The following is a 64,093-nucleotide window of genomic DNA, read 5'->3' as shown; positions in this document are numbered from 1 at the left end:
ATGATGATCAATAGCCTGAATTATTTTGTATTTTTTTTCTTTTAATAGAGTAAATAAGGTTTTTTTATTTCAGTCCTTTTCTTTTAATAGCTAGTGTAATGGGGGGGAAAGGTGTGAGAGAATCGAAGATCTACAAAAATATGTCAGCTTTAAGGCACACAAGCAAATTAAAGGATTAACAAAAAAACATTGTAATGTAAATGAGAACGGGGGTATGCCGGTCAATGAGTAATGGCAGGTATTTTACCGTAATATTTACTTTGTTTATTTGAATTTCACTTCCAGTGACGTGCATCCACATAATGGGCGGTTTTCCAAGTAGGTACTTTGCATGCAACTATAATCAGTTAAGCACATGCCAGTTGGTTTCTGTTGTATCAGTATCAATTTTTATCGGCACATAAATAAGCAATCCTATAGTTGTGCACAGTGTTTTAATTGCTGCTTTCCGCACATTCAATATTGGCACTCTTTGATTGGTATAACCCAGCGAGTGACTGCCATTACCCCATGATTTTGAAATATTTTATCTTTTTTTTTTTTAGAATTTATATGGCTATTTTAATGTCATTCTTTATATTTTAGATGCCAAAACATTACATTTGTTCAACTAGTAAGGCGCAATGGACGCCAGAGCAGCTATCAATAGCTATCAACGCTGTACAAAATGGGAATTTTATTAGAACAGAGTTTCTCTATTTCAGTATCCTTCAAGAGGGACTTGAAAAGTCTCTATAACGTGTGGTCCACGTCTAGGACGAAAAGCTGTCTTCACCTCTGACCAAGAAGCCATCATAGTGAAACACTTGAAGACTGGCGAAGATGTATTACGGGTTCACATCTAGACAGTTCAGAAAAATTGCATTTGAATTTGCAGAAAAACTGAATATACACCACATATTTAACACAAAAAGCAGGATAGCTCGTAAACATTGGCTAGAAGGTTCTTTAAAAGGAAATCCATTTATTTTAGCGAGGAAACCTGGAGCACCTAGTCTTAGCCGAATAAAAGGCTTCAACAAGACCGAGGTGAAAACATTATTCGAAAACCTTGAAAACTTAATAAAAAAAATTAAATTTACACCCAATAACATCTATAATATAAACAAAACAGGTATTACAACCGTTCAAGATACCAACAAAATTTTAGCAGCACAAGAGAATAGGAGCTGTAACGTGTGGTGAAAGGGGACAAACCACTACAGTTATTTGTACATTCAACGTTGTAGAGATCTATGTTTCCCCTGCTTTTATTTCAAACAACGAATGACACTCTTTCTGGAAAGGAATGGACCATCTGGGTCTCTTTAAAAATGTTCCAAAAACAGCCGGACTAATGAGGAACTTTTTATTCATTGGTTAAAACATTTAAAAAATTATGCCAACCCCAGTGAAACTAAATCAGTTTTACTAATTTTAGACAACGATGGTAGCCATATCAACATAGAAGCTTATGAGAAAGAAGACTTCATAACGATGCTGTCGTGCCTCCCCATTCATATCATCGCCTCCATCCTCCCGATGTCGTTTTCTTTGGACCGCTTAAGAAGGCCTATAACAGGCCATCCAAATCAATCTCTAGATTTGCATCCACTGGAACATATTCTATAAACTGCCATGTCTTCTCCGAAGAGCATTTCCCTCTAGAATCTCTAGAATCTGAGAAGGTGGCTGCAATGTCACCATGTCATGGTGTACAAGCAGTGACGTTTTAAGATATTATCCCGCTGCCTGATTTTTGGAAAGCAGGGTCAAATAACGCCAGAAAGATGCACTCGTTAATTTTGATATCAACATCATTCAAAGATGAGCTATAAAAGAAAAAATAAAAACATGAGGAGCGTTTAAAATCGAAAGAACGAACATTGAAATAATTTGCTCTTAAAGTTGGGAATTATGTTAAAAGAAAAGTGTCTGATTCATCTGATTCTGAGGTGAACTGTTCAAATGAGAACGATCTTGAAGATAATGTATCCAAACGAAGAACTACCGCAACAAATTAAAGTAGGTGACTTTCTTCTTGTGACAGTTTCAAATGAAAAAGCAAAAAAGAATTTTCCGTCCGAAGAGGTTGAAATGAGGAATAACTCTATTTTAGTGAAGTCTATGCATGCATATAGAGTTCAAGAACATAAACTTGTTTTCCTAGAAGTAGATGACATGAGTTTCATCAGTAAACATGACATTGTGGGAAAACTTATCAAATTTGAAAAGCTAAGATATGGTCAAATAATGTTCGAATGATTTGCTAAGTTCATTAATTGTTTTTATATGTTAATAATTTGTAATAATAAATTTAATTGTATTTATTATTGTTATTATTTAGCTATTCTAATCTAAGACCGCCATTACGCGACATCATAGGGTAATATCGGCCAATCAGCTGTTTTGATTTTTATGATGAAAAAAATATATCACTGGCGCTTTACGATATCAATTAGAATATAATATAGCGAAATAACAAACGAACACGCTTCACTCGAAACCTCAATAAAATATGATTTATCACATCACTCACAACACTTTCCATTAAGTCACCGTCATTCTTCCGTTCTCCCCTACGTAAAACAGTGGTGAACTAAAGAGGAAAAATTATATTATACATAGAAGAAAAATTAATAGTTTGGACAAACAAGAATGTCCTGGAAAAAAAATGGATTTCAAACATTCACATGGAAATGAAAAGTAGGAGAGTCTACGAATGAGTCTGTAACGATAAGGAACGATGGCGTATGAAATGCAAGAAGCGGCAATATTCAAGTTGCAAAAACTCGCTATGCATGTACATACATTGTGTGATATATCAAATACTTATAGATTGCAGATGCAAAAAGATACAAGCTACTAATACTACGTATTTTTAAACCGCTGTTTTTTACCGCAATATTAATCATAAATGCCTTATATATTTGGTTACAATTAAATTTTTGAACTAAACTTTATAATCTAAAATAATTTGAAACCATTGATTATTTTACAATCATTGATTTACAAAGTTTATTTAAATTTTAACAATTTTTGTACATTAGAAGTACATAAAACCGCTTAGTTATTATCCTTGTTATAAATTTTAATAAAATTGAAAAACGTCACATGTTATATAACGGAATCCTCTTGTCGTGTAAATGGACTCTTTTGACTATTTCGTGACGCTAGTTTCGTGACGATCGCATCAGCATTTTACTATAGAGAAAACGTAATAAACGCCAGTATAGAAGCTTCACTTCAAAAAATAATAAAAATCAAATTCTTTTTATATTTAGCATTGATACCTTAGAATCGAGGTTCCCATCTGACACAGCGCGATATAGCTGCATGCACAAGATCGTACAGTTAATTCTGTAAATCGTGGCTACAAAGACTATCATATTAAGGTGCTTCAGACACCTTTTGATAATATAACAGTGTTCGGCTAAAATAAAGCTGAAATTTTTTGCCGAGGGCCGAAAAATATGTGAAAAGACAAAAAACATTAAAGAAGTCCACCGCCGCGTTTAAAACGGTACTTCCTCAAGAAGCTCGTAATATTAGTTTTTGGGCTTAATGCTAAATATTGCAATTAATCTTGTAAGCATACAATATTAATTACGTAAGAAACGTTAAAAAAATTACTTTCAAAAAGAGAGTCTTATTTGAAACACTAATGTCCCAACTCTACTTCTATCTTACGAGCTGAGCCACCCCTGTTCATTGAAGTCCAGCACAGTCACTTGTTTATTTTTTTTGACATTTGACATGACAAACGACAACGAAATCTAGTAACAGGCCATTGTATTTTGATCTTGTTCAATTTAGAATAGACAATAGTGTTTTAATAGTACATTCGTATTATTTTCTAAACTAAATTAATACCAGTGATAAATAATGTTATAAAATGGTAGAACCAATATTCGATTACCAATTTCGCCTAATACTAATAGGTGACAGTACAGTAGGAAAAAGTTCTTTACTCAAATATTTCACTGATGGAAAATTCGCTGAGGTATAATAATATTATTAATTTAATTTCTTTGTGGCTAATCATAAAATAATTCCTAGGTGTCTGACCCAACTGTCGGGGTTGATTTTTTCGCAAGGCTCATTGAAGTGAAAGATGGCACTAGGATAAAGCTTCAACTTTGGGATACTGCAGGACAGGAAAGATTTAGGTAAGTAAATAATCAATTAAAATCTTATCACTAAAAATAAACTGAACTTTTAACTTAGACGTGTTTAATCTGTGCACATTAAACCCTAAACTATGTAAATAGTTTGTATACAGGCCAATGTCATATTGTTCCATACATTAACATATTTTAAATTAGGTAAAATATACATGTGTTCTATATGACCTTAAACCAGTTCTTGAAAGTTATTAGAGCACTAAATGAAGGTTTAAAAAGGTTGAAGATAAACAAATGTAAAAGATGAGAAAGCTTAGAAATCAAGCTATACATCTGGTAAAAATGTTTTAATTATACAATTTTAAAGTTTATATATATATATATATATATATATATATATATATATATATATATATATATATATATATATATATACATTTAAAATACATCCATGAGAATACATGATAATACACCTTTTACTTCAATACAACCATTAAACTAGTAATCAAACTGTTTTTTTACTACTTATTATTCAAGAAAGGACCTTGATTGCTATTTATCAACAATGAAAGTAGTCACTTTTACAACTTTTTGAGACAAGCTTTTAAAATAATTATTTTTCACTATTTATCTGCATATTTTACCATAAATATTCAAGGAGTCTTTGATCTAATATGTACAATTTAATTATTTACCTTAACTAATTTAGTGCATATAACACTTTCACCTCTGAATGTATACATCAATTTTAAAAATCTCTTGGTTTTATTATATAAAATAAAACTTTGGTTAAACTTGGGGCTGATCATCATCATTCTGGTTTTACAACCTTGCATAGGTTCTAGCCTCCTAAAGAATTTCTCTTCAATCATCCCTATCCATTGCTTTCCTCCTCTAACCACATACTCCCATATTTCTCATGTCTTCATCCATGTCATTATATTACTATCCACCTCAGACATCCTATCTTAATATGTTTTACAATATCTGGATCTTGGTATATTCTATAAAGTTCAATGTTGTATTGTCTTCTCCACACTCCATTGTCATTCACTGCTCTATAGATTCGCCTTCGTACTTTTCTTTTGAAACATCCTAATATGTTTTCATTACTTTTTGTTAGAGTCTAGATTTCTGAACCATATGTTAAGACTAGGCATATTATTGTTTTGTAGAGTTTTATTTTTGTATTTCTTGATATAAGTGTGGATTTCAGGAGATTGAGCCCAAAATACCATCTGTTGACCGTGCAAATTCTGCAGTTTATCTCTGGGGTAGTAGTATTTCTGCGTTAAGGAGCACTTCCAGGTATACAAACTCATTCCCTGCTTCGGTGACGTCATTTTCTATAACAAGTGGTCATAGGATTTGTTGTTGCCTGCTTATTTTCACATACTTTGTTTTGTTGGTGTTTATTGTTAAACCCATTTTTATAGCTGATTCTTTTAATGCTATATATGCCTCTCATACAGAGTTTTCTGTTCTACCAACAATACTAATATCATCAGCATAGGCAAGCATTTGCACTGATTTATATATTGAACCAATGGTTGTGATTTGTGACATACATATTGCTTTTTCCAGAGCTAGATTGAACAGTATACAGGAGAGAGAGTCTCATTTGCGCAGCCCATCATTTGTTTTAAAAGGTTCAGACAGTCCTCCCTGAATTTATACTCTAAATTCAACTTTTTCAAGAGTTAGTTTTGTTAAATTTACCAACTGACTTGGTATTCCTAACCCTTTCATTGCTTTGAACTTTTCTATTCACAGAGTTGTAGGCTGCTTTGTAGTCTATAAATATGTGATGAGTGTCAATGCCATATTCCAGTGTTTTTTCTAAAATTTGTTTCAGGGTTGCAATCTGATGAATTGTCAATTTACCACCTCAGAAATCAACCTGGAATTTTCCTACTATCCGTTCTGCATATGGTGCCATACAGTGACATAGTACTGTGGAAAATATTTTATATGCTACATTTAGAAGCGTAATTGCTCTGTGGTTAGAGTATTCAAAGATATCTCCTTTTTTATGAATGGTGCAAAGTATTCCAATATTCCAATAATTGGGGAGGGATTTCTGTGTCCATATTTCTTTTATAAGCTGCTGTAATGTCATTATGGTATTGTGGTCATCTTCTTTATATAGTTCAGCTGGGAGATTATCTATTCCAGGAGATTTGTTTCTGGCTAGTTTTTTAACTGCATCTTTAACTTCAATAATCGTTGGTGATTTCTCTTCCCTCTCGTCTATTCCCCTTGCCTCATCGCTTTCGTCTTCCAGGCTTTCTTCTTCTTCCTCTATATCAGTGGTGTCCAACTTAATCGGACTTGAGATCTACTGTCTGTCTTTATAATTATTTGCGATCTACTGACTAGGAATTTTTTAACTATACTGGCGATCAATAAAACTGTTAATCCAGAATTTTAACTATAAAAGTGAGTTGAATATCTCAGAGTTGCTCACTATATCTCAGAAAATCAATCACTGGATCTGAAAGACTGTGTGAAAGATCAGTTTTCGAGATCTGAAAGAAATTTTAATGTGATTAAGTTCTTCTTTATTTATTTTTCCAACTACATTTAAAAAAAAAAAAATGTATGTGAGACTTTTACGTTTGAACAGTTTTTGCTAGGTTCTTAAAGTTTGGCCTGTAATTGGAAATGGGCAACCCTAAAGAATCCAACATATGAGCATCAGTCTCATGCTGGAATGCTCTTTATTCTTCGTTTGTTTTAAATATAAAAACACTGAGTAACATAAATAGTTTGAACCAAAACATGAAGGCAGTTGTTCAGCACATTTTTTTTTTAATTTTGATATTTGTCATTGCACACCAATGGCCGGAAATCTAGATGTGAACCTGACCTCTATTTCAAAAATACATCGCAGTGCATAGGAAATATTTCATTTTCAAGAAAAAGTTGGTCCATTTGGAATATCTCTGCAAATTGTTTGGATGTTTCTAAGGTGTATTGAATGGATAATTGATAAATTCAACCAAACTTTAAATTTTATTGAAATCTCTAAAACAGATTTCAAGGTATGATACCACCGACTGAATTTCTGCTGTATACTTTTGTGAATTGAAAACATATGCAGGGTGTTTTTCCCTGTGATCTTTAATGTTCATAAATCTTTAATATCAAATATTAAAAATGCTGTTTGAAATTTGAATGATGATCATTTCTGATGTTTTGTTCTTGCCTTACAGTTCCAGATTCAATGTGCTTAGTTTACCAATGAAATCTGCTAGAAATGCCAAATCACATTACTAGTCTAAGTCACGTAATTGCTGTTGATCATCACCCCTTTCTTCAAGAAACTTAATAATGTCATTTAGCAAATTACGAAACCTTTGCAAAAACTTATTGCTACTCAGCCACCTTACGTCGGTGTGTAAGATTAAATCTGGTTCTTTGTCATCCAGTTGTTGCTTAAACAGCCATCTTTGCAGAGATTTGCCTCTTATTGAATCGACAATTTTAAACGCAATATCCATCACATCTTTTGTGTTAAGCCTTTTACTGATCAGGACCTGTTGATGAATAAGGCAGTGGTAATTAATGAAGTTTAGGAAATCTTCATCTTTGTGAATATAAATATATATAGTGATATAAATCTATTATTAACACCAATCATTGCTGGAGTCCCATCTGTCGTTATTGAAACGAGGTTAAAAAGAGACAGATTAATCTTACCGACAAAATGTTTGAATTCCGTAAATAAATCAATGTCTCGTGCTCTGACTTTTATGGATATCATTGTTAGCAACTCTTCTCTTGTTTAGAAATCGTCAAAGACCATCCGAATAAAAATAAGTAACTGTGCAATGTCCATTATAACCAACTTCTACCTACCGCGTCCTGCGTGCTACTCATACAAAGTGGACACTTCATGAGTCGCTCGCGATGATCGATGCAAGATTGCTAGCACTCCAATAATTATCGTAATATTTAGGACGGGAATAGGTGGGTATATTATACCGATAATTTTTTCCTTGCCCGCGATCGACGGGTTGGCCTCCTCTGCTCTATATTAAGTGGCTGGTTAAAGTATTCCACCCAACTGTTCAATACATCTTTCCTCTGCATTGTCTTGTGGTTGCATTGAATTATTTTCTGATCATGTTAACTCCCGTATAGAATGCTCTGAGTTATTTGTCTATGTTAAGGTTTTGTATATATATATATATATATATATATATATATATATATATATATATATATATATATATATATATATACAAAAAGTAACAAGAAGTCCAGAGACCTCTCTCTGATAGCAAATTAGGTGAACCGCAAATTCAAAGCCTCTTACTAGAGGCTTTTAACGACGCTAGAAGTATCCTTTTACTTCGACATGCATCTACGATTCAATTTTGAAAAATACTATCTTTTTCGCTCTTTACGTAGAGAAATACGTTTAAATGAAAGTAAAAGATTGCATTTCATTTCAATCGGAACTCCACCATTGCTCTCCACGTGTTTCGAGTTATTCAACTCATCATCAGGAATACTTGTGAGAGTTGAACCTGAAATGAAATGCAGTCTAGTATTTGGTCATTATAACCAAAATAACAGCCAGGTCCGCTAGCAGCGACATCTGTACGAAGTAACAAGAAGTCCAGACACCTCTCTCTGATAGCAAATTAGGTGAACCGCAAATTCAAAGCCTCTTACTAGAGGCTTTTAACGACACTAGAAGTATCCTTTTACTTCGACATGCATCTTTGCAGCAGATTTGATTTTGGTTCAAAGCACATAATGGTTTGGAAATGAATCATTCAATGGGATTGATTTTAAATAGCGCGAAAGAAATTATGAAGTTTGTTTACTTAAAATGGTTGACAAAACCGAAAAAAAACATTGATCAGCAATCATTACATCGTTGTATGCAGCATGCCTCGTAATACAGATGATTCATGTGTATGTTACGAGCAAAGCCCGATATTGGACAATCCTAGCATTGTATGGAAATTATTGTCCACTTCTAGCATTGTACCCCCAAACTGTACAATGTCCGAAATGATCAAAATTAAAAATGATTATTGAAACGCTCATCGATTCGTCTTGATTATTATTGACAAGCGACACACCAAATCAAAAATCGAACATTTCTTATTAATTATTTGATATTTTTATATTTTCTATTTATGTATAGAGTTCTTCTTTTTCGAATCGTCAATGTGATAAAACGCTGTGTAAAACTAAAATATAAATAATAAGAATTTGTTCTGCAATAGAGTAATAATGTGAGTGAAACATTATAAAGCTTCAAGAGATAGGTACATCACTATACTATAATATAGGGAAGATGTTTGTGAATCGATATCTGTCATAATTCTCCCAAACTTTGACGAATGGCTACTTATTGAAATTCGAACATTGTACAGCAATTCTTTTATACAAAGTCCGACGATTATGTCTATTTCGGAGATTGTACAGTAAAGGGGTACAATGCTAGAAGTGGACAAGATTTTCCGTACAATGCTAGGATTGTCCAATTTCGGACATTGCTCGTAACATGTATAAACGAATTGTTTTTAAATCGTATTTTCAGAAGATGATAATTAACATACAGAAATTTTAATTTGATATGATTTTTCGGACTATTTGGTCACACTATTCATAATCAATAATAAATTGTAAATATCATAACTTCATTATTAGTGACAAATAGAATTAAGTTTTCAATATGTATATTATGTATGGGTTATGGGTTTTTCCGCATTCACTGCGATAATAATTGTAAAATATCTCTCTTCTTGTAATCCCGTCTTTTAATCCTGTAAACCAGCCTTCTATAAATGTTTCGCGTTTACTTTTAACATTTAAATCATGCCAAACTTTTCCTATTGTATGACCTTCGTTAATCCAGGTTTCATCCAAATAATATATTTTGCGTCCAATGCTGCGAATTTTGCGTATTTCTTTTAAATATTTTCTTCTCTATACAATAATTTATTATTTTTTTCTAATAACATACTTTTTCAAGCGCCATGTGTGTGTGTTTATCATATAACTGCTGTATAAATATTTCAATTTTTTACTTCATATTTTCCGTATTTTAAGAATGACTTTCGAATTTTAGGTCCATAACGAAGTCATATTATAGAAATTCAGTAGGTGCCCTTTTAGTTTACGACATATGCAACAGAAACAGCTTTGACAACATACCTGCATGGATGTCAGAAGCGAGAAGACACATTGAACCACACAGACCTGTATTTGCTCTAGTAGGATGTAAGTTAGATCTGGTTAACAACGGAGAACAAAGGCAAGTATCAAAAGAAGAAGCCAAAACTTTTGCTGATCAACACGGTCTCTTCCAAGTCGAAACATCTGCCAAAAATGGTCACAACGTGGAAGAAGCTTTCAGATGCGTAACTCAAGAGGTTTTTAATAGAATACAGAGCGGAGAATATAAGGTAGAGGATGGTTGGGATGGTATAAAGACAGGGTTCTCTAGACCTACTGGTTTGAACTTCAACTTGGTTGAAGCTGAACCAGCCAAATTTTCATGTTGTTAGTTTTTTATTTAGATGTACCTGATTTTACCAACTAATGATTTTTCTTTAATGGTACTACCAAATTACTAAATCTCTGTGATTTTAACCCATTAAAACTTGAAACTATTTTAAATGCAATGCTGTTTTAAAATTTGACTAAAAATGTTCTATAAATACAAAAATAATGTGAAAAAATATGATGGGTCTAAAAATTCATACGATAGGTCTTTATGACAATGTGGCTATATGTTTATACACACACTGGATACATGATACACTGATATACATTGGAAACATGATATATACATACAGGTATACAAAAAATATTAGGAGTTACAATAAGATATGAATTAAATTTGATTACACAATGGTAAACTTTCAGAAATTGATTAGGCTACTAGGCTTGGGGAATTCAGGAGCTTCTCTAAACTCTTGTGTAGATTGTGATTGCAGATACATCAAGGTTACGTGTGTAAGTTATAGAATCTGACAGTGCAAGTAGAAATTCTTATTTTATCTATTATCTATATTTTATCTAAAGCATCTGATACTTAAAGCAACCATATTTGTTAAATATGACATCTCACCTTTTTTATGCTAAATTTTTCTCAGCTAATGGGCTAACTAATCATCATCATCTTCTGTTTTTACGGTATGATAATGAAATTTCCATTTAAAAATCTTCTTTACTTATGTTTAAGAATGCTAAAGAGTTCATGGACATAACTCAGAACAAATGAAAGTGTGTTTCAAATGATGGAAACTGATAAAGTCTAAGCAACATTAACATTTTTGTCTGCGACTTCGAATTTTTCAGATGTATTAAGTGGTGGTAGATTCAATGCTTTTGCAAGAATGTGAGTTTTGCCAAATTTATATTTCTTTGAATACAACATTTTTTTTCGGGAACACCGTTCACGTGATACGTTATGTGTCTCAATTGGTAATAATGCTATGACGTTTAGGCTATTCTAATTTCCATTGGAATCATCCATTAATATTTTCCAAAATTTCTTCGGTATCCAGGGTCCTCTTTAATGAACGAAATGGATCTGACATTGTAATATCGTTTACTCTAGAAGTAAGACTATGGTAGTCGTTAAGCTATTTATTCACTCCGTTTAATAAATATAAAATAAAAGGTAATAAAAATAATTTTATGAATTTGTTTGGTACCTGCACATCGTTTTTTGTTGCTGACATAATTACTAACAGCTCAGTTTCACTCAAACAGTGTGCTCAATCTCTGTAATTTTACCTATGGTTTAATTTTAAGCTTATTGTGGAGATGATACATTTAAAAAACATTAAGAAATTAAGAAATTAAGAAAGAACGTATGAATTTTTAACCAGCAGGCTTTTCTGGGTTAAAGTTAGTGTACTCTAAATAGGAGTATAAGATCTAACATACGTCCAATTTTCTAATAACTTAAACTATAGTATTTAAGTTGTATAACTTTTTATTCTTTTATTCAAATTGATACGGCAATATATTTTTTATATTGCTACTAATACTAATTATTGAAAGTGATATTCAGGTACATTTAAGGTAGCTGGTTACTTTTTTAAACGACAGTAGACCCTGTATATATTTGGTGATTTTTTAAAACATTGGTAAAATGTATTTGTATATAGTAATTTAAGTGATTAGAGAAGAAATTGGGATACTTTTGTGTCGACTTATGTATACCTAGTCAATAGAGTTTTTAGCCTGAGTAGCCCAAATTGAATTCACATATTTATTATACCATTGGCACACGGTTTGTCAACAAAATATTTTGGTTGGAGTTTATTAGTAAATTTTTAAATATTAATTTTGGTTTGTATTCAATTGATAACCAGATATGTCCTCTTCCTAAATCCAAATCCTTTGTAAGGTTGCATACTTCATTGTAGTTTGCAGATATAGTTAAGTTTCAATATTTTAGGCACTTAATTCTAAGAAATGGTAATTGAGTTTTAACAACACTGTTGCCAGGTTGTGATTATAGATAATTTATCAATTTATTTATTAATAATTCACATACAGTCAAATAGTCATAGAATAACGGACTTGTTACAGTATCTCATTAAACATGACAACGCTGACCAGTAGAAAAGAACAGTGGATAATCAAAGCAGCAAGTTAGAGAGAGATAGAGATACCACTTAGTAATGGGGACTCACTCATGGGGGTAAGTTAATATTAGCTGGGGGCAAGTATATAAAGGTTAAGAAAATGGATATTAAGGTAGAAATTAATAACTCAATAGAATATTAAAGTAATTTATTTAATAAAAAAAAACAACAAAAGTGAAAAGTAAAATATATTATTTATGTTATTCACACAAATTATGAGGTTTTTGTTCAAAACTTAGCCTGGATCGCTAATTTAAACGTCAGAGGTACAATGAATACAAGTGTACATTTTACTGTCTTTGCCACAGGCAGTTAAGATTTGATTTCACATATAGTGCCTCTGTATATTCGCTTATACTTATTTCATCCTTCCAGGATTCATCATAGCGACTGGTAAAAGAAGTAACTATTAAATGCTTTCAATATGGACGCTATAGTCGTCTAAGAATAAATCATCAAAGTAGAAATGCGAAGATTTCTATTGACAAAACCAAAATTCAGGTTTTTGCTTTATATTTATATGTTCGCTTGTATAAGCAAATATACAGAGGCACTATACGTGAAATAAAATCTCTACTGTCTTTTCTTTTATTTTGGTTCACTCTTTATGAGTACAAGAAATCAATTCGCCAAGGATTTTTGCTTAGAGTAGGAGATATGTTGTGGAATGCCACTTTTAGATTCCTCATACCTCTCTTACACCTTTATCATCGTCTGTTTTGCCTTGCAATTTATAGAAGGCACAGATTAAAGCAAAAATTTGAATTTTGGTTTCGTCAATAGAAATCTTCGCTGTTCTACTTTGGCGACTTAATTTTTTTTTAAATATTTTTATCTTCTTATTTGTGCCAGTCTTGATAATTTTATTTAACTTTTTTTTTTACTTTTTCTATTGCAGCATTTTTTTGGCTATAGAAACTCATAGAAGACGTAGATTGGTGCTCCTGTGACTGAAAATTCTCAACGTTACTAGTCCCAGCCTGGGTAGCTTCGACAGCGCTGTTTTGAAAAGTCATCTCTCTATCTAACTGAGCTTGACAAGAAGTCAGTAACAGTAAACATGTCTTTGTTGTAGGGCGCGATTCCAGTGCCTTGAAATCCAGAAATAATATTTGCAGGATTTATCGCTTTGAGCAGTGCCAATTTTACGAGGCCATGAATATCGTAAATTGTCACTGTTTTACCTGGATTGTTCGTCATCCATTCATCAACTGAAGCAAAATAAATTTTTTTAAATGGTCCGTAGGCTGATTTGTCAAGAGGTTCCAGGCGATGTGATTTATTCTCAGATGTCGCTATAGCGTCCATATTGAAGCCATTTTATTGTTGCTTCTTTTGACCGAAAAGATTTGATTTCACTTTTAGAGCTTCTGTACCAGTCGCTCTGATGAATCCTGGTAGGATGAAATACGTATAAGCGAATATACAGAGGCACTATACGTGAAATCAAATCTTAACTGTCTTTTCTTTTAAAACGATCAAGGTTGACTCTGAGTAAGAGGATGATACCTTGTGTCTCATATGTTTGGGAGCCTTACTCGATGTCCAAACCTAGTCAAAACTGGATATAGTGTATGTCATGTAAAAAATTGGCCTACATTGAATGTGTCAAAGACAGGAAAATGTACACTTGTATTTCATTGTACCTCTGACTTTGAAATTAGCGATTCAGACTAAGTTTTGAACAAAAACATCATAATTTGTGTGAATAACCTCAATAATATATTTTAATTTTTACTTTTGTATTTCTTTTTGTTAAATAAATTACTTTAATATACTATTGAGTGATTAATTTCTACCTTAAAATCCAGTGTCTTAACATTTATATACTTGCCTCCAACCTGCAGTCTCAACCTGCCTCCAGCTAATATAAACTTGCCTCCACGTGGGGAACATGGAGGCAAGTTGATACACTTTGTACCATTATACAAAAATGTCAATTGTGGCAAAAGTATCAATTCAATCTAAAAGTCAATATCTTAGAAAAAATTACAACATATGAAAATATTTTGTATAACAAAATAATAACGTTTTTATAGGAAAAAAAATCTAAACTAAAATTGTAAAAATACAAAATACGAAATTTGTTTCAACTTGCCCCGCTTTTCCCTAAACTAGTAAGACCAAATACTTTCCAAGTCAGGTTAGTATTATGAGTTTTTTCCTGGTCATCATTTTAACCCTACACTGCTATGATGCAAACATGCACCAACCATAATTTTGTCCATAACTCCACGCAGACCCAGAGCAAATATTTTGTGCTCCGATGCGTAGTGATTCATCCAAGCGTCGTATTATCCGACAAGCGAGAGCTGGCCGGTTGCGCGTAGAACAAGTTGAAAAGTGGAAGGGATTGGTCATTTTTATTGCTGTCGGCTACGAGTTCACATCGTGGGATTAGTGCTAGATTTCTGACAGTGTTGTCAAGTATTTACATTTTTATTTGGAGTGGCCCTATATTATAAACTATTATTTATATTTATTAAAATGGCAAGTGTATTAAAAGGCAAACCTTTGGGATCTCAAGCACGAGAAATAATTTTCAATGTTTTTAAGTTTACAACCGAAGAAGCTAATGCAGATAAAGTCTTAGTTGATTTAAAAAAGATACAAGAACGTGTAGCTCATTTAACTGGTAATTATAATACTCATTTTCAAAATAAATTCAGATTTAAATAATTTAATTTAAGTTAATTTACAATAAATAAATAAATAAAAAATTACAGTACATTAGATTACCAGTAAATAATGTGAAACACATGTGAAATAGAAATGACATAAAACTTGAAATGTGTTTCTCCAATATATTTATTTACTACAGATATGCTGGACCCTTTAATATTTCGATACATTGCATTTTTCATAAATGGGAACGAAATATGATATTGTAAGCAATGATATCACAAGATAAAAGGCCGATAATACTTAAGTTTATCGTCTGGCTTAGAAAAACAAACAAAGAACGTGTGTTTTGTGTTTAGTTTAGTAATCATTAAGACATAATTTGCATCTGTCCGCGATACATACAAAAATACCTTCCCTTCGAGAATTAATTACGTTTTACGAAAATAAATATTATTAACAGTTTTTTCTACGTTTTATTCAATATTATTATTTTTTTTTATTTTGTTTTCGTGGTAAATAAGTTTATCACACACGCATCTACACAACCACGGAACATATCTACTAACGTAATTTTCAGATCCCAACTAAATTTTTGATACGGCAACTACGCATTTGTGACACCCACGATTAAGTACCTCTCCTATCTCTCTTAGAATAAATCCTTTTCTATTTTCGCGCAGCTCACCCGCCAGCTCACGCTTGTCTGATTCATCGAGTTAGTGATTGTACATTAACATAAGATATACATACTGATCTTAGACAAGGAAATCTTTGTCTATACTGATCGTATAACATAACCATACTTTATTTTATACTGTGGCGCCAGATTGACTTCTAGTTTGTGTCCGTTGAATGTGATATTTTACTACTGTTTTCACTTATAAAAATTGGAAAGGTATGTATGATTTAATTACTGTTAGTTCATTGGTTTATTTGATAAACGTAGAAACTATATTTGTTTTGATCGTTTGAAATGGATGTTTATTTATGCCTATTTTTTAAATGATTTACATTTGACTCAGCGCGCATATAACAGATTTTTTTATCTTTCAGGTGGCTTTGATATATACCGAGGGTTCCAAACGAATTACACTGGATAATTTAAATGACGAAGAAATTCAGGAACTTATATAAATATACCAAGTGATAGTGAGGATGAATTGGGAGACATCAGTGACGAAGATGAAGAACCAAATAACATTCCAAAGCCAGTTACAAATGAAATGTTAGAAAAATATATGAACGAAACTAATGTTGATGAAATATTTGTTTCTGTTAGTGACACCGATGGTAATTTGCAAGGGAATTCTTCTGATAATAACCAAGACAGGGGCGAACTTAGCGAAAATGAAAACCATGAACCTAATAGAATGAAAAAAATGAAGATTTAAAAATTAAGCAGCTGGTGTGGAAAAATAAGAAAATTGGTCAAGTGCCATCTAATTTCAAAGGAAATGATCATATTCCTAATATCTTGAAGGATTTGACGACCCATAGGAGTTTTTTAAATATTTTTTCGATGACACAATTATGCAAAAAATTGTAGATAAGGCTATCCAGTATAGTGTTCAGAAGGATCCATCCAAACCATTTGAATTTTCGTCCAACGATTTAAATAAATGTTTAGGAATATGCATATTGACGTCAGCAATAAACAACACTGGAGTTCAGAGGTAGGCATTGAAATAGTTAAAAATTGTATGAGTCAAAAGCATTTTGAAAAAATTGTAATGTCTATTCGTATTAAAACCAGGGCGTTAAGCAACACCACACTGCTGGAAGAAAGGAGGGGAGAAATTCTTCGAATATGTCTAAGGATATTCAAGAGAAAAACGCCCACCGTTCCATCCATCAGAATGATGCTCTGCCCGACTGTTCAGCCCTGGGTTCGTTCCCTGTTCATTCTCTCCCCACACCAATCCCAGAAAGGTACAGGAAATAAAAAAAAACTTACGAAGTCATAGTAAAGGCATATATATTTATTAAATAATAATAAACAGAATTCATATTATTATGATTGTGAAGCAAAAATAAATTTTTCAACTGAGACTCAAAGATTCTGCCGGTTACCGGTATAAAATAATTTAAGTATAAAAAAGTACTCAGCTTTAGTTCGTTCTAAAAGAGTCGTTCAGTTCTCCAGGAACGGTTCCGATCTTTGTGGAAGTTAGCCGCTGTCGGTGGTTGTTGGTTGGGCTAAGGGGGGTTGTTGGTCTAGATAGCAATCATTTTTGTCCCCATGTTGGTAAATGGGTTTCAAATTATATTCTGATGCATCAGTGAATTTAAGGTAGTATGGGTGGTTGCTGATTGTTTCCCCAAGGTAGTGTGGTTGGCTGTTGTTTGCTTCCCAAGGTAGTGTGGTTGGCTATTGCTTGCTCCCCACGGTAGTGGCCGTGTATACGGCTAAGACACTAACCAATTTGTGTGACTAAAGTTTCGTTGGCAGAATGATTGTAGTGATATGATTGAAAAGAGAGCGAATAAAAATTTGTATCGGCTTATATAGGATGGAGCGGCTACTAAAAATATTTACAATTTAGTGAGGTCGCTTTGGAATAATATAGTACGAGGGACAAGTACCAAGCGGAGCTTGGTGTCACGTTCAATTGGTTGATTAAAACGTTACAAAATTCGATTGTTTTTACATTTCAATGCTACTAATGCGACTAATAAGTTATATAAAATTCGGCCTGTCATTGATTCCTTATCTGAAAAATTCTTATCTTTGCTTCTAGAAGAATCTCTTAGTATTGATGAACAGATATGTGCAATCAAAGCTTGACATCACATGAAACGATACTTGCCACTAAAACCCCACAAATGGGGTTATGAGTTATTTATTATAAGTGGTGTTTCTGATTATTGCTATAAGTTTGAAATCTACACTGGAACTCAAAATGACCCATCACGTCGACTAAACTGCGAACCTGATGTAGGTGCAAGCGGCAACATTGTCATTTATTTGACAAGTTAAGTACCCAGAAACTGTTTCCAGAAAATTTATTTCGATAACTACTACACACTACACCTTAGTCGAAGTTGTGTCGGCTTTAGCCAACATGGGAATTCAATCGTTGATAGAATATAGAATTCCATTGTGCAAATTACCTAATGATGCAGACACCAAGGAGTTTGTTCGAGGAACATCTGTAGAATATGTTGCTAACTGTAATGGTGTAGATATAGCAAATATCTTATGGAAAGACAACAAAAATGTTCTTATCATCAGTTGTAGGGATTAATCCTGAAGACGAAATATCACGTTTCGATAGAAAATAAAAAGAGAAAATAAAGGTTAAATGTCTGGCAAGCGTGAAAGAATATAATCGTCACACGGGTGGTGTAGATTTACTGGATAGTATCAAACCGTTATAGGATTATAATGCCATTTACTAGATATCTGCATAATCAATGCTTGGCTATCTTATAAAAAAGTGCACTCGGATGAGAAACTTAACATGGCTTAACTTATAATCTATAGGCGCATCTTATGTATATCCTGGGTTGACAGAGTTACTAATGTGGAGGTCCTGCTTAGAATGGGGAAAGAATGTGAAATTCTCATTGGAGAAAATACCGGCGTTTGAGGTGGAATTATGTGTGATTCCACGTGCTTTCAATCTTCAACTAACTTATACCGCCGGTATTCTTTGGGTTTTTAAGTGGACTGTATTATTCTAATTGTCTATGGTATGTAAAGAATACTAGTAACTTACAACTAACCTTTATTTCTTTACGTAGTATAGGTAACACAACCTAGTGGGTACTATATGTGACAATATACGTGGTTACACAAATTTATAGTTTCACAATCGCGGAGACAAATTTTCTTATTGCTAAACACTTGAGAGAGAGACACGCTCTGAGAATCAAATCACAAATTTTGTTATTAAAGCACCATATTTCTTCCGCGAGAGTTTCTAACAGACCGACCAGGGTTTTTCTTGGGACCGTCGGTCGCCGGTGTCGGGAACAGGTCATTTTTAACGGGGTTTAGTAAGTACCGTTAGAGTTTATTGATGGAGTGAATAGGGCGTCTTGGCATACAGGGTGGAGTACAGTTATGAACAAAGGGAAATATACTATTTTGAAAATTACAGGGTTGTAAACAAAATCAGTTTACAACCATACTGCCCCCCAGAGAATGTCTACTATATTGTAGCTTTACTTTTACTATAAGGCGGAAGAAGGGCCAAAAACATGCGTTGAAGTCTCATCTGGCGGTAAGGGGATCAGTCTAGTGATAGGGCGAATGAACGTTCCACTTTTCGTGCGAACTTGTACTGCTCGAACGTTCTGGTCTTTTCCTTCATAAACTTCGGTCACCCGAGCTAGTGGCCACTGTAAGGGAGGGTAGTCAAGGTTTTTAACCAAAACTAAATCGCCGACTTTAATATTAGGAGTTACGTGAATCCATTTGGGTCGGTTTTGGAGCCGATTTAGGTAATCCGAGGTCCAACGCTTCCAAGAGAGTTGCTGAACTCGAGTACACTGCTGCCAGCACTTCAGTCGATTATCCGGAGTGCATGAAATATCTACCTCTGGATAAGATAACAGGGGAGCACCTATTAAGAAGTGTCCTGGAGTAAGAGGCTGTAGGTCTAATGGATCAGTAGACAATGGGAATAGAGGGCGAGAGTTAAGAATGGCCTCTACTTGAGCAAGAATAGTGCAGAATTGTTCAAAGGTATATACAGAGTTACCGGTGATTTTAATCAAAAGTGACTTAGCACTTTTAATTGAGGTTTCCCATAATCCACCCCAGTGTGGGGATCTGGGAGGAATAAATTTCCAAGTGATATTTTGAGAAGCAAGGAACTCGTGAAACACATGAGGCTGTGTTGAGAAATGTTTTCTAAGAAGAGTGAGATGGTTATTGGCACCCACAAAATTAGTTCCATTGTCACTGTAGATAATGGATGGGATACCACGTCTAGCTATGAATCTTTTCAGACTAGCCAGGAAGGCGTCTGTTGTGAGGTCAGACACTGCTTCTAAATGGACTGCTTTGGTAGCTAAGCATACAAACAATGCTATGTAACCTTTAGATGTAGGGGCTCTTCTCAAGGAAGAGGACTTTATGCAAAAGGGGCCTCCAAATTCTATTCCTGTGTTTTCGAAAGGTCGTTTCGATGTGACTCGTTCACGAGGGAGATCTCCCATAATTTGGGTTGAGGCGATGGCATTAAACCTAAAGCAAGTGTTGCATGAGTGTATTATACGTTTTACACACCTAAGTCCGTCAAGGGGCCAATATCTTAAGCGGACATTGTTTAAGGTGGTTTGAGATCCTGCATGTCCCAGACGCTGATGCTCTGAGGTGAGCAATAGTGTAGTGAAGTGATTACGCGCAGGGAGCAGTAGAGGGTGTCGTTGATCAAAGGGTACATCCGAATACTTGAGTCGACCACCTACTCTAAGTAATGTAGACCTGTCAATGAAAGGAATCAGTGAAGCAATTTGCTTGTTAGGTAACAATCGACCTTGTGTCAAAGATAGTATTTCGGACTTAAAGAAAATGGCTTGAACTTGACGTATTAGGAATAGTCTGGAATCTTGCAATTCCTTAGGAGACAAATGACCAGATAAGCGGTCTTTATGTCGGGCATTGTACACAAACCGACGTATGTACGCCATAGATTTTATAAGTTTAGTGAATGATGAGAATCGGTTTATATATTCTATCCAACAATTTTCCTGAGTTTTGGTATATACAATAACTCCTTTCTTTTCTTCAGGGAGATTGACCATAGGCTCAAACGAGGTATGTTTAAACAAATAGCTAGATCGATCTAGTAGAAATGATGGTCCAGATGCCCAAAAGGATCTGGCCTGATCTGAAAGCTTGCCCCGAGATAAGAGGTCTGCGGGATTGAGTTCAGACTTTATGTGCTTCCACTTTGGGGAAGGGCTAGCGTTTTGGATTATTTCCACCCTGTTTGCCACAAAGGTAGACCATTTTTTGGAAGGTGAGTGCGCCCAAGAGAGAGCTACCATAGAATCTGACCACAAGATACTGTCAGAAATGGTAAGAGAACGAGATATTATGGCATAAAGCTTGGTGTAAAGACTGGTTAAGAGAACCATTGCACACAACTCAAGTTTAGGTATAGTGAGAGGTTTTCTCACTGGAGCTACACGCGATTTTGCAGCAATAAGTGTAGATGACACAGATGAATCAGAGTATTCTGCTCTTAAATACATGCAACATCCATATGCCTGAGTACTGGCATCACAAAACCCATGTAATTGGACTTGGACTACGTCCTTTTCATCGATTATGCACCGAGGAATCGAGAAGGAGGACAGGTTGGTTAAACTTGACAAGAACTTAAACCAACTGTCTAAAAGATCGGGATCGGTTATAGTGTGGTCCCAAGAGAGAGTTTTGGCCCATATTTGTTTGCATTAGAATTTTTCCGTGAACAATTACAGGATTGACAAATCCTAGAGGGTCATAGCACTGCGCTATGACAGAGAGAATCTTTCGTTTGGTAGGTGAACTAACAGTAAGCGACTCTGGAATGGCAACTTGGAATACATCAGTTGCAGGATCCCACTTAATGCCTAGCACCTTGCATGGCCCTTTTTCAGGAAGAATGTCCTTTGACCCGCTGCTAAACTCTGCAGAAGACGCAGCAAGAGATGAATTGGATCTGATCTTGTGTATACTGAAGCCAGCGGAAGAAAGAGTAGAGCTTAACGAACGATGCAGTGAAATGATTTCTTCTTCAGTACTACAGCCTGATAAGATGTCATCCACATAAGTCTGATATAATAGGGTGTCTTTCACTGCCGTTGAACAAGAGGTATTTTGAGCAATATCCTTAAGAACTCGACAGGCAGGATATGGAGCACTCTTTTGACCAAATGAAACTGTAGTTAGTTCAATGCAAGAGAATTGGTCTTGTGGAGTTTCTCGCCACAAAGCGTTCCGAAGAAAGTGAAAGGAGGGGTTTAGTTTCACCTGCCGATACATTTTCGTTATGTCAGCAGTAAATGCAAATTTATGAGTTCGGAATCTGGTAAGAATTTCGAACAGTTCGGGCTGAACCTTAGGACCGCGGAGAGTGATATCGTTTAGGGAGAGAGCTGAAGTGGTCTTAGCCGAAAAGTCGAAAACGACTCTCATTTTCGTAGTAGAGCTTTGGTCTCGTACAACTGCTAAATGTGGGACAAAGTATTTATTCTCAAATTTGGAGTTACAAAGGGCCAGAGGGACTTCCCTTCCGTGTCCTAGCTCAATATACTCCATCAGAATTTTTCTATATTCTTCCTTTAGGAAAGGATGCTTGACAAATTTCTTCTCAAGGGAAAGGAATCTGTTTTTAGCACACATAAATGAATCGCCCAATTCTTTGTGAGCTAAAGGGTGAATGAGAGGGAGGTCGACCTGGTAGCTGCCGTCTTTCAGAATTTTAGTCGTCCAAACAAAGATTGCTTCGGCAAGCTCATCCTGTTCCGAACTTTTGGAAATATCAAGCTCTTGTTCCTGTTGGAAAAAGCGATCTAGGGTTTCATTAAGTGATTCCTCGGTTTCTTGAAAACCGAGGGTCGAGTGAAATGTGTACGATTTTGGGTGTGCATTAGCCACTCCTGCATTTTTGCAATGTAGGAGTGGCTAGTAACTGCTGATAATATGAGCGGATTATCTGCCGTTGGTTACTATACCGGCTATGTAATAAATCTAAAGCTATGACAAAATTATCATCAGTTACCGGCAACCTATCAATTAGCTTTAACGCTTCTCCCTTTAGGTATGATTTTAAATAACAGAATTTCTCAACATTTGATGATAACTGTGAATTATTGACAATTAGGGCTCTGAATAAGTCGATAAACGAAGGATATTCGATGCAATTTCCACTAAATGTGGGTAAGTGAATATTTGGTAGCTTAATATTTATATGAGAGTGGCCACTACGAGAGAAATTATCAGGATCTGGTCGGGAAGACACTTGATTTAAGGCTTCGACTTGAGCTTGTAGGGTACATTTTAGATCCAGACATTTATTTTCATATTCCTCTCTGTCCTCTGAGTCACTAGGTGAGTCCAGTAACTCAATTTCATTTTGAATGGAGTCATATTTAGCTAAGTTCTCCTTGAGAAGGTCTATACGAGACAACAACTGATGTTTATCATCACAAGAGGTATTAGCGCTGTACCACTTTTCTATGCGGGTGAATTGCGCCTTGTAAGTACTACGCTTTTTCTTAAGAGTGTCCATGTTTGTATTTACAAACAACGAGTTAACTGCAAATTTACTAAGAACTACTTATAATAAAAATACTAAGAAAGAGAAGTATTTTTTGCTAAACTAACCTAACCCTTCGAGTAAAATACAAAGATCAGACACAGAGTGAGAGAGAGAGATGCAGAGAGGTATATATTTTTTTTAACAACACTTCTATTGAAATACAAAAGGGCAAATGCTGAACAAGACACAGAACGAGAAATAAAGAGAAGTATTCTTGCTAAATCCAAATGAGAATAACAGTATACAAAATAAAATGAATTATTCAATATAAATAAATTTTACTTTAAAATATACTATGCAGCAATATATAAATTAAGTTTTCTATTAAGAGTAAAAATGAAGAATTAAATTATATTTAAATTGCAACTTTGTGACTCGCACTGTAACAGAATCACCAAATATCATGAGAAGAGTGATAGCTTAATTGATCATCTACGGTTCTATATTACTGTTAAATACATAATTATAATAATGCATATGCCAATCTGGTTTACGATGAAATAAATAAAGACATGCAGAATAAAACAACTAATTCGTAGCTTTTATTATTCTCGTAGCATCACCTGAAACATACAAAAAACATTCCAGACCGGCATAGCTTTCTCAAATTTATACAATCTAAATTATGTTCTAAATTACTTAATTATATTCACTTCTGAGAAAACAATCTGCTTATAATTATATGTGTTTAATGCTATCACTGCACTTTGTTTATTAAGGAAAGAGTTTACCTCGATACACTAGGCTTTCGGGGAGGCCTATGTCTACTTGCGTCTGCTTTCTGCGGCTGCTGTGCACCTTTCAACTCGATTGGGCTTCAATTGTAAAGAGCTAATCATGGAGAATCATCCATCCGGTTCGAAGATAGACCATGGAGAAAATACCGGCGTTTGAGGTGGAATTATGTGTGATTCCACGTGCTTTCAATCTTCAACTAACTTATACCGCCGGTATTCTTTGGGTTTTTAAGTGGACTGTATTATTCTAATTGTCTATGGTATGTAAAGAATACTAGTAACTTACAACTAACCTTTATTTCTTTACGTAGTACAGGTAACACAACCTAGTGGGTACTATATGTGACAATATACGTGGTTACACAAATTTATTAGTTTCACAATCGCGGAGACAAATTTTCTTATTGCTAAACACTTGAGAGAGAGACACGCTCTGAGAATCAAATCACAAATTTTGTTATTAAAGCACCATATTTCTTCCGCGAGAGTTTCTAACAGACCGACCAGGGTTTTTCTTGGGACCATCGGTCGCCGGTGTCGGGAACAGGTCATTTTTAACGGGGTTTAGTAAGTACTGTTAGAGTTTATTGATGGAATGAATAGGGCGTCTTGGCATACAGGGTGGAGTACAGTTATGAACAAAGGGAAATATACTATTTTGAAAATTACAGGGTTGTAAACAAAATCAGTTTACAACCACTCATGACCGTCAAAACTAAAAAGTTGGAATATCTAGGACACGTAATGAGAAATCAAGAACGTTACGGCCTTCTCCAGCTGATTCTCCAGGGGAAGGTAAATGGTAAGAGAGGACCGGGAAGAAGACGCATTTCCTGGCTTCAAAATTTACGAAAGTGGTATAACACGACTACCACTGAACTGTTCCGCGCTGCAATAAACAAAGTAAAGATAGCCGTGATGATCGCCAACATCCGGAACGGATAGGCACTTTAAGAAGAAGAATTTATAATCTAGTTGGCAAGAACACTCCGTAGTATAGGAAGCAGAACGGAACGATCCAAACGAGGAAGACCTTCGTCAGTTCAAGAGGAAATTGAATCTAAGAAAAAGAGGGGTAATGTAATGCCGCTTCCACCCAAGGACGTTCGACTTGACAATGAAAGCCATTTTCCTAAATGGAATTCTACAAGGTTAAAGTGTAAGTTACCTAATTGTCACTCACAAACGTTTGTACTATGTGAAAAGTGCTCAACGGCTTTGTTTCAATAAGGACAAAAATTGTTTTAAAATATTTCATACACAATAAACCACACTTGTTGATTAACCATTAATGTAGGTATAGATTACATAATAGTTATTATATATTTTATATTATACATATAACTGTAATAATTTAATTTAACTTAATTGAAAACTCATCCTTCTTCAACATGAGGAATCATCAATTAAACCAATTTAACATTTATAGCTTGGTTAGATTGCATGGTTTGTTCTTATTCTGTTTATAGTAACAATAAAGTTCCTGTTGTTTTGGTTTTGGAACCATCTTAGTATTGGGATTTGGACTTGACATGATTTATAATTTAATCCTGTTTGTTTGCTGTCATACAGTTCTGGCCATATAGTTTTTAGCTGAATTTTAAGTGTGGCATTCAAATCTGTATATGGAATACACTGGTAATAAAAAAAATAAAAATAAACGTACAAAAGTTTTTAAATATTTTTTCGTCAATCAGCTCATTATTTTTATTCAGTTTTCAAAGTTTTGCGAAAATAAAAAAATTGCAGTGTAGGGTGAAAGTTATCTACTTTAAAATGTATAATATATGTCTGAATTGGACAAGGAAAAAAAAGAGATAGCTTTAATAATAAAAACGAGAAAGCTGCAGAAATCTAAAGGAATAACTAGCTTGCAGTTCTATTTAACTGTGTTTAAATTGGCATGTTAATAAACAGCTAATATTCGTAGCGGAGATTGCAGTTGAAAAAGAAGAAGGGGTATCTTAAATAACAAAAATTAAAGGTTTAAAAATTTTATTTTAATATGCATAGAAGTTATTTAGTACAGTTTTCGGCAGTGGTTTTTACAGTACTGTTTATAAGAATTTGGTATTTCATATAAAAATGTTTTTTTAATAATTGTGAGCACTTTACTGTTTGATTTAATATTACTGATGTCTTCGAATTGATGCTAATTTCCAATGCTTTTTATTTAACAGTTTTTCAAACCAAAGTTTTATTTAACCTACATTATCAAATTTTTACTAAACCTAGAAAATTTTAGAATTGTCGAGTTTTTCGAACCTTTTTATCGTTAACCTTTCGTTTAAACGGATTAATGTCCAAATGAGCATTTAATAATAAGTCATCAGCTTGATTTTGTTGCTGAACTTCCTCTTTTGATTGCAACTCCTCAAGTTTATATTGAGCTTCTTCATCATCTTTGTAATTAATAAAGAATACGTCAGGATTTACAGGTTTTGCGGTGGGACCAGGTTTTACTATAATTTTTTGCTCTTCTGGTTTTTTTACTAAAACATACACCACGGTCTTCTCCGGTGATTCCTGTTTAGGAGGAGTAATTTCGATAGGTCCAAGAGATGGAGCCGCAGGTGCTTTAATGTATACTACATTAACATGTTTCTTGTTTGGTTCGAAATATATTCTTGGCTTTACAGCTTCTTCTTCAGGAGCGGAGAAGAAGTATACGTTCTTGGTAATCGCTGGTTTTTCGCTTTGGCTTTCAATCGCTTCATCATCTATTCCAAATGAATCGTATATAGAACCTCCACTTGTTTTACTTTGAATTCTGATTGTATTTATTTCGGGAATTACCCTGGAGGAGCTTTGCAGGCTTGGGTTATTTTGTAAAAATAACCGACTAAAATCAAACGGTGCAGATGTAGTGCTGGATATAGAACCTTCACTTGAGTAGAAAGCATTATTATCAGCTGCTTGTTGAATATGTGAAATATCTGATCCAAAACGCGATAAAAGTTCATTATTTACATTATATGGTATGTTGCTAGACTGCAGACCTTCATTTTGAAATGGGGCTGGTGATGATGAAACTGATTCTTTATTAAGTTCAAAGAACGAAGTTGGTGGTGCACCGGTTGTTGTAGAACCGAAGCCATTGAACAACAAGTTGCTGTTCACATTTTGTCCATAACTTTGTAGATTATTTGAAACATCAGACCCAAAACGAGATAATAAACCATTATTTAGGTTAAATGGTATGCTAGTAGATTGTAAGGCTTCATTTTGAAACGGAGCTGGTGTTGAAACAGATTCTCTATTTAGTTCAACCAATGAAGTTGGCGGTGCAGTTGTCGTTGATCCGAATCCGTTAAACAATAAATTACCATTTACATTTTGACCATAACTTTGTTGATTGTTATAAGAATCAGACCGCAAACCAGATAATAGGCCACTATTTGCGTTAAATGGTATACTTTCAGATTGTAAGCCTTCATTTTCAAGTGGAGCTGGTGTTGAAACAGATTCTCTATTTATTTCAACCAATGAAGTTGGCGGTGCACTTGTCGTTGATCTAAACCCGTTGAACAACAAATTACCATTTACATTTTGTCCATAACTTTGTAAATTTTGTCCATAACTTTGTAAATTTTGTCCATAACTTTGTAGATTTTGTCCATAATTTTGTAGATTTTGTCCATAACTTTGTTGATTATTGTAAGAATCAGACTGCAAACCAGATAGTAGGCCATTATTTAGGTTAAATGGTGTTCTACTAGATTGCAAGCCCTCATTTTCAAGCGGGGCTGGCGTTGAAACTGATTCTTTATTTAGTTCAATAAAAGAAGTTGGTGGGGCACTCGTCGTTGATTCAAAACCATTAAACAACAAGTTACCATTTACATTTTTTTCATAACCCAGATTATCAGATAAATCAGACCTAACACCAGATAATAATCTATTATTTATGTTAACTGGTATAATAGTTGATTGGAGGTTATTTGCGAAATACGGGGCTGGAGTTGAAGATGGTTGTCCATTTATTTCTACGTATGGAGTCGTTGGAGATGCGGCGGTAGTTGATCCGAAGCCTCGGAACCAATGGCTAGGTAAGCTTCTAAAATAAGACTCCAACGGACGAGAGGCCGCCCTGACTGTGAGTATGAATCCAAGAAGCTGAAAAAAGGATTTTATCAGAAAAGTGTTAACTTGTGTTTACATACATGTGTTATAACTCAATATTAAAAAATCTTAATTTCCTATATTAAAATTTTTGTTTCGATATACCGATGGTACTTGTAAAATACACAGGGCCTGTACCATTAAATTTTAACATTTGGGCTGGTGAGAATGAAAGTGGCATAAATTATAATAAATAATAAAATAATAATAATTTTTATACATCCTGAGAGATCATTTACATGATATAGGAGAGGTCGAGTACAAAATATTAGTAAAACATTACAATTTCAGAATTAAAAGATAAAAAGTACGTAGGATTAATTATTTACATCACCCAGATATTCACTTACACTGTAGAAACAATTTTGCAATAGAAAAGATTTTAATTTACCTCGAAATTTATTTAAATTTGTTTCAGATTTAATACTGTTGGGATGATTAAAAAGTCTTATACCCATATAATACTGGGATTTTTCAAATCGTGTTGTATTATGTTTTGGTACTCTGATGAAGTCATTTTGCCTAGTTGAGTACTGGTGATAATCAAAGTTTAAATGAAAACTAGTTATATTGTTTTTTACATGTAGTATACATTTAAAATATATATATAGAAAGTACTGTTAAAATGTTGTATTTTTTAAAATATTGTCATGAATGCCGGTATTATTCTTTTCTGAGAGACAAGCATTCTTGTCGCGTTCACAGCACTACCCCAAAGATTTATATTGAAGACCAAGTGAGAATAAACAACTCATAATAAACATTCAATAACTGTTCCAGTTTAAGAAAACTTTTTAATTGCAATATTGCGTAATAACTACTATTTATTCTTTACAAACATGATTAATTTGAAATTCCCAGCTCCCAGACTCATAATCTGATCATGAGTCATTAAGTTTAACGAGGATCTTTCTCGAATGTAAAGATTTTTCAATTTTTTTGTAGCAACTATTACGTTTATGGTATCAAAATACTTTTGAGAGATCAAAGGAAAGTGCTCTCACAAAATCTCCCCGATTCAGAGCGATGTGAATGAAACTAAATAATTCAGTGATAGTACTCTCTGTTGATCTTCCAGGCAGAAACCCGTGTTAGTTGGAACATAATATACTGTATTTACTAAGGAAACTATACATTCTTTTATATATATTCAGTCTAAAACTGAATTAACTCCACTCTTGAATATTGGAGTTACAACTCCAACCTTCAAGCTATGTTGAAAAATACCCTGTTCCACTGATATATTCACTAATACATTTTATTAATTTAGTTGATATGCAATCAATACCTACTGAGGTAACATTTTTCAAGGAGCTAATAACCTCTCTGACGTCATACTCATCTACAGGAAAAAAATAAAAGGATTTATCTACCTATTGTGTGATATAATGATCAAAATTTGTATTTTTAACAATATTTATGATTTTATTTCTAGGGCAAGTAGTAAAATGCGTTTGCCATCTCATATTTATTAGTAATAATTTTATTAGCAGGTTGGATTTTATTTTATTTTATACCCCGTGTGTGGGATGCGGGCCACTCAAGTAGAATTCACCCACAGTATCTTCTGACTTGATCGTAAAAAGTAACTAATAGGAGCAGCATCCCGTTGTCCTCTTCCTTGATATCCTGTCGACACTTAACCCTCAACGACCGAACCCCGATACCCATCTCCAACTCACCCCGTGTGAGGTTGGAGTCCTTTGTCCGTGTGTGAGTGGAGAGGACCGTCTGAGCGTGGGGGAAGCGGGGCTTATATATGTCGTGCAACATATCAAACTGCGTTCAGAACGTCCAAACCAGACACGCACTCCTAAATATACCCCAGGAGAAAACCTGCCGCGAAATAAAACATCAAGTTGGGGAAGACTGGTCTCCTGAGTCCTGAAAGACAACCAGTCTAAAGAAAGAATACCTTAAACAAAAATTACCTGGTCCTCCAGGTTGGGGGTTGAGACGTCAGGTTGGTTCCCTGTCACTTGTAAAAAACCGCATTTACCAAAAAGCCTAAAAGTTGCCTCGGAACTTCGGATGGATCAACCAGACAACGACAACAGCTACGAAAATGGACAATGAACATTGGCACTTGGAATGTACAGAGCATTAACGGAAAGGTGGAAGAAGTCATCGAAGAAATTACCATTTGAACATGGACATAGTTATATTGACTGAAACAAAGAAGAAAGGATGTGGTACAGAGACAGTGAAGAACTATGTACATATATATAGTGGGGTTGAGAAACATCATCGAGCAAAAAGAGGTGTATCCGTAATGATACATAAAAAACATCAACGCAAAATAACAGACTTTGAAGCCGTAGATGAAAATATCATAAGAATCAACATAACAATCAACCAAAAACCTGCAACTATTCTTGGTATATATGCAATCTCTGATGATGAACCTTATGCTGTTAAAGACGAATTCTTTGAGAAAATCAATGGCGAAATTACTAAAATTGGAAGTACTAGAGAAGTAATCATAGCAGGAGATCTGAATAGTAGAGTCGGGCAGAAGGAAAACAACAAAGTGGTAGGTCCGCATGGAGAAATAACCCAAAATGACAATTATAAAAGAATAATTCAAATTTGCGAAAACCATCAACTAAAAATAACAAACGGATTTTTTAAACACAAGGAGATACACAAATATACATGGATCCAAGTAACCAGAAATTTAAAATCGATCATAGATTACGTGATTACATAACAAAATACAACATTACACGTAATGGACACAAGAGTATATAGAGGATTATCATGTGATTCGGATCACTTTATGGTAAAGTCCGAAATAATTTTTTCGTTTAGATCCAAGAAAACAAAAGAACCACCTGAAAACACAGAAATTGTTAATACAACAAATTACAACCTGGAATTGAAACCTACAACATGAAAGTACGAGAACACTATATTAACGAAGACTAAATGAAACATTAATTACTATTTAAATGGGAATAAGCCACAATTAAAGGTTAAAATACGTTTATTGACGTTTCAATTTCCACTTCGGAAATCGTTCTCAAAATACAAACATTTGTTTAATTTACTAATGTTTGTATTTTGAGAACGATTTCCGAAGTGGAAATTGAAACGTCAATAAACGTATTTTAACCTTAAATTGTGGCTTATTCCCATTTAAATAGTAATTAATTTAAAATGCCACAAGAAAATAGCTTCAGAACAATAAATGAAACATTAGTAGACATAATCGAAAATGTATTCGTGGAAGAAGTGTATAAAAATATAATAGACAGCGTGCAAACAGCCGCAAAAGAAGGGCTTGGTTTAAAATCTCAACGACACAGTAAAGAGCTATGGTGGACCGAAGACATACAAAACCTAATAATGGAGAAAAAGAAAGCGTACGCACGGTGGCTAAGTACTAAACATCAAGTAGACAAAGACAAATATCTGGATTTACGAAGAACAACAAGAAGAGCAGTAATAGCAGCAAAAAAAGAAATGTGGCGTAGGAAATGCCAAGAGATCAACACTTACATAGGCGGAAGAATGTGTTCAGAGACATGGAAACTTTTAAACAAAATAAAGATCACAAAAAGAAATACTACTTCTATTCAGTTAATACCAACAGAAAAATGGAAAGAATACTACGAAAATTTGCTAACAGAAAGTAGAGCAGAATATACCACAAATCACCAACGGAAGTATTCGTTGAAGGCGAAGAGATACTAGTGGGAGTTGATATGGTGAAGAAAGCTGTAACTGAACTAAATAATGGTAGAGCTCCTGGCCCAGAAAACATTCCAGCCGAATTAATAAAATGTGGCACAGATAAACTCTTTCTAGCACTTACTTGGTGTATGAACAAATATATAAACGGTGTCACACCACCCAGTTTATGGAAATTAGCTTATATTTCTTCCAAAATGGATGTGTTTAGAAGATCATAAGGTATATCCCGCAGGGAAAGAGTTCGAAATGAGGAAATTAGACGACGAATTGGAGTAGACGATTACTTAAGAACAGATATTGAGAGGAAACAGTTACTTTGGTATGGTTATGATCAAAGAATGGAAGACACAAGATTGCAGTGAAAATTATGCAGTGTACCACCAAACAGTAAAAAACGAGGAAGACCCAAAAATACATGGAAAGAAGGGGTAACCAAGGCAATGAGTACAAGGGATCTTAGAGATGGCCAATGGGACGATAGAAGGACGTAGAAGTTAGGCATCGGGCAACGTCGAAAGACGTTCTAAAATCCATATATATATATATATATATATATATATATATATATATATGTATATATATATATATATATATATATATATATATATATATATATATATATATATATATATGGACTTTATCACAATTAGTACGTTTTACCGTATAACATTTCAAAAAATGAATTAAGTCTATTTTTTAAAAATTTTATTTAAAGAATCCTTTATAAAAAGCATACTAATATAAAAGAACCCTTTTGAGCAACATCACATCACAGAATGTTTTCGGAATGCCTATTTAATCATCAGTGTTTATCCTAAAATAAGAGTGACTACTTTAACTGAAGCATACGTGAAAGTTCAATTTTAACTAGGGTTATAGAACGAAAAATGTGGTTTAAAATACTTATTAGGTTTACATGTTTAACACTACTAAATATCTGGGTAAAACTGATTAAATATAGTTAAATTAACTTTAAGTTACATTGTTGCCGATAATATTTCAATAAGTTTTGGACCAGGGAGGATCAGAGGAAGAACTCTGCCTGATTTATGCACGATTTGTAAAGTTAGAAAGCGCTTAATTAAATACCCTATATATCGCAACAATAAAACAAAAAATAAAATAGTAGTCTCAAATAACTACGGAAGTTTGAGCATCAGTAGCACATTGAGTTTGCTTTTTCAAAGCTTTTAAAAAATACGCTAGAGAAGAGCGTGCAAAGAATTATAAGAGAAGAACACAGAAGTTTTAAAGCTAATGAACAAATATCGAACGAGAAAAGAGAGAACGAGGATAGAATTATGGAAAGTGCAAAGTGAAAAAAGAACTATAATATATACTTTTTTTAGACAATAAATTTAACTATGAATTTCGGCAAACCAAGATTTTTAGATACAAGTGTCTCTCTTATATTCTGTTATATTTTTTAAGTACGAGCTTTAACTTTGTGGAATTTTTGCCAGAGAGATCATTTCACAGAGCTTCAGGCGTCAGTTGAATCTTTTACCCTGTTTCAGGTAACCAGTGTCGATGCACACTAGTCCAGGGAGACCAATGGCTTTACGTGTTCTCCGAAATATGGTAACGACTTGAAAATTCGTTGTCAATACTGAGAATTAAACTCGAACGTTCCGGCTTGATATGCCAGTGTCTTGGTCACAGCTACGGTCACCACTCAATATTAATCAGCCAGCCATGACATTTTTAAGACGCGCCTGTAACACACATCTTAAAGGTAAAACGAAATAAGAATAAGACTTACTCACAATCAATTTAACAATAAATTTTTCTTAAAAATTCTTTTTATCTATTTGAAATGGACTCACACAGGCAACATATTCAAGACATCTTAAAGGCTTCAATCCCTTTTAAAGAAACTTCAGAAACTTTCCAAGCGTCTACTTTGTGTAACAAGGTAGAAAAACAACATATATGGATGGGGACTGGTTCTGAATGATAAATCATCGTTTCTAAAGATATATTTTATCTTAATATGCATATAAATATATCCCATAAATCTATGGGATGTAAGGAGATAGTGATGCCCAACATATAGCCTCTCCTATTCAAATGCCATTCTCACCTGCTAATTTGATAGTATAGATCCTGGTTATCTAGTACATCCTGCTAGAAAACTAACGAGACTCTGAAGTCCCAGTGTTATTCCGGGATAAGCAGTTGACCATTTGTTGACCAACGGCTTCGGGCGAATGAGCTAGTAAGTGCAAGGATACTCTGTTGTCCCGAGACTAAGAAATTAATCTCGAAGGCGAAAGAATCAAGAAAATGGCCAACTGCATCAGAATGCAGAAAGCGACGAGAAACCACTGTATTAAAGGTCCAGGTTGACTTTTCTAGTAAAGCTATCAAGACAAATACAACTAAAGTGAAAACAGTCACTTATCATGGAATACGGAAGCTAAGATTCGGCTAATATACGGAAGTCAAGTGGAGGTGATCCACCTTTAGATCACAGGGCCTCCTAGGTCGTTACCCAGTAAAGCCCTGTGACTAAATAGTAAAATATCGCTAAAAATTGAATATTAAAATATGTAACTGAAATGTGAAGACAATGTATCAAGCCAGAACACTTCATAATACCATTCAAGAAATGACCAGACTTTGAATAGGTATGATGGGCAGAACGAAATAAGGTAGAAAATAATGGTGCTTGTAGTGATGAAAATCATATAGTATATATCACTCAGGAAATGATGATCGTAGCAGGAAATGATGAAGGTCACATATGTATGGTTCATATTGGTCATATAACGAGAAATTAAAAATATATCCGTCTATAACTCATCAATAAAGGAAAGATCAAAGAGGACCGGGAAGAAGAAGAAATTCCTGGATTAGGAATATACGACAGTACATCAACAAAACATTTATAATAGAGAGTTTTAGAAAGTTAATCGACAAGATAACATGGGTTAAAGTAGATGACAATGAAAACGGATACGAAAGCCTAAGAAGAAGAAAATGATCAGGAGATTTGGCCTTTTGTGGGACAAATTTTTGAGAAGTCATCACATGTAAGTTTTACCGTTTGTTTATAATCGTAACTTACATCGGTCAAACTGGCAGAATCTTTAACAAACGTTTAGCAGAACACAAAATGGCTTTCGATAATAGAAAAATAGATTCTACATACGCTTTTCACCTTCTAGGTTACAATCATTCTTTTATGCCCAATTTCAAACTCTTCATATTTAAAATAAGGGCCTTAAGCTATCTTTATTACAATGTATGGAAATTAATAAATTAAAAAATACAGATATAATTTTTAATGACTATCTTGAGACAAACAGCTCTCTCCTCCTCAACTAAAATTTATGAAATGATAATAAAGATATATCCTATGTATATAATCTTACGAATCAATAGTCAAAGAAGCAGATCGACTACTTTAATAAGCTGATAACATCAAACCTTGATATTGTGTATATTCTGGTTTCATTAAATTAGACACTTTATATTCAATATTTAAATGAACAACTCATCTTCTGCCAGATGTTATTATTGCTTTAGTATTACCTTAACCCAAAAATTGCGCAATTAATTTATGATTTTATGAGGTTATTAGTACCATTTCCACTATATGTACGAAATTATTTAATGATGTACTTGTTTTACTAAAATTCGCAAAATATACAGCTCTTAGTGCTATATCTACAATATTTTATTTATATTAAATACTATTCTGATATGCATTTGTCATTTTTGGTTTTAAAATATTAAATTTACCTATTTTATTGATGTTACACTATAATAATATTGCCGTTTATTAATATATTTCGGCAAGTAATGAAAATCGATTGACATTATTAAATAATATAAAATTATAGATGTTTGTCTAGTAAACAAGTAACAGAAAAATTTCTCTGACAAGCATAAACATATAATACAAGATAGACTGTGCCTGCTCATGATACTACGACAACAAGATAAAGCCACGCGCATGAATAACACTGTCTCTATGACTTCGTCAACGAACGACAAAAAATGTTACATGTTTTATTTTATAATGCATTTGTTATGCAGTTTGCGTAAGTAAATATAGTGCTACAATTTGGGAATAAAATTCTTAAATATAATTAGAAGTAGATTGTGCTTTCAATATTTTAAAAATGGTAAACTGTGCGATAGTTGGTTGCAATAGCAATAATAACAAAAAACTAAAAAATCTATCAAAGGTCGGTTTTTTACATTCCCGCGAAAAAAAAAAACTTGCCAAAATTTGGGTTGAGAAATGCATGCAAAAAGAAAAAATAAACGTTTTTACAGCAAGTGTATGCTCAAAGCATTTTACTGAATCTGATTACCAGTTTAAAGAAAAATTGTTGGGTTATCCAGAAACAAAATGGAAACTAAATCCAGAAGAAGGAAAAGACAGTTAAGATTTGATTTCACGTACAGGGCGCTTGCGCATCCGCTTATACGTATTTCGGCCTAATAGGCCTCATCAGAACGGCTTTCGCAATCGCTCTGAACGTGAAATAAATCTTTTCTGTCCTAGGAAGCAACTCTAACATGGCTTCGTATAGACGCAATGTAGCGTCATCTGATAATTAAAAATGTCCCCCATGTCTCTCATAACATCTTTATCAACGTCTGTTTTGCCTTGCAATTCTTAGAAGGCACAGATTAAAGCGAAATTCTGAATTTGGTTTCGAAAATTAGTCTACGATTTTAAATCCAGAAGCTATACCTAATGGTTATTTACCAACTGAAAACCCTTCTTGTTCCGCATCACAATCTAATATAAAACACCGGGCAGAAACAAAAAAAGGAGACAACTAGACGAAAATATATTGGATAAGTGAGTACTTACAATGCCAGAAAAAATGTTTATTGATTTAATTTATTACATTCTAGTGTATCGCCAGCGGTAGTATCCAAAGACAACCCAGGAAACATGGAAATTTGAAGGTAACAACCAAGAAAATAGTTACTGTTGTCTTTCACGTTCAATTGGCACTCACGCTAGTTCAATTTAAGATGCAGAAAAAATTGGACAACTTGAAGAAGAAAATAACCAATTATTGCGAATTATGCTGGAAAAAATAAAGTCAGAGGCAGATGCTGTAGAAAAACTATTTACTAAAGGTTAGTTGAGAATGGTCCATTGAAGACGTGGCTTCAGCACTTTTTATGTATGCAGGAGGACCACGATCTTATCGTTTATTACGTAAACGAGAGTACCCTCTGCCTGGAATTCGTACTTTAACAAGATGGGCGTCCAATGGTGAAATTCGTCCAGGTAAACATTGTCAAAATTTATTTAAATTAGGTATATTTCTAACAAGCAAATATTTTTTCTAGGAATATTGAAAATAATTTTGAGTCTCATGAAAAATTATGGGCTAACAAAACAAGAAAAAGCCTGTATAATTATTTTCGATTAAATGAAAATTCAAACAACATTTAAATATGATAAAAAACGCGATATTATTTTGGGACCTCATAAATATGTGCAAGTTGTTATGGCCCGGGATATTTGCCACAACCAATGACCAATGACAAAAAGAATTATTATTTGAAATAATCGAGAGTTTGGAGAATATTGACTATCCAGTTTATGTATTCGTAGATGCACCACATATGATAAAATTGTTTAGAAATAATTTTTTGGACTCTGGTTATGTTTTAAATGGAAAATTGATCAATGTCAGACCGATAGTCAATTTGCTCAAGTATACAAGACAGATATTGTTCACAAAATCAGCGAAGAACTTTTAACAGTGAAAGGACCTCAACGCCAAAAAGTTAAGTTTGCAACAAAACTGTTTTTGCACATTCTTTCTAAAGAACTAACTAGATTGGGGTCTTTGGGAAAATTTGAGAATAACATCAATTGGCTAGAATGTACTGAAATTATAAAATAAATTAATGACTGGTTTGATATATTCAATTCAAAAATTCAAGAAAAAGATACAAGACATTATATTAAAGCGTATAAAACATCTTTAAATGAGCAAAATATTATTCTAGATAAAATGGAAAATCTTGTAAAAAATATTCATCCATCTACTTCAAAGTCTTTACTGCCCTTTCAACATGGTATTATTGTTAGCATTAAATCTTTGCAACTACTCTTTTTGGATTTAAAAAAGGTTTCAACATCAAGTATATAACAACATACAATTTAAATCAAGATTGCTTAGAAGGACTCTTCTCAGTAATACGTGCGATTGGAGGTTTATATGATCATCCGTCTCCCTTGCAATTTAAATACCGTTTTCGTAATTTTATTATGCGCCGGAATGATGAAGTTATTTCATTATCAGCCACTGTAAGTAACGTACCAGAAACAACGAACATGTCGCTTCAAAACATGAAAGCAGGAAGATTGTTATGTTAGATTGTTATGACAATGACATAGAAGATTCGGTGATGATAACCAAACCAATCTTTAGTCGATTTAATCATTCAGTAACTTCAGAAAATGAAAACCATCAAACAAATTTTGAAATGGAAGAGTTCTATTGGGATGGACTAGAAAATTTAACTGGTTTTATAGCTTTCAAGCTAGGACATGAAGAGGGTTTGGGCAATCCTACAAATAGTAACACTTCGTTCTCATGGGTAATTCAACTCTCAGAAGGCGGTTTGGAGAGGCCTTTAGAAACATTACTAATGAAGTGTCATGAACTAGAAAACATTTTTTGCCAATTCAATGTGGACACTAGGAAAATTGTTAAGTAAAATAAATCAAATATATGTAATATTGTTTTTATAATTTTAATACTTTTTTGAAACTTGTTTTTTTTTTATTTTTTAAACCATTTTTTTATTTGAAACGGTTTATTTTAAGTGCCGTACTTTTCTGAATGTCTATATTTTTGCCGTAAAAAAACTATGAGTTTTTTTTGTATAATACATATACTGAATTATTTTACTGGTATGATTATAATTCACCAAAGTATAAACTAAACATTATAACAGACGAACGACAATTTCAATTATTTAATAACACGAAAATGTATAAAACTCTATGCTTTCCCATAACTCTCCATACAATTTTGTCGTGCGGTGACGTCATGCGCGAGTCGGTTCCAAAGTTGTTCTCGAAGTGGTTTTATTTTGTTGTCGTATTATCATGCTACCTGCTACAATACAATCGCATTTCCCCAGTTCGATAGAGAAAACTGACGCAAAGCAGTCCCTGCATCTCTGTCTAATGGGTCGGGTTTATCGACCACGTGACCTTCTGATTGGTCATTTGAGTCACGTGGTCAAGCGGCAAATAAGGAAAATTCGGTTTTTAGAAAAACTAACCCTGTTTAACTCTAAATTTCCTTTCCTTTTTGCATTTTTCATATGATATTTTCAATACACAAAAAGGCATAAGGGAGAAAATCGTGGTTGAACTTCGTATTAAAATCCGACGGGCTATAGAGGTTTTTTGCATATTTCACAGACGTGGCACTGACCTTTTCACCTATAATGCAACTTTATATTTATTTTCCAAGATAATGTTGAATTTTAAAATTCATGTTAGTACAAGATACCACTGTATCACTACCTTCATAACGTAGTTTACCAAGTTTATTTCGGTCTTTATTTTTTAAATAAAATACGCTGCTTATGACGTATCGGCAGATTTTTTTTATATCAAATTAAAGCTATTTTTTTCTTAATTTGATGATATAAGGTTGCCTGAAAAAAACTGATCGTAAATTAGGGTTGCCAGCTATTAAAAACGAAGTATCATAGATAAAGGTAAATAAAGTTAGGACGCAATGACACTGGTTTTATAAGTGATAATATGTATATTATTATGTATATCTATCGACGCATGCTTTAAAAACTTACAATTACACTTCAAACAACTTACTTCTTACTTCTTACAACTTACACTTCAAACCATGAGTGTTGCGCACTAGGTGTCTTTTATTTTATCTATGATATCTCGCGTGTTTAGCAAGCTCAGCTAGCAAACCTAATTTTCGACCATTTTTTCTCAGGCAAACTTATCATCATATTAAGAAAAAGAAAACTTTAATTTGATATACAAAACATGCATACACGTCATAAGCAGCATATTTGATTTAGAAAATAAATGAACAAAATAAAATATTTGTCAAAAATTAATTTCTATTAATTGAAATAAAAATATTTGCTGCCACTCGGGACTTGTAACTTATTATTAATCTTTCTCCTAATTTTAAATGTATGTACAAATGTGAGTTTAATTAACTACTTTATAAACGTAGTGATCCTACATTCTGATCTTAGACTATGTGTGCTATAAATATCTAAACAGTTAAACATTTCCACATTATTACATATAAATTATAGTCAAATACTATAATAACCATAAGAATATATTAATTGAAATTGGACTCGAAAATTATTTATTCAAATTTATTTATTTGTACTATTAGGAATTTATATCCAAGGCTGTTTGAATGTCATACAAGTATCTCACATATTTATCGAAATTATATCATCCTTAAAAAGAATGTTAATGGGATCTAAATATCCGTACCGGCTTTTTGAGAAATATAAATAGAAATTGAACATAAAATTAGTAATTTATTAGTTTTAATATCTTTATTCCGGATTTTAAAAACTGTGTTTTGTTGAGAAAACGATTAAAATTTTATTGTGATATTTTCGTTTGTATTTTGATAAATTAAGCAAAAAATAACTTAAAAAAAAACGGCAAAAAGTCCGCGCAAATGTAATATAAGCATTTAAAGGAAAATTTTCTGAAATAAAAAGTAATTCTAAACATCATGGAAAGAAAACATTAAAATCAAGAAGAAATGTTGGAATAAGGTTGGCATGTTTGAAGAAGATACCACCTAATAAGAAGTCGCTGTTCGGCTAGAAACTTCAGAAAGTATTATAATTAGACTTTGATAACAATACCGTAATACTAAAAATGCGGGGGATAGTGATAAAAAGTGATAAATTTTATTGATCTCATGAGAATCTTTTTTAAAAACTGACTTCATTTGCGGAAAATACAAAAATTGCTGAAATATGAAAGCTTTAAAACGCATTTTGATTTTTGTCGATAGGACACTGATCAAAATATATCGAATTTTTCCCATCTAGTTAATACAAATTTTATTTAAAATGGATATCGAGCGTATAACTGACATATAAAATCGCCGGTCGCTTCAAGCATTGTTTCTGAGAGAACCGTTCATTCTGCATAAAAAGTGCTAATAAACATTTTTGTTCAAAATTATCTCAGCTACATTTTTTATTCCAAACATTATTTTCTACGGCGTTTAGTATTAAAAATTAGTTTTTTTTGCATTCTTCTTGGGGTCCCAAAATTAACATTTTCAGCAAAATTCAGCTTGTTCGTATAATTTTTAGATATTCAGTTACATTTTGGTCTCTGACGACTGGAGTAACGTTAGCTTTTTTATTTGCAGTTATGACGTCATAGAGTTGACTCCTAAAAATCATACAAACAAGCTGAATTTTTGAAGCTGAAGAATTTGTACACCGTAGAAAAAAATTTTTCAAATAAAAATTATAGCTGAGATAATTTTAAACAGAAGTGTTTATTATCACGTTTTCTGTGGAATGAACCGTTCGCTTAGGAACAACGCTTGAAGCGACCGTCGATTTGGAAGGTCAGTTCCGCGCGAGAAATCTATGTTTAATAAAATTTGTATCAGCTCGACGGTAAAAATTCGATATCTTTTGATTCAAGTGCCCTATCGACAAAAATCAAGATACGTTTTAAAGATAAAGAATGCAGTTTTTGTGTTTTGCCTAGAATAAACTCAGTTTTTATAAAGGTGTTAAATAAATAAATGTGGCGCGATTTTTGTCATTTTTACGACTCTCGCGAGATCAATAAAACCGATCACTTTCACTAACTAGTCGTAGCAAAATTTCGATTTTTAGAGATCAGTCTTTAGAACCTGTGACATGAAATTTTAATTTTGAGTTGTGGCAACAAATATGAGGCATTTGAAATATGAATAAAAAACGCAGAATTTAATGTTTTACATTAAAAACGATCGCACGTCATGGAAAATGCAACCAAGTAGACGGTTTTGGATGTAGTTTATAGCAGAAGTTTGGTTCTTTTGAAAAACCTTCTAATGCAATTGAAAAAAGTTTTAAATGTTTTAGATAGTTTGTTATGTAAAAGTTTAAACCCAACGTTTTTTAAGCTTATTTCAAATACCTCACATTTGTTGTCAAAACTCAAAACTAAAATTTCACGATATCAGTTTTAAAGGTTCTTCTTCTTCTTCTTCTTCAGCCTTCATTCATCCATTGTTGGACATAGGCCTCCTCCAATTGTTTCCACGCTTCCCTATCTTTTGCAATTCTCATCCATTGCTTTCCAGCTACAGCTGTTATATCGTCTATCCATCTCTTTTTGGGTCTTCCCACGCTTCTTTTTGTTTCTCGAGGTCTCCAGAATGTCACTTTATGAGACCATCTGTTGGTGTCTTGTCTTGCTACATGTGCTACCCATTGCCATCTCAATGTCGCTATTTTTTCCATGATGTCGGTTACTTTAGTTCTTCGACGTATTTCGGTGTTAGGAATTTTGTCTCTGAGGCTTATATTTAACATGGCCCTCTCCATCGCCCTTTAAAGGTTAGGTTCTTGTAATTAAAACTTACTTTATAGTGGCCAGTCGATGAAAGGCATAAATTCTATTGATCTCATGAGAATCATAAAAAATGGTAAAATACGCGTCACGTTCATTTATTTAACACCTTTATAAAATCTTAGTTTATTTGCGGCAAAATACAAAAATTGCATACAAAAGCCAAACTCTTTACCTTTAAAACGCATCTTGATTTTTGTCGATAGATCACTTGAATCAAAAGATATCGAATTTGTACCGTCGAGCTGATAGAACAAATTTTATTGAACAGTAATTTCCCAGCCGTAACTGACATTCCAAATCGATGGTCGCTTAAAGCGTTTTTTCTAAAAGAACAGTTCACTACATAAAAAATGCTAATAAACATTTTTGTTTAAAATTATCTGTTACAATTTTTATTTAAAACCTTTTTTTCTACGGCGTACAGATTCTTGCTTGGTAAGTCGATTTTTTTTTGGTTTTTAACCCCTTTCGGGGGTTTCAGGGAGAAGGCCGGGGGTAAAAGTGGTAAACTTTTTTGCATATTTTTTGAGATCCAAAAATTAATATTCTTGGCAAAATTCAGCTTGTTTGTATGATTTTTGAGGTTCAGTGGCATTTTCGTCCTTGACGACTGAAGTATTAGCCCATAATGTAACTGTGAGTAGTAAAACTACTACAGAATATGCTCACCTAATCTGTATGCAGCTACTTGAAGTATTCCAATATCAGCCAAAAATCGAGAATCTGGAATGTGTGAGCTTAGAAACATATAACCCAACCGGTGTACCTGGATAATAGATGGACAGTGGAGAGAAACAGGTATGAACCATGTAACTGTGACAGTGATTATCGTGAAGATGACAGGAAGTAAGGAGGGATGGAATATTGTACATAATTACTACATTCAAACAGTAATTAAAAAGAAAGAAGAAGAAGAGAAACACCAGCTGGACCAGCGACAGAGATAAGATGTAGATAAGAGAAGGTAGTGCTCCGGAAGTGTCGTCAGCCTTAGAGCGGCCATCCCACTTTCGGAGTACGATAGGTGCGACAGTAAACTGCGCACAAGTAGGAGAGGGTGGTTTTAGTTGATCGACAGAAAAACAGGAAGGTATCTGTTTGCCGGACCTCCTTCTTCTAAGGGGAAATGTGCTTGGATGTACTCCTCTACCCTGAATCCAATAAACGCCAGCCATCCCTAGAGATGGGGGATACCCGTGTACCCATATACTAATTTTTATGCAAAATTCCGCTGAAACTTGACATTATCTTATACATTAGATGTATTCTAATTTATTTATGGTTAATGAAGATATTCTAAAATATACTATCAGCCTTTATAATATCAAGTCAGTCAAAAACGCGAACGGCCTATGTTCGGTAAATTTGTTTCTTTATAATTAGATACAATAGAAAGAAGGGTCTCTTTTATACCTGCCTAATCTTTGAAACAAACATACCCGAGTGAGATGACTACGATTCCAATCGATTTTACAGTTTATACGATTTGATGACCAGATGATATTTGGAACATGCTAAATGCAAACTTAGATGCTTTTTACAAGAAAAAAAAATTATCGATGCACAGCTCTTGCTTTCCGAGGAAGAACTAAGTTCAATCTGTATACAGCTTCGAAGCCTGCTAAATATTTATTTCAGAAAATGGTTTCAGAAAAAGGAGAAAGGGTTCAAATAACCTGCAGTGGGTTTCAAAGGATCTGGTCGAAATATAAATATGGATAGAATTTTCACGAATTCACGTCTTTAGCTAAAACTATTCTTTTAGCAACAAAGAAACAAAGCTGCTACTTTGCTCAGCACGATGCGATATGACGATAAGACGTCTAATTCAGTACATAAGAAACCAGGAATGATTTTGTTTTATAATAAAAACTGGTGTTCGTACAAGGAATCAAATATGCGCGAGATAAACTACGCAACGGCTAACGTGCAAGTAACCACTTGCTTTTTGTTCTACAGTATCCCTGATATCTCCTCACTTGTTGCATATATTGTTTATTACGAAAATAATAAAATGATACCTAAGAGAACGAATTAAAGGAGACTTTTGTGCGTCAGCTTGGTGAAGAATTGACTATGGAGCTATTAAGGAGCACGCTTCAAATTAGCAGATCATGCGACACCATTCGACAACACTAGCGATTGAAACCTATTACGATAAGTTAATTGCAGTTTAATCAACTTTTGATAATCAACCACGAGACAAGATTGGCAGGAGACTTGTTGGATCGTCACATTTGTCAGAAGTCACATTTGCAAACGAAGAAAGACCTAAAAGTGCTGTGGTATATAAATTTGCTGTGAGCGTAAAAGCCAGTCTGCGATAAGCATACCGAAAAAAAAACAAAATGTATAGAATGTACATGTATGACAATGAATGTACATACACCTTCTAGCTATGAACACTTAGCTAGAATGACGGATGTGCGATGGACAACGAGGTTATTCGAATGGAGACCAAGGATGTCAAGAGAAGCGTGGGTGGACCACCTACCGATGGACTGACGATTTAAGAAGACGAAAATAGAAGAATAAAAACTGGATGTGAGTGGCGCAAGATAGAAGGGGTTGGAAACACGAGGAAAAGGCCTATTTTAAGCAGTGGAATTTTGAGAATGGATAATAACGATAGAATGTAGTCATTAATTTTATAATAAATAAATCATTAAAATTGTTATTTGTTTACTTATAATTATTTACTCCTTTTTGCATAAAAATATTCAAATTGTATATGAAATTCATATCTGTAGGCGGGTACCCGGTTGACCTATACATGTCTTTATTTTTAAAGTAAAAATTTTCTTGGTTTAAATAAATAAAATAAATCTCGAAGCTGATAAATTTATGGAGAATTAGTAAAATCATGGGAATTCGGGAGGTTATTATTGAATATTTGTTAGAAAAAAAAATTATTCAACAAAATGCACGTCGATTGGTAGATACCCGGGTATTACCCGGATTGCCACACAATAGTTTTAAAGACAGTTCCATGTTAATAAGGTTATGAAAAGATTTAGATTTTTAAAACACATTTTTATTTTATATTTGCCTGCAAAATCTTTGTTACAACAAGATTAGTGATTATATAGAATTTAATGTGATCATAATCAGTGACCTTTTAGAGATTAACATAAGTCTAATTAATGGTCCCATAATAAATTTATCATAGTAGTACTTGTGATTGGAAATGCACTCATGGACAAAAATATTGAATGTTTTGTGATTTTCAAATTTTTGTTTTTTGAAAATAAATTCTGGTCAATCCAGTCGTTTATTGTGAAGAAGAGTTTATTTAACAATGTTTAATGAACAATTTTAAGTTTTTATGCGGAGAAAATTGCGAAAAAAATAATGCTTAATGTTAGGTAAATAAGATTATTTTACTCTAAACTTAAATGCCAATTTAAATTGCTTAAACAAGTCTTTTTAACTGAAACAAGTGCATAATCAGTAACGAGTGTTTCCTCCTCTAGCTCTTATTACTGCCTGCATCCTTCTCGGCATGCTTGCAAGTAAGTTTTAGACACATCCTTAGGAAATTGCATTTCATTCATCCTGTTTAGCAAGCCGAAGCTGTTCTATCGTATTTGGAACAGGATTTCTTTGTCGTATGCGGCATTTTAGCTGATCCCACATGCACTCTATTGGATTTAGATCTGGCCTACTGGGTGGCTAATCCAATCTTCGAATTTGGACCTCGTCAAGATAATTAATTACTATGGCAGCGGTTATGTGATCGAGCATTATCGTGCATTAACAGGAATCTGTCATATCCAATGTAACCAACATATGGCAAAACATGATCTTGCAGGATGTTTTGAATGTAAGAGTCGCCAGTCATCCATCCAATCACTTCCACAAGTGCGGTGCTGCTCTCCCAACTAATACCTTCCCAAAGTATTATGCCACCACCTTCAAAACTAACGGTCTGGGCGAGATTGCAGGTGGCGAATCGTTCCCTAACTCTTCTGTAGACGTGGTTTTGACCATCTGGTTTCTATAATACGATTCTGGTCTCATCAGTAAAAAAATTTTTTTTCAGTTGTCGATATTCCACTGAATATGTGTTCTTGGAAACTCTAAACGGCGAGCTTTATGATTTTGGAGATGACGTGGAACTTTGGCATCGCATCAAGGCTTTTAGTTTGCTTTTTTTAATCTTCGTCTAACTATTTCCGAACTCACATTAACTTGTCTAACATTTAGTAGCTCATTTCTGAGGTGCATCGATGCCAATGAGCAATTTAGTGTAGAATTAAGAACCAAAAAACGGTCATCAATTGCGATTGTGCACCTTGGGCGTCCTTGACTAGGCCTTCGTACAAAATTTCCTATTTCGTGGTCCTTTTTTAAAGTATTCGAAACTGTAAATTGACTTCTCCTGAGATGTAGTGCGATATCATTTTGTGTATATCCTTCCTCGTACAAAATTACAGTCTGTGCTGCTTGGGCTTTATCGCAGTGGCAAATTGGTGGCATACTTGTTGTAACCTTAGTTAAATCAAAACAATATTTAATTAAACTTAATAAATTAAACTAAAAATAACCGAATTAGTATGATTTTTCCCTTATGCGAAGAAAGAAAGATAAAATGTACGAATGACACTAAATGCTGAATAAACGTCAAAATATTCTAAACCAGTTGAGAACATCAGCCTACTATATAATTAACAACAGTAATCTAAAATTATTTTGAAATTATAGTGACTACAAAAAAAATTGGAAAATTCAAAAATATTCGATATTTTTGTCCATGAGTGTAGTTTGTTTGTATATTGAGAGAAAAAAGCCTTGTGTGAAATGTGTCATTCACAAAAGAATCGAATTTTTAAGAAACTGTAATAATTTTAAAAAAGATCACACTTCATTTGTTTATTTAGACGCAACGTAGATTGTTGCTAAAGGTGTAAATTGATTGAAGGAAAAACTGCTTCCAAGTTTACATTTATAGTTTTGGATAATATCTCATATCATTCGGAAATTTTAAATAAGCAACCCACAAATTCTGGACAGTATCTACATAAAATAAAAAAATGGTTAACGAATGAAAATATTTCATTTCCTCACAATTCCTTATGCCGGAATTACTACAGTTAGCCAAAAGGAATAAAAATATATTTATAGTAGACGAGATTATATATATAGTTTTGGACATACTATGTTAAGATTGCCGTCTTACCATTATGAATAATTCATTTAATTCCATTGAACATATTTGGGGAATATGCAAAACTTACTACGATAATTATCTTAGACGTAACGACTACTTCAGCGATTTGGAAAAAAGAGTGCGTAAATGTGAAAAGTTAATGATGAATATTGGATGCGTGAAAATCGGATCGAAGAAATTAACCTAGTTATCATTTACAATGCAAATGTAGATACCGACGAAAGTGATTATGAGTATACACTAGTGGCCAAAATTCTGGAAACTACAAAAATTATCGTTTTTTTAGCAAGACTCGTCTCATGATCATGATTTATATAGTTTACCATTACAATTACATTTTTATTTTATTGTTTTATGTTCCTGCATAATATTTTATGTATTGCTCACTGTTTTTTTATTAACATCATTATTTAATAAAATATGGAACCAGATTCAAGCGATACTGTATTGCGTCAGGATTTTGCTAGTCAGTCAACAACCCAATTGGAAGCGGTTAGGTGGCCTTTAGTACAGTTTCGTGCGGCTTCGAGTGTTTATGAGTGACATCAGGTAGTTGTTACTAAGGTGATATTGTTTAATTGTCGGAGAGGAATTCATCAGCGTCGATTCAACAAAAATGGCAATCAGAAACCCAAAACGTGTTGACTGGTCGCCAGAAAAGAGAGCCAAAGCAATTATCCTTCGAGAAGAAGGTTACACTTATCAAGAAATAGCAAACAAATTGGGTGGCGCCACAAAATCAGGTGTAATGAAAGTTTGCAAACGTGGAACGACAAAATCAGCAAAAAGATCTGGCAGAACACCCAAAGTTAGTCACTACGATGTGCGTAGAATATGCCGACTTTCTTTAGAAGATCGTCACAGATCCGCAAAACATATTAACGGTATTGTCAAATCAACTGGATTACAAATATCGGACCGCACTATCAGAAGAAAGTTGTGTGAAAATGGATTGCGAGCACGAATTCCTAGAAAGAAGCCGCTCCTGAACAAAAAACAGAGGCAAAAACGCATTGATTGGGCTTTGGCACACAGAGGGTGGACAGAAGAACAATGGAGTAATGTAATTTGGAATGATAAAACCAAAATCTCGATCTTTGGGAGTGACGGAGTGAAGTTTGTTCTCCGCCGACCGGGAGAAGACCTTTTGCCCCAGTGTACTACGGTCACTATGAAGCATCCTGTGAGTGTCATGGTATGGGCTTGCATGACCACTAACGGAGTTGGACGTTTAGCAGTAATAGAGAGCAATATTAATTCAAAAAAATATCAGGAAGAGATACTGCAAGCCAAACTGCTGCCGACTATCAGAGATTTGTTCGAATGGGATGCCCAACAATGCATCTTCCAGCAGGATAAAGCGCCTTGTCATACGCCTAAGACTTCCATGGAATGGTTGAGAAACCATGATGTTACTGTTCTGCCTTGGCCTGAAAATAGTCCCGATCTAAATCCAATTGAAAATTTATGGTCAAGGCTGAAAGTCTTAGTATCACGCCGAATCCCAAGCAACAAGAGAGAACAGAACTGATAGAAGCCATTATTCACAACTGGTTTAGAGTTATTACACCAGAAGATTTGGCTCATCTCGTCAACTCCATGCCTCGCAGAATTGAGTCTGTCCTAAGAAACAAAGGTTATCCTACCAAATACTAATTTTGTTGATAATAATCATTGTACCATTTCTTTTAAATATATCTACTAATAGCTAACGGCTGTTGTTTTATTTATTTTTAAATTTTTAGAGCACTTTCTCCCCTAAAATAGATGTTAAATATTAAGTAGAAGCATAAAACGATGTAATAAAATTATAGATAAAATTATAAATAACATAAGTCTTGTGAAAAAGAGGAATGCTGATAACAAAACTAAAATTTTTGAAAAGTTTCCAGAATTTTGGCCACTAGTGTAGATCTAATTTATGTTATTGAGTGTAATTGAGTGTTATTGGTATTATTTTATCAGTAAATACTTGCCACTACAATTTAGAAACAATAGAATTGGTAGTTTTCTTCTATTTTGCAATAATAGTTGTATATTTCTCTAAATAGCCACAAATTCGTGAAACATAGTATTTATATTATAACTTTTTAATATTTCTTTATTTATTTTATATTTAATATTTTTGGTACTATTATTGTATGGATTTATATTTGTGTTAATGAAAGAATTGACCTTCTTTGATTAGCGACACACTTCTGGGTATTTTAAATACAACTGCATATCAAATATCAGGCCAATTGTCTTGAACTTGTTTTGCTTTCAAAATACAACAGCTCTTGGCCAAATATCCCTTCTAATACATGATAATCCTCACCTTCATGAATCTCGAACAGTCATAAATCATATTGAAAAACTAAATATAAGTAGTATTAATGTGTTTCAGTATTCAATCTATAAGAAGATTGGCCAGAACAATTTCCAGATCTAAATTCCATTGATCATGTGTGGAATATACTTTAGAGATGGTTACGCATTAGAATTTTACTGATTTTTTATGTACGGCGGAAGTGGACTACAGTAAGTTAAACAAAGCGAAATTGATCAGCTAATTTTGGATATAAGTAAAATATGCAAGACTGTATTGAATAGTAAAGGATTATAAAGATCAAGTACTAAACGTTTTTCTTACATTTTAGATGATTTTTTATTATAATTTGTGAATTTGTAGAAATATATGTATATGAACTTTTATTTGAGTGTCTTACATAAAAATCAACACTATTTATCACAAAAAAAATTACTAAACATTTTCTAGAGGATAATAAATGTACAATAATTTTTTTTTCGATTTATTCCCAAACACTGTTGATGTTTTTTGTTTTTGTATTTGTAAGTATTTGTTAACGAATTATACGGTTTGAGAAAATTGAGTGTAAGCGATAAACTACCAAACACTAGGGGAGACCGGGGAGAGTTCGGACACAGGGAGACATCGGACACATTTGAATTTCGCACATTTTTGAAGATGCACTGTTGTCATTTGGTAAACACAACCTTATTTGTACATAATTATAGGTTATGTATTGACAGCTGTGATTTCGGTCGTAGTCACAGAGTTATCTATTGTGAAGTGTTTTGTCGAGTTTTGTTCTAAAAATATCGGTGCAATCCAGAAGATATATTTTAAAATACATAGACTTACCACGTATAAAACTTTGGTGCTGTAATCTACTATACTTATTTCATTAATTTGCGTTTATGTTGTTGCAATATTTAGGTAAGTTTTTTTATAAACCCATTGTATTACCAATGTTTGCATTAGGGGAGAGTTCGGACACAGTGTCCGAACTCTCCCCTGTGTGTCCGAAGTCTCCCCTGATCTGTAGTTATTCTATTTTTCTCTTACAGCTCATAATGCCCCGTACATATACAAGGGTAACAGAACGACAATTTTCTGCAGACACTATGAAAAATGCCACATCAGAGGTGCTTGACGGCAAATTGAGCATTCGGAATAGCGCCAAAACCTACGGCGTTCCTAAATCTAGTCTTCTAGATTACATAAAGAAAGCTAGAGCTGTGGGTATAGACAACGTAACATTCTCTCCAAATTTCAAGCAATCTCAAGTGTTTACCGATATAATGGAAAAAATGCTTGAAAAATATTTATTAGATTGTTCTTCCATGTTTCATGGACTAACGCCTAAAGCTGCAAGACGTTTAGCTTTTGAATTTGCCAAGAAAAACCATGTTAAAATGCCTACTACATGGAGCGAAAATGAAGAAGCTGGAACAGACTGGTTTTCAGGTTTCATGAAACGTCATCCTGTACTATCTATTAGAACACCTGAAGCCACTAGTCTCGCTAGAATGACGAGTTTTAACAAAGTTACTGTTGAGACGTTTCAAAATAAATTAGAAGAAGTTTTACGTCGTCATTCTTTTGGATCTTCAGCGATTTTCAATTTAGATGAAGTGAGTCAATTAACAATTTTGTTTAGTTATTTTGATAATTAATATCACTTATTTTTTAGACTGGGGTTACTACAGTTCAGCGTGTACCTAAAATAATTGGAAGAAAAGGTCAACATCAAATAGGGCAGGTGACCTCACGTGAACGTGGAGAATTAGTTACACAAGTGGGCATAATTTCTGCTGATGGAAAAGCATTGCCTCCTATATGGGTATTCCCACGGCAACGTTTTGATGAAAACCGCATGATGAAAGGGGTTCCTCAAGTTGCTTTAGGATTAGTATCTCCTTCAGGATGGATGACAAGTGATAATTTTTTGAAAGTACTTAAACATGTTGTCAAAAATACACTCTGCTCTGATACTAATAAAATTTTACTAATCATGGATAACCACGAGTCCCATCTCTCAGTGGAGGGACTTGATTACTGCAAAGAAAATGGAATTACTGTTTTGACACTACCACCTCATACTTCTAATAAGTTACAACCTTTGGACCGAACAGTGTTTGGTCCTTTCAAAAAGTTTTTTAATGATGGTGCTAATTCCTGGATGTTGTCTAATCCTGGTCAGACACTTTCTATATATGACTTGCCTGCTATTTGTTCTTCTGCTTGGGACAGAGCTGCCAATCCAGTTAATATTAAAAGTGGTTTCAAGTGTACAGGTATTTGGCCTTTTGACAGGAATATATTCGGAGAAGAAGAGTTCTTATCTTCTTACGTGACAGATAGACCAATGCCTACTACAGAACCGGAACTCGGAAAAAGAGATTTTGATAGCTTGTCCAAACCGGGGCCAAGCAAAGTTTTAGTTTCTCCGAGTCACTCAACTTCTCCAAACATCATTTCTCCAGAAATGGTTAGACCGTTTCCCAAGGCGCCAGAACGTAAAACATCAAATAGAGGGAGGCCTAAGGGCAAATGTATCATTGCCACGGATACTCCAGAAAAAGACGAAATTGCCAACAGGAAACTAAAACGATCTGTTACAAGGAAAGTAAATCCTAAAAAAAGACAGAAAGTCACTAAAAAAATTGTTGAAACATCTTCTTCTTCTTCCTCTGAAGACATAATGAGCAATGAAAAATCCTCTGACTTCATAGAGCAAGATGACGAAGTGGATACAGAAGAAACAAATATTGCAAATGGTCAGTTTATAATTGCCAGAGTTTATGGAAAAACACCAGCTACATTTCGGCACTATGTTGCAGAAATTCAGGAAAAACAGATAAAAGGATACGACGTAAAATTTTATAAAAAACATGCCACTTCTAATCGGTTTATCTCCACTGAAGAAGATGCTTTTGTTATATTTGAAGACATAAAATGTATTTTACCGAAGCCCTTGAAAGATACACGTCAAAGATATGAAAATATGATCTATTTTAATACAGATTTAGAAGATTATTCATTGCATTAATTTTTTAATATCTAAACATGTCTATTTTTTTTAAATACATTTTTATAAGTAACATATGTTGTACTGTCCGAAGTCTCCCAGTACTGTCCGAAGTCTCCCAGTTCCTAGTCCGAAGTCTCCCCGTTTCTGGGGAGACTTCGGACAAATGACCCCCTGCAATATTTTTTTATTTTTGTTGTTAATTTATTGATTTGATATATTCTGCTCTTGATTGGTTATGCCTGAACCTTGGAAGCTTAAGTTAACTACTTTAAAAGGTAAATATATCAATACACTTTTCTAATAAAAATTAATTTTTAAAAATGGTCCGAACTCTCCCCGGTCTCCCCTACATTATAGTCCAGTCGCCAGAGATTTTATCTATAAAAATGAGACGAACATGCTAAAATTTGCTAAGAATTAATTTTGGGACCACAAAAAAGATGTAAAAAAGTTTGTCACTCTACATGCGGGCTTCCCCTTAACCACCCGTTCGTAGGAGGGTGAGGGGACGGAAAACATCGAATTCTCAAAAATCTGTATGCAGTAGAAAACAATGTTTTAAACAAGAAATGTAGCTGAGATAATTTTAAACAAAAATGTTTGTTAGCATTTTTTGCGTAGAATGAAATGTTCTCCCAGAAAGAAACCTTGAAGCGACCGGCGATTTTAAATATCATTTACGCGCGTAAAATCAATTTTAAAATTAAAATTTGTATCAACTCAACGATAAAAATTCGATGTTTTTCTTTTAGAGTGCCCGATCAACAAAAAATTTAAAGATAAACAATGCAGCTTTCGTATGTAATTTTTGCATTTTTACGCAAATGAAGTCAGTTTTTATAATGCTGCTAAATAAATAAACGTTGCGCGATTTGTGCTATTTTTACAATTCTCATAGATAAATCCAAATACATGGTGATTTCGAAAACCCCCGTTGACAACATAAATCTGATGTTGGGGGGTAAACCGTTAGAGAGCAATTATAAACTCACAGTTAGATAAAGATAAGAAAATAAAGGTCAGAATTAAAATAGCTCGAAAAAGATTTATAAAATTCAATCAATGTTTACAAATAAGAAACTGAGTATGATTATTAGATTGAGGTTCGTCGAGTGTTATGTCTGGTCGCAATTGCATGGGGTAAAAGATTGGACTCTGAAAGCCTAATTCGTAAAAAAAATAGAGGCATTCGAAATGTGGCTATATAGGCGTATTCATAAAATTCCTTGGACTGCAAAAGTCGCAAACGAAGACGAATTGGACATGGCAGAAAGCGTATAAACACAATTAAAATAAAAAACATCCTATCTTGGCCACATACTTCGAAACGATAAAGACTCTTTTTTACACGTCATCATGCAAGAAAGAGTAGAGGAAAGAAAAGGTTTGGAAAGAAAGAAGAAATGTTGGATATTAGAGATTGGACTAACCTCAGTGCCAAAGATAGGGAAGCGTTTAAGGAAGTGATCGCCAACCTTTGTTAGAAGACGGCACAATAAGAAGAAGATTTCCAGAGGAAGGAGATACATAAGGGCACTTGGAGATCGCCGGATGGTAAAACGGTAAATTAAATTGACCATATTTTAGTAGAAAAAAGCATTATGCATATACCTTAATATAGAGGGCCAGATATTGACCCAGACCACTTTTTAGTGGGAATTAAAATGAAACCGATAATACCTAGAACTAGAAACAAAAACAGAAAAACATGTAAAATAAATATGCTAGTCAGGTTACAAACGGAAGAAGAAAAAGTAAATATGAAAGGTTCTGAAACAAATTTCGTGTCGGATGTCTAATTTAAATACGACGTTTATATGGGATTAAGCCCATATAAACATAATAGGAGAATATAAAAAATTATTTTTAAAACAATTATAAGTTAAGTTATATTTTAAGCTATATTTTAAAATAATTAATAATAAGATTATTTTTAAAGGGGATACGAGTTGAAATTTAACAAACAATTGGAACTTATTACAGAAAATAACAATATATATATATATATATATATATATATATATATATATATATATATATATATATATATATAAAGTGCACTCGTAAGTGAATGGGGATAAAAAAGACAAGAGTTGTGCTACTTTATCTATTTATTGAAGACGTTTCGTATATATATATATATATATATATATATATATGTATATATATATATCTATACATATATAGGTATATATATATACATATATATATATATATATATATATATATATATATATATATATATATATATATATATATGTATAGAACAAACGTGGAGCATACTTAAATATATTGTAAGAGCAGTAGCAGATGATACTAGCAAGTCTATCAAGAAACAACAAAAGCCATAGTTTGGCGATGAATATAAACTAGAAATAGAGAAACGCAACAACCTACTATTCAAAAGATTAAGACTAAAAACAAACAAGCGGAAACACGTTACGTAGATCAAAGAAAAAAAAAACCATTGCAACATTACGAATCAAAAAGAGGAAATTTTATGAAGATAAGTTGAAAGATATAGAAGACAACCATAAAAATAATCAAAGTAGAAATTTATATCAAGGCATATAAAAATCCAAAAAGGAAATATAAACCGCAGCCTGGTTATTACAAAGATAAAGAAGGAAAAATAATATTTGATGACCAAGAAATATTAAGACGATGGAAACAACATTTTAACGAATTGTTAAACGGGGAGTATACAAATAATGACAAAAAAGAAAACACAGATAATGTAAATGAAGAAACCATAGGCGACGATAAGAATGAATACGCAAAACTATTGTACAAAAGATTTAGCGCCATCCATAAATGAAGTTGAAATCATTCTGAAGAATTTAAAAAACAACAAATGTCCTGGAAGTGATTCTATAATTGCGGAAATGTTAAAATATGGAGGAGCGCAGCCGACAGGCAATACACAAACTATTAAAAATATATGGGAAAAGAAAGAACTACTAATATAATGGAAGCAAGTAGTACTATATCTTCTTTACAAAAAGGAGATAAAGCGAAGTGTTAGAATTATAGGAGTGTGGCACTATTAAATGTAGTATAGGTATTGGCAATCCACATAAAAGACCAGTTAGCAAGAAGTCTTAACAATAGCATAGAAGAATACCAGTAGGACTTTAGAAAAAGAACAAGCACTGTAGACAACACTTTACTTTACTTTAAGGGAAATACAAGCTGATAATCATGAATATAATAAACCGACAATGGCACTTTTCATAGATTTTAAGCAATCTTTTGATAGAATGAAAAAAAAAAAGAAATATATAAAGCAATAATAACATCTAGAAATTGTATCAAAAATAATAAGAATGCTAAAGCTAATACTTACGAAAACACAAAATAAACTAAAGGTAAATAATACACTAACAGAAAAAGTTGAAGTGAGAGAAGGAGTACGACAAGGAGATCCGTTGTTAGCATTGTTATTTAATGTAGTATTCTAAATGGTAATAAAAGAGGCTAATATTAACAAATCAGGTCTCATATATCATAAAAAACATCAATATTTGACATTCGCGAATTATCTAGTAATTATTTCTAGAACCAAGAAAAAATTAAAAACAGATAGTGGAACAACTAGAAAAAGTAAGAAAAGTAATCTATATAAACAAAAAAAACAAAGTACATAGAATGGACGGACAAGGAATTTGAACGGGCGCTATACTTAATGATAACAACGGATGAACGAAAAATGTATAAATTTGGACAGATAGAGATTTGACTATTTAGGGACTATATTTTCGAGTAAACCATATATCCTGGATATCCTGGAAATTAATAAAAAAAACAAATAAGAGGAAATTGTTGCATTTAAGCACTCAATAGAATACGCATAAGCAAAAATATATCTAATACAGCTAAATTAAGAACGTTTAAAACTGTACTAAGACCATAGTTATATATGCCTCAGAAACCTGGACAATGACTAAAACTGAGCAAATAATTTTACAAGTATGGAAAACAAAAATACTTTGAAAGATATTTGGCATAAAAATGATAAACAATGACTGGACACGACGAGTAACAAAGAGTTTAAAGAATTATGTAAGGAGCCTAATTTAATTGCACTAGCAAGAGCACAAAGACTTAGATGCTTAGGACATGTCCAAAGAATGACCTAAGTTGGAATGCCAAAAATCTTGTTAATTGCTAAAATAGGTGGTAAAAAGAGAAAAGGAAGGCCTAGGACCAGATGGAGTCATGGAACTAATGACGATCTGAGGTATCTCAATGTTAGCAATTGGAAAGAAAAAGCGAAGAACAAAAAGGAATGGGGGAAGGTTTTAAACCAAACCATAAGCCTGCTTGGCTCTACGTGCTAATATATTAATATTATTAAAAGGTACTTTGATGAAGAACTTAAAAGAACTAGTGCAGATAGCAATGGTGTACTGAAACGAAAAAATCCGCACAAATGCTAGAGAAAATAAAGAAGGGCAAATCAGTTGGATCAGATTTTATTCCTAGAAAAGTTTGGACAACATTATGGAAAACAAGAAGAAGTTGGCTATCAGGTTTGTTTAATAAAATTTATAGAAACACGGTATCTTTAAACAGATGATCAACGATAAATAAACTACAGAACCCTACAATTCTTAAGTCACACCATGAAAATATGGGAGGGAGTAATTATTACATAAAGTCTTGATAGAAATATAGTCAATAATTTATTCAAGTCAATAATGAATAACATATATATGTTCCTGTATTAAAATAATTATTGAGGGGCTCAAAGCATACGATGGCCGAAAAATCTTCACGAGGCAGTACGACAAAAACATTAATAGAACAATGGTGGAAAAAAGAATAAAAAAGGTACCAGCAACCTAACCTTTTTAGAGACCCAACTAAAACTACTAAAGTTCGAAAACTGAAAGAGCGAAAATCAGGAAAACGTGACAAATATTTCCCACCCCAGCTTTTGGCCGGTAGTTACAATAAATAAATTTATCCTAGCTTTTATTAACATTGTTATATACATAACACTACAAAGTTAAAAAACTCTTTACTTTGCTTAAGATCACTGAATAACTAAAGCAAAAAATCTACTTACCATTAACAGCCTCATTTTCAAGAAATTATAAGCATCTAAAGATTGCACGTATTTTAATTTGATATATTCTCCCCTCTTATTTAGAACATCCTGATCGCAAGGACATACAAAAATCAAGTTAGAGATCAATATAGATACCCACGGATTATAAATAAATATGTGCTTTTTAATAGTTTAAATATTATAAATAAGTAAACCCGACACCCGTTATGCTCGTTGAAATGTTTCATTTAACGAAGGATCATGAAAATTTATCGTATGATGTAAACATATTCTTGCTTGATAATATCGAATTTTGGATATGTTTTAAATATTGTTTTATTCATGTAAATTTTCACACCTGGAGTTTAATTTATTGTCATTTTTTTTAATAACGAATTATTTCATTAGCTATATTAATATATGTCCATAGAGAGAGACCGGTAAAAAAAAACTGGTTGTAAAAAAGATTTAAAAAAAATTACTTAAATATTTATTAATTCTATTTAGTGCGAGATTTTTATCTAAAACATTTATTGTCGGTTTGATGTTAAAAGGGCAGAAGGAGGAAAAACCTGCTTTAGTACAGCGACATAACTTATCATCAACACACCAAATACATTTTTTTTTATTTAAACAAATATACCCGCATCAACCACTAAGGGTTATTAGCGGGGGGACATACACAAACAGTAAGATACATATTGTTACATAAAAAATATTTTTTACAATCTGGTATATAGTTTAGTCATTTTAAGATAACTTAATAAAGACTGTAAATTTGACGTTAGTATACTTTTTAAATTATCACTAAGGGCACACGCGATTCTTTCATTCTGGTACACTGGACACTCAACAATTATATGTTTCACTGACAACTGAGTGTTGCACTTGGTACACATCGGAGCAGCCTCCTGGTTGAAGATATGCTTGTGTGTAAGGAAAGTATGTCCTATTCGGAGTCGGTTGATGATGACTTGGTCTTTTCTATTATTTGGTAAGATGAGTTTGGTTCCTACTTGACTTAGACATTCTTTGAGTTTGTTAGCAGTGTGATCCCAAGTAGTTTGCCAAGGCTTTGATATTTACTTTGTGATCAGTCCAAGGCATTTGATTTATGATAGCAATACTTTGGTCGGTGGTTGCATTGCTTGCTAGAGAGTCCACTTCCTCATTACCACTTATTCCCATATGGGAAGGTACCCAGATAAAGGAAATATCTTTTTGTTGAGTCTGTAGATAAGATAACTCTTCTTTGATCTTGAGAAGTATGGCGTGAGTTGTATATAGCTGTTTTATTCCTAGTAATGCGCTCATTGAATCCGTGATGATAACAAATTTGCTTTCATTGATAGAACAATATTTTTTCACGGCCTGGTTAATTGCCGTAAGTTCTCCGGTATATATACAACAATTTGTTGGGATTTGTATGGTAGACTTGACGTTTTCGTAGATGTAGGCTGCAGCATGTCCTTCATGACATTTGGAAGCATCAGTGAAGATTTGATGGGTTGTTGGGTATTTGAATATTACATTTTTATAAGCTTGCTGTATAAGGAAAGGATGTGTGGAATGTTTCGGGAGTTCTTTTAGAGACGTGTCTATTTTTGGAGGTTTAATCATCCAAGAAGGAACATTTACATGAATAGGCATAGTAAGACTGAACTGTTCTAAATTAAGACCAATACGTTTTATTCGTTCAGGAAATGGTAGTTTTTTTATTGCAATGTTTTTGTAAAGATCGGACGATATATTTGTTCTGCAAAGTATTGTTGAGTAGGTTACGTTGCTGTTGTTGTTTGCTGAAATTCTGGCAACGTAATTTAGTGATAGGAGTTGCCTTCATTGGCTTAAGGACAGTTCATTAGCCAAAACTTGTAAGCTACTTACTGGACTAGTTCTTGTGGCACCTAAAACTAATCTCAAGCACATATTTTGAATGTAGTCAAGTTTTTTTAAAGATGTTTTGTTAGCAGTATCGTAGCATAAACAGCCGTAGTCTAGTTTACTTCGTATTAGTGATCTATATAGAGTAAGTAAGGTTGTGTATTTGCCCCCCAAGAGGTATTTGACAGCATCTTTAGTAGATTAATTCTGGATTGGCAAGAACGTTGCAGATTGGTGATGTGGGTTTCCCAGTTTAAGTTACGTTCAAAAGAAAGTCCTAAGAAATTTATTTCTTCTGCTTGTTTTAGGACAACTCCATTTAGTGTTAATTGAACATTAGGATAATTTTTTCTTTTACTAAAAATTAAATAACGTGTCTTTTCACTAGAGAATCTAAAACCCGTGTTTTGCGACCAGCTTTCAATTATGTGTAAGGTAGTTTGCAGTATATGTGTTCCCAGAGTTACATTGTTTGTTCTTAGATAAATGACTAAGTCATCTGCATATAGGCTAGTAAATACAGGTAGTTTTATTTGATGTATAATACTATTTATTGCAACTAGAAAGAGAGTAGGACTTAGAGTAGATCCTTGTGGAGTGCCGTTTTGAAGTACTCGTCTGGAAGATGTAAATCCATTGGTTCTAACTCGAAAAGTTCGTGTTTCTAGAAAATTTTTAATAAAGGACAACATGTGCCCTTGAACATCCCATTCTTGAAGTGTTTTTAGTATAAGATGTCTCCATGTTGTGTCATAAGCTTTTCTTATGTCAAAAAACACGGCAATAAGTTTTTGGTTGTGCAGAAAGGATTCATGTATACTTGATTCAAGTGTTATTAGATTGTCTGTTGTGGATCTACCCGTACGAAATCCACTTTGTCTGATACTTATTAGGTTATTGTTTTCGAGGTACCATTTAAGACGATAATTAAGGATTTTTTCTAAAAGTTTGCAGGTACAAAACGTAAGTGATATTGGACGATAGGAATTTGGATCGTCTTTTGGTTTATTATATTTAAGGATTGGAATTATAGTTGCTTGCGACCATAGATCAGGAAAGTCATGATGAATAAAAATATTATTAAAAATATCAACTAATATTAGCTTTGCATTCAGAGGAAGATTTCGTAAGAAATAGGGTGGATATCATCAGGTCCTGGACTCGAATTTTTAGCACTTAAACAAAATTCTAATTCTTGAAGACTTACTGGTTTGTTTATTGGATTGCCGCTCTCTGTGATTTGTATATTTGAAGACTCCGTTAATTTTTTTGTGCTTTAGAAAGGATAGGCTGTAATTAGAATCACCAGAATTAAGTTCGTATATATCTGCTAGTATTTCTGGAATATCTTCTTTCTTTGAATGCGTTTGGTTATTATATGATAGAGTATCTATATCTCGAAAGTATTTTGTATCTTTTATTCTGCGGACTTTGTTCCATATGTTGCCTAAGGTAGTGGAATAATTTATTGAAGAAACGTAATTTTTCCAACTTTCTCGTTTTGCTTTTTTGATTAATTGTCTGCTTTGAGCTCCGAGATTTTTAAACCTTAAAAGGTTTTCGATAGTTTTATGTTTCTTGTAAACGTTAAAAGCGTGTTTAGACAAAGTGAGTGCTTGTGCAATTTCGTTATTCCACCAAGGAACTGGCTGCCTTTGACTCGATTTTGTTTTTCCCACTGCGATTGTTGCTGCAGAAATAATAATGTTATTGAATATTTCAAGATTTTGGTTTGCGTTATTGGTTAAATTAGATTTGTTTGTTTGTTCTTCTATCAGTGTTCGATATAAATTCCAGTCAGCTGACTTTATTTTCCATGTCTGGTGAATTGGAAAAGTTGATTTATCATTAGTGTTTATGGTTATCGTGATAGGGAAATGATCACTATCATATAAATACCCCAATGTGTCGCAGTATAATAAAGGAGCTAGCGACGGAGTGCATAAAGAGAGATCTATGGCAGAAAATGTACCATTGTATGAATTGAACCTAATAGATTTGGCAGTGTTTAGTAAAACTAAATTTAAATTATCAATGAGATTATTTAGGAGATTGCCACATTTGTCGGTTTTGTTACTTCCCCGAGTACTGTTGTGACATTTAAAATCGCCTAATATTATTTTTGGGTCTGGAATTTGGTTTAAAACATTGCTTAGTTCAGTTATGTCTAAATCAGTAGGATGAGGTAAGTATACATTGCAAATATTGATTTTCATTTTGTGGGTGACTGACACTGCAACTATTTCGAGATTTGTTTGCAGTTGTATTTCAGTTGACTCTATGTCATCCCTTACAAAAATTGCTGTTCCGCCGCTTGTGTGATCTGCAACTCGGTTTCTTAGAAAAGGAACATAATTTTTTAATATCACATTTTGGTGCTTGAAATGGGTCTCTTCTAGGTATATGACTAAAGGAAGATATTCGTGTATAAGAAGCTTAATGGATTCTTTATGTGTAAAATAACCGTTGGGGTTCCACTGTAATATGAATGTTCTGGCCATTAACTCTTTATGTGTTAACTATTTATTGTTGAGAACTTGATTCTTAGTCAGTTTCGTCAGTAGAAGAAGGACTGTTGAGAAGCAGTTTCTTCTTCAATCTGGTGATATTGTTTTTTAAAGTTTTATTTTGTATTTGAGAATATATAAAGTTTAAAATTTCTTTTATTTCTTGGCTTTCATTTGAATAATTTTTAACAATGCGTTCAGGATGTTTTGAGTGAAGGAAATTTGCCAGAAAATCACATATTTCATGAAAAGTAAGTGTAAAGGAAGGGTTTCTATTTTCAATTTTTTCTTTAATTTGATTTAGAATAATTGGAATATCTTCTTGGGTTTTAGGTTTTTTCTTAGGTTTTTGAGTATCGGGAGGAGGTAGGTCATTTTCAAGAATTTCAGGAGAGGACATTTGTCTTTTAGTTGCAGGAGTAATTTCAGTGGTTTTTCTATCGCTTTCAATTACTAAGGAATTATCTTGGGATATTTTTGGTTGATTCAAAATTTGTAATTCATTGTTTGTTTGTGAGGAAGTGGTTTGGTCCTTTGTAGCTGATGCGTGATTTTGTATGGTATTGGGTTCTGGTTCCATTAATGTTTCGGTTTCTTCTTGGTATTGGTTTCGTGCTTGATCTTGTAGCTGATTATATTTTTCATTGGTAGAGTTATGTATATTCACGTGGTGGTCAGTTTCCATTTGATTAATTAAGTTGCTTGATGATGATAAAGAAGGACAGTCAGAATCGTGATGTCCGACAATCTTGCATCTGGAGCAGTTTAAACCATCTATGGAAATGTATAGTCGATATGATGTATTGTCGAATGAGATTAGAAATGAGTCAGGAATTGATGCATTTTCTAAAGGACTTATGAACATTTGCCTCCTAAAGCTGAGTACGTGGCTGTATTCTGAGTCTTGCATGCCTACTCGTAGAAACGTCATGTTGGAGGCGGATTTTATACCCATAGTTTTTAAGTGCTCTTTAATTATGCTATTAGGTATAGTAGGACATACATTAGATATGATGAGTCTCTGGGCAGGGGTTATAAGTCTTCTTACTTCAATCTGGTTACCATCAATATTTATATATTTGTGGGAGCTAAGAAATTGATCAACTACATATTTAGAGGAGAGGTAGATGCAGATGCGGTTGTTTGCTATTTTGGATGCCCAAACAACATTTTTGGGCTATACTATTGATCCAACAGCTTTTATATATTCGAAAACTTTTATTCCTTGTATGGTTGAAAGTATAATACCTTGGTCTTTTGAAGGATATTTGAAACTGTTTAATGCATTGGAGTAAGATATATGTGACGTAGTGGGTATATTTCGTGAGGTAGTAGCTGATTCCGGTTCATCCATCTTCCCGCTGAGAATTTACGTACACTGGCA

The 64,093-nt window shown here is 33.5% G+C and overlaps 3 protein-coding genes across 3 annotated transcripts; 1 reads left to right on the top strand and 2 right to left on the bottom strand.

Annotated features, from left to right (window-relative positions):
* Window positions 1-3,738: 3,738 nt before the first annotated feature.
* Rab39 (RAS oncogene family member Rab39) lies at window positions 3,739-12,429 on the top strand. The gene is made up of 3 exons (XM_072540705.1): window positions 3,739-3,982; window positions 4,039-4,148; window positions 10,198-12,429. The coding sequence occupies exons 1-3, from the start codon at window positions 3,875-3,877 to the stop codon at window positions 10,634-10,636; spliced, it is 657 nt and encodes a 218-aa protein (XP_072396806.1). The 5' UTR covers window positions 3,739-3,874; the 3' UTR covers window positions 10,637-12,429.
* Window positions 12,430-19,534: 7,105 nt separating this feature from the next.
* Window positions 19,535-21,565, bottom strand: LOC140449047 (uncharacterized). The gene has a single exon (XM_072542186.1). The coding sequence runs from the start codon at window positions 21,563-21,565 to the stop codon at window positions 19,535-19,537; it is 2,031 nt and encodes a 676-aa protein (XP_072398287.1).
* Window positions 21,566-26,334: 4,769 nt separating this feature from the next.
* LOC140447821 (uncharacterized) lies at window positions 26,335-58,515 on the bottom strand. The gene is made up of 2 exons (XM_072540702.1): window positions 58,337-58,515; window positions 26,335-28,472 (listed from the first exon to the last, which is right to left on the bottom strand). The coding sequence occupies exons 1-2, from the start codon at window positions 58,349-58,351 to the stop codon at window positions 26,598-26,600; spliced, it is 1,890 nt and encodes a 629-aa protein (XP_072396803.1). The 5' UTR covers window positions 58,352-58,515; the 3' UTR covers window positions 26,335-26,597.
* Window positions 58,516-64,093: the final 5,578 nt, after the last annotated feature.

Source organism: Diabrotica undecimpunctata, chromosome 8, assembly GCF_040954645.1.
Source record: "Diabrotica undecimpunctata isolate CICGRU chromosome 8, icDiaUnde3, whole genome shotgun sequence".
In the NCBI taxonomy this organism is placed as follows: domain Eukaryota; kingdom Metazoa; phylum Arthropoda; class Insecta; order Coleoptera; family Chrysomelidae; genus Diabrotica; species Diabrotica undecimpunctata.
The sequence above is the reverse complement of the archived record's forward strand: the minus strand, read 5'-3'. Positions and strand labels throughout refer to the sequence as shown.

Coding starts and splice junctions, on each gene's coding strand:
- Rab39 (XM_072540705.1), top strand. CDS start 3,875: ATGGTAGAACCAATATTCGATTACCAATTTCGCCTAATACTAATAGGT. Junction 3,983..4,038: donor CTGATGGAAAATTCGCTGAG/GTATAATAATAT, acceptor AATAATTCCTAG/GTGTCTGACCCAACTGTCGG. Junction 4,149..10,197: donor GCAGGACAGGAAAGATTTAG/GTAAGTAAATAA, acceptor TTCGAATTTTAG/GTCCATAACGAAGTCATATT.
- LOC140449047 (XM_072542186.1), bottom strand. CDS start 21,565: ATGTATTTAAGAGCAGAATACTCTGATTCATCTGTGTCATCTACACTT.